General features: G+C 33.7%; 4 protein-coding genes across 12 annotated transcripts; 2 read left to right on the forward strand and 2 right to left on the reverse strand.

Moving 5' to 3' along the window:
* The first annotated feature begins 2,572 nt into the window (after nucleotides 1-2,572).
* On the forward strand, nucleotides 2,573-20,169 carry LOC124839880 (Pentatricopeptide repeat (PPR) superfamily protein). Of its 9 annotated transcripts, none has more exons than XM_088116106.1 (4): nucleotides 2,573-5,699; nucleotides 6,593-6,673; nucleotides 7,445-7,497; nucleotides 19,801-20,169. In XM_088116106.1, exon 1 carries the CDS (start codon nucleotides 2,803-2,805, stop codon nucleotides 5,482-5,484), a length of 2,682 nt encoding a protein of 893 aa, XP_087972232.1. In that variant the 5' UTR covers nucleotides 2,573-2,802; the 3' UTR covers nucleotides 5,485-5,699; nucleotides 6,593-6,673; nucleotides 7,445-7,497; nucleotides 19,801-20,169. The 9 variants fall into 9 exon arrangements, with proteins under 9 accessions (XP_087972232.1, XP_087972234.1, XP_087972231.1 ...); XM_088116108.1 differs by having other exon boundaries at nucleotides 7,462-7,497; XM_088116105.1 differs by having other exon boundaries at nucleotides 7,465-7,497.
* On the reverse strand, nucleotides 7,765-9,657 carry LOC148197631 (uncharacterized). Its single transcript, XM_088116109.1, has 3 exons — nucleotides 9,535-9,657; nucleotides 9,362-9,459; nucleotides 7,765-8,705 (listed from the first exon to the last, which is right to left on the reverse strand). Exons 1-2 carry the CDS (start codon nucleotides 9,652-9,654, stop codon nucleotides 9,364-9,366), a joined length of 216 nt encoding a protein of 71 aa, XP_087972235.1. The 5' UTR covers nucleotides 9,655-9,657; the 3' UTR covers nucleotides 7,765-8,705; nucleotides 9,362-9,363.
* A 23,614-nt stretch (nucleotides 20,170-43,783) lies between the features above and the next one.
* On the forward strand, nucleotides 43,784-45,076 carry LOC124839879 (metallothionein-like protein 2). Its single transcript, XM_047315814.2, has 2 exons — nucleotides 43,784-43,945; nucleotides 44,603-45,076. Exons 1-2 carry the CDS (start codon nucleotides 43,881-43,883, stop codon nucleotides 44,775-44,777), a joined length of 240 nt encoding a protein of 79 aa, XP_047171770.1. The 5' UTR covers nucleotides 43,784-43,880; the 3' UTR covers nucleotides 44,778-45,076.
* A 2,265-nt stretch (nucleotides 45,077-47,341) lies between these two features.
* On the reverse strand, nucleotides 47,342-51,792 carry LOC124839881 (ATP binding microtubule motor family protein). The gene is given in 13 exon segments (XM_047315816.2): nucleotides 47,342-47,603; nucleotides 47,686-47,724; nucleotides 47,814-47,876; nucleotides 47,970-47,991; nucleotides 48,098-48,144; nucleotides 48,224-48,453; nucleotides 48,576-48,666; nucleotides 48,916-48,979; nucleotides 49,072-49,388; nucleotides 49,588-49,793; nucleotides 49,871-50,264; nucleotides 51,139-51,307; nucleotides 51,406-51,792. Coding segments are annotated over 13 exon segments (1,938 nt in total). The 5' UTR covers nucleotides 51,630-51,792; the 3' UTR covers nucleotides 47,342-47,531.
* Nucleotides 51,793-65,099: the final 13,307 nt, after the last annotated feature.

The following is a 65,099-nucleotide window of genomic DNA, read 5'->3' on the forward strand; positions in this document are numbered from 1 at the left end:
AGGTATTGAAGTAGGTAGATCAAAACATGGTATTTTTCTATGCCAAAGAAAATATACTATTGATTTACTATCAGAAACTGGGCTGCTTGGGAGTAAACCAGCTGATACACCAATTGAACAAAATCATAAACTCTTTCAATGCTCAAATTCAACAAGCATAGACAGAGGAAGATACCAAAGGCTGATAGGAAAATTAATTTATTTATGCCATACACGTCCAGATATCACCTATGCAGTGAATGTTGTTAGTCAATTTATGCATGACCCACGGAAGCTTCATATGGATGCTGTTGAAAGGATTTTGAGATATTTGAAGTCCGCTCCTGGAAAAGGAATTTTGTTCTCAAATCATGAAAACTTAAAGGTAGAAGGGTACACTGATGCAGATTGGGCAGGTTCAAAAGATGATAGAAGATCTACCTCTGGATACTTTACTTTTGTAGGAGGGAATCTTGTAACTTGGAGGAGTAAAAAACAACCTGTAGTAGCAAGATCTAGTGCTGAAGCAGAATTCAGAGGCATGGCACTAGGTGTATGTGAACTTTTATGGATTAAAAATGTGCTATCAGATTTGGGCTTTACGCAAAATGAAGCTATGAGTTTGTACTGTGACAATACTTCGGCTATAGCAATTGCTCACAATCCTGTGCAACATGATAGAACAAAGCATGTGGAGATTGATAGACATTTCATCAAAGAGAAGCTTGAAGCTGAAATAATTTCATTTCTTTTTGTAAGATCAGAATTGCAGTTGGCTGATGTTCTCACCAAAGGAGTATCAAGAAGATTGTTTAATAAGTCTCTATTCAAGTTGGGAATGTGTGATATCATGCACCAACTTGACTGGGGGTGTTAAGATATGCCAAATATTCTATTAAAGGATATTAGACAATCAAATATTGTGTTAGTTATAATTTAGATATTATTATAATTTGTACAGATTTGTGCACCTGTCATTCCTTGAATAGATGAAGGATTATAGGATCCTTAAATGTATATATATGGTACTCTACTCTTTGAAATAATACATAAGAATTATTCTTTAAACCTTTTATTATATCTTACATTTAAAATTAATCTTTTCAAAATCATTTAATATCATACACAGTAAGATATAATGATAAAATAAAATTAAGATAAATATTAACATACGTGATAGAAGTGTTTGTATAATTATTATGACAAAAATGATAAATAAGAATTATGATAATAAAAATGAGATAATAACGAAAGTACTAGAAATAGATAATTGTTAAGTGGCGTGAGAATATGACAAATATCACATTTTACTTACTTTTTTTTTCTTAAGTCAACTTAATAAGAAAGTAAATACACTATATTAACATGATATGGTAGAAGAAATAGGATAAAAGATAATTTCCTCTTAGGACAAAAAATTTATTAGATGTTAAAAGGATATTTAAAATTCTTCTTCAATAATAAATAAACTATCACTCTTTTATTTTACATTTGTCTACGAGTTTGTTTTCTTTTTTAAATAGATAACTAACAATTTTTTTCTTCCACTTATGACAAAAACTGGGATCTTTCAAGAGTGGTAAAGATTGCGTTAAAAGTATTTATCATTAAAGAGTATATTAAAAACAATTAAAAAATTTAATTTCTTTTCTTTCATTTTTAAGTAAAAAAAATATTTAAGTTCAGATTAAAATTTGGAAAACCAATAAATATTTATGGTATTTGCGAGTTTGTTTTTCGATCTTTATTTTATAAAAGCAATGACTTTAAGTGAATTAAAACCAGAAAAGAAAAGTGAATTAAGAAGTCACTTTTGGATGAACCATACACATGAACGAATTATTTTTATATGGAATGAAGAAAAAAACAAATAAACAAGTTACTTAGAAAAAAATATATATATATGACATATGGTAATGTGGAACAGGACTAACATACCAATAAACTAAAATACTCATTCTACCAGTTATTCTTGTGACATCCATATATATATATATATATATATATATAACAAATTTTAAAATAAACCAAAAAATTGACGATTCAACTCGCTGGTGTACTAGCTTTTCCCTTGGGTTAAAATTTTCAACCCACTTTCCTACATCGAGATGTTGCACTCCATTTATAACAGAAGGGACAGGAATAAGCAGTACACATACACTACTTAATCAAATTAATAATTCCTATTTTTGAAATCACCAAATTCTAAATAGGTACAATAATATATTATTTGGATAAATGTTTAATGTTATTAAGAAAAGGAGAGAAATTATGCTATTTTGGAAAAATATTTCTTCCTAATAAATAAATTACAATTCTTTTATTTTACACTTCTTTTATAAGAATTCCTCCCCGATTTTTTTTTCAAATAGATCATAAAACTTTGTTTGTCAAATTATGATTTGTAATCAATTACAAAGAGTGTCATATAAAATATTGATCATTAAAACACGATAGCTTATTTTTTTTTTTAAGAATAAAGATGCTTTAAAATACATTTTCCAATTTGGAAATTTTTATTCTCGTTTTTATATGCTTTTGATAACCAAAAGAAAAAATATAACGAAAGAAACCTCTTAGATTTAGATTAAGTGAAAAAATGAGAAAAAACAGAAACCTATGATATGAAAACCTTGGCCGAAATCACAAACCACCTTTGTGCACAGCTCTGCCACCACTACCCCGCCTCCTCTTGTTTTTCTTCCTCCTTGCAACCCCTTTGAATGATTGATTCCTCACCACCATCTTCATTCATCTCCATCCATTGGAGCTCCTAACAGGTTCATTCATGGATCTCTCACCCCCACTTTTCCATGCCCCAAGATGAGATTTTTGGCCTTCCTCACCATCCCCAGAGAAACCCTTTTGCTCCTCAACCTCACCAGACCCTTCTCCACCCTGCACCCTCTCCCACCGGATCTCCCCTCCCACCTCTTCACCCTCCTCTCCCACCCCAACTGGCACCACCACCCTTCCCTCCCCCACTTGCTCCCTTTAATCACCCCTTTCCACGTCTCAAGCCTCCTCCACCTTAAACCCTCCCCTCAAACCGCATTGCAATTCTTCAATTGGGTCGCCACCAAACCCGGTTACAAGCACACCCCTTTTGCCTATGCTTCCCTGCTCAATCTCCTGGTGCCCCACGGGTTCCTCTGGCCCGCCGAGACCGCCCGGATTTCGATGGTCAAGGCGGCTGGATCGCCCGATGACGCTAGGTTTGTGCTGGGCTTCTTGAGGGGAATGAACTTGAATTGTGATGAGAAGTTTAGGTTTAAGCTCAGTGTCAAGTGTTATAATTTGATGCTGATGTTGTTGTCAAGGTTTGAATTGGTTGATGAGATGAAGGGGCTGTATGTTGAGATGTTGAGTGACACGGTTTTGCCAAATATGTATACTTTCAATACAATGGTTAATGGGTATTGTAAGTTGGGGAATTTGAGTGAGGTTAGTGTTTATGTGAGTGAGATTGTGCAGGCGGGTTTTGCGCTGGATACGTTTACTTATACTTCGTTGATTTTGGGGCATTGTAGGAGTAGGAATGTGGATGGTGCTTGCTGTGTCTTTGGGCTAATGTGGCGAAAGGGTTGTCCAAGGAATGAGGTTTCGTATACGAATCTTATTCATGGGCTTTGTGAAGCAGGAAGAATTGGAGAGGCACTGAAGTTGTTCTTGCACATGGAGGAGGACAATTGCTCTCCCACTGTGAGGACGTTTACGGTTCTGATTTGTGCATTGTGTGAGGCAGGCAGGAAATTGGAGGCCATGAATCTTTTTAGAGAGATGAGTGGGAGAGGTTGTGAGCCTAATGCTCATACTTATACGGTTTTAATTGATAGTTCTTCTAAGGAGAGGAACTTTGATGAAGCTAGGAAGCTGTTATATCAGATGCTGGAAAAAGGTTTGGTTCCTGGTGTGGTCACTTACAATGCGTTAATTGATGGGTACTGTAAAGCGGGAAAAAATTCAGAGGCATTGGAAATTTTGGGGTTGATGGAATCGAATAATTGCAGCCCAAATTCTCGAACGTACAATGAGTTGATTTGTGGGTTGTGTGAAGTGAAAGATATACATCGGGCAATGTCATTGCTTAATAAAATGTTTGAGCGCAACCTATCTCCTACCCTCGTTACATATAATTCGCTAATCCATGGGCAGTGTAGAGCAGGTAATTTGGATAGTGCTTTCAGATTGCTTAATTTGGTGAAGGAAAATGGTCTTGTTCCTGATCAGTGGACTTACAGTATACTTATAGACACACTATGCAAAAGAGGGAGAGTAGAAGAAGCTTGTGAACTCTTCAATTCCTCCCAGGAAAAAGATCTTAAAGCAAATGAAGTAATGTATACTGCTTTGATTGATGGATACTGCAAAGTTGGGAAGATTGATGAAGCACACTCTTTGTTCAAAAGAATGGTGGATGAGGAATGTTCTCCAAACTCAATCACTTTCAATGTCTTGGTAGACAACTTGTGTACTCAGAATAAAGTGCAGGAAGCTTTATCGCTTCTAGATGAAATGATTAAGATGAATTTGAAGCCCACAGTCGAAACATATACAAATCTTATCGTAGAAATGTTGAAAGAGGGTGACATCAATCATGCTAATAAGACTCTTAATCAAATGATATCCTCAGGTTGTCAGCCAGATGTATTTGCGTACACTACATTTGTGCATGCATACTGTAGTCAAGGAAGATTGGAAGAAGCTGAGAATGTAATGGCTAAGATGAAGGAAGAAGGAATTGTTCCTGATTCTTTGGCTTACACATTTTTAATTGATGGATATGGGTGCATGCAATTGCTAGAGTGCTCATTTGATGTTCTCAAGCGAATGTTTGATGCTGGTTGTGAGCCTTCTCATCATACATATGCATTTCTTTTAAAACATCTAGTGAAGGAAACGCTAACGATAAAAGATGGTTGCATTGTTGAAGGTTCATTTGCTCCAGGTTTTGTTTCAAATGATTTAATTAATGTCTGGAAGACGCTTGATTTTGATATAGTATCTCTGCTGTTTAAGAAGATGGTTGAACATGGTTGCAAACCTAATGTTAATACCTACAGCAAACTTATTACCGGACTTTGTAGGGTGGGGCGATTCAATGTTGCTCTAAAGTTGTTGAATGACTTACAAGAAGGTGGAATGTCTCCCAGTGAGCTTATTTATAACGAACTCCTTAGATGTTGCTGTGAGTTGAAATTATATGAGGAGGCATTGAGTTTGCTATATGACATGAATAAGAATGGCCATTTGGCACATTTGGAGTCCTACAAGCTGCTTATTTGTGGGCTTTGTGACGAAGGCAAAAAAGCAATGGCTGAATCAGTATTTCATACTTTGCTTTGTTGTCAGTATAACTATGATGAAGTAGCTTGGAAAGTTCTTATTGATGGCCTACTTAAGAATGGCTATAATGATGAATGTTCAATGTTTTTGAAAAGTATGGAGAAGAAGGGTTGTCAATTGCATCATCAGACGTATGCATTGTTGATTGAGGGGACTTGATGGAACATAAGATGATGACTATTGACCTTTTTTTCTTCTGCTGGTCTAAGTATATCAGGGATATCAAATTATTTGTGGGATGAGAATATATCATTTACACTGAAAATTCTAGTTTTCGTGAATGGAACAACAGCTTCCTGGAATGCACCGGCTTTAGTTGCTTTTACAGCTAGCTGTTTCTGTATCACTACAGAAAGAAATTTGAAGATCAGGATGTAAGTCAGGTTTCACTTTCTTTAATTGTTTATCATTTCCTTAATCTTTTAATGTTTATCCCATTTTAATTTTGTCTTCTTTTTTCTGCTTATTTGTTGTTTGGAGCCTTTAGTCCTTGAATCACTTTAGAGCACGTCTCTTTCAACCTTGAAAATTTTTAAAGTTAGAACATTGTCCTGAGTCTCTTACAGCTATTATGTTTGGTCCGGTGAAAAGGTAAAGAAACACTGAACTAAATTCGTATTATTCGAGAGCATAGTTTAGAAATTTTATCATCGTGATTAGGAAAATCAATTTGCCATAGTTGTTTTTATTGCATGGTATTTTTAGGTAACGCTTATATTTAACAAAATATCAGTAAAAGTGCGAATTTCCAAAAGCATGTTTGTATCCCAAATGAATTGCGAAAATTTTGCAGTCACGTTTCTGATCTGTTTCTAATTTTGATGTGACTAATCACAACTGGAAATCAAGTTAGATAAATAGAGTATCAGTTGTTAGAACTGCAAATCAAGAAGTTCAGAATGTGATGATTACTGTTTTATACTTGAAAGATTGATATTTAGTGCTGTGGCTTATAAAAGTTGAAAGAATTTTGGGACCATGTGCATTTTTTCTGTATATTTGCAAAGATCATGCAGTGTTGTGATGCGAGTTAAGCTGTAAACTCAAGTAGATATATAATATAGAAGGGAATGTTAATGGATAATGTGAACTTGGTCAAATACGAGTCTCAATGTATGCTTTTTCCTTCATTGTGTGCTGTGTATGATTTTCTCTCATAAGAATACGTTACAATTGTGATTTATTTAATTTAAGCTCTTCTTATTGCATTTTAATGATCATAGTTTACCTCAGTGCCCATTAGTTGACTCTCACATCATAATTTCAGGAGCAACAAGATATATAAGAGGGACAATGTGCAGCCAGAGCATGTGGATTTGTCTCTGAAGTGCAAGCTGCTAGAGCAGATGTGAGTCTAGCTTTTCTTAACAGACCATTTTCCATATTGAATACCTGTATACAGTGAATGTTTTCATGGTTGTTTTATTCTTGAACTCAAAAATTGATTTACAAAAAATGCATTTAGCTGTTGGGAAGTAATTTATTACTGAATGTTATGCACTTAATTCCCTAAACTTTGAGGTATAATCTTAGTAAAATGAGACAAGGACTAAGTTAAGAAATCCATCTAGCAAGTTTATGTTGAAAAGGCAGCTAATAGTTGCTGCTCTAGTTTTGTTGCCTTGGGAAAATATTGGTTTTCAAAAAAGTGAAGTCTTGTGTTTTAAGAGTTTGAAAAAGGATGCATGGGCAGAGATGAGGGAAAATTGGAGCTGGTTTGTAGGACATTGCATCTTTGTTTGTTTTATAGTTTGGGCTGAACCAGGCTTGGATGTGTGGGATAATGATTTGATAGATAGGCTACAATTATTGGTAGTACACTAGTATGGCCACCCACACACAATTGGCACCTTTTCACTTTGTTCTGGTGATCTAGTGTAACCATGTTACAAATCCAGACATTTTCTGTGATGGTATAGTATGGATTATGGAATTTCATTGCTATTTGAGACAAATAACATTAAGAAGCTAATAATTCCACTTAGTAATAAAACAACTCAGTGTAGGTCCTTTCTGACTCAGGCACCTTGTCATGTAGATAGTGAACAATTTATATGTACTTTCCTTATTCATTTTTTTTATCAGCAGCTTTCCTTATTCTTCATAGTTAATAATGCAGTTCAATTTTGAGTGTAGCAGGAGTGCTGAGGCTGCGTGGCTCTGGCAAACAAGGTTAGGACTATGCCAATAAGATACACGTATTGATTTTGGTTATTTATGTGGACAATTCATCATGTTACATTTAGAGTTTAAATTTTATTTATACATTTACGCATAAATTATAATTTTTTTGCCCTTATTAAGACTGATTTCAATTTTACTATCTTTTAGAGTCACTTAGGGTTTCAAAGTTTTGAAACAAATTTGGCTTTCTGTCTATTTTTACCCGAAACTTTTAAATTCTCATTTTGTACAAAACTATTAAATTACATTTACTGACTAAAACATTAAGCTCCACATACAATATTTAACATTCTCTTTAAATTATACCAAGTTCCTAAAGGAAATTTTAAGTTTAGAAAATACGTCACCACCCTCAAAATATTAAGAATAAATATAATTGAGTTTTAAACAAAAAAGAAAATCCATAAAAATATCAACTTACTCAATTTTAAAAATAGAAAAAACGTAATTGGCTGGACAATTAACAGTTCTTTATTTAAATAACAAATAAAGACTCTTTACTTTATTACTAATCTTAATCCCTTTAAGGTTATATAACTAATGGCATTTTCTTCCTTTAGTTAAAGATTTCCTAATTTTATTGTAATTGAATCGGTTACAGCAGTTTGATGTAATTTTCCATGTTTAATTTGTTAATCAATGTTTACAATGTTTTCCATGTTTAATTTGTTAATCAATATTTACAAATAGAAATGGTATAATAATGATGAGTCTGTTGGCATGTTTGGTTGCACAGTGTAGACACAAAACCACCTTAAAAAGGTGGAAATCTGAAAGTAAAAAATTAGTTCTCTCTTTCAACAGTCCGCAAAACCAAGTACACAAATAAATTCAAATGCCAATGTAGTTCATTGTCTAACTTATTTAATCTACCTAAACTTTTCTTACATAAAAATTCATTTTACCTTTGTCATGTTCTGTATGATCATGGCAAATTTTCTTTCAAAACATGGGAAAAGTACAAACTCAATGGTCAAATGAATGGTAACAACAATAAATTTATTAATCTCCCTGGACACTACATGAATCAGATGGAGTTATTATGAATTCTAAAGTAGAAGAAATTGAACTGTAAAAATTCATAGGATACCAAAGGTACTTCTTGAAACAAATACCAAACATTCTACTTAGAAACAACCATCCCACATTCATCACTCACAAAACTCCCAAAGATTCAGTACAATAGCATCTTCAAGCTGTAAAAGAAATTCAACTTCAAAAGATTATCATGTGAACTAGTATCGATTGCTGATAACAGAACAAGTAGCAGCAAATAAACCAAAATCATTGTGCATTCTAAATTCCCAATCTGACAGACATAAACAGAAAAGCACCAGAAGGGCCAAAATTCTTAACCTATTATTCTTGCATCACTAGTATCTGGCAGTGAAACTACTCTTACTACTTTCAAGTCAGACAAATTTTCTGAGATGAAACTTTCCATGCGGAAAAGAATATACAAGAAAATTTAAAGGCTATAGAGCCTCAATAAAAGTTTGGTATATAATCTAATTTAAACATAGTTCACAAGTTCAATTCACTTTACTTTTATTTTTTTACCGCCATTTATGCAGAAATTGGTCCAAACAAGAACCAATGCAAAGAGATAAGATGGAAGGAAATGAACAAAAGTGGAATAAATTAGAACAAATCATAATAGAATAAATCATCCGGTCATAGTTGAACATATGCTAAAATAAAACAAGAAAATTCTCTGATAAATAACTACCACCGTAATTTTAAAAGTTCTAAAATATTACCACAAGTCACACCTGAAAACCCATTGTTGAAAACAGAAAGAGGAATCGACAATAGGTAAAGATTAAGCTAAAAAAAGAAGTAAAGTAAATACCTTTAGGCCTTTTCAGATGGAGAAGTTGAAGTGGGGACTGAGAATGGTGGCAATCGCAGCACTGCTTCTTCCGTCTCAATTGGGTCGGATCTGAGTATCTGAAACAGAATAAGAAAGGTTAAGAATGAAGAATTAATGAAAGTGTAGGCACAAATAAATCAAAGAGAGATTACAGGATCTTGAAGCACGGGCTTGGTGTCATCTTTTGCTGGCTTGAAAGGGGGTTTGGGTTTGGGTGAATTGTTGTTGTTACTGTTGTTTGGTTTGGTGGAAGATTCTGAACTCTTGTTCATGGTTTCTTGTTCTGTTAAGGTTAGGGCGTTTTGTTGAAGATGTACTCTTTTTCTCAAAACAAATTTTCCAGGCTTTCAAATTATTTGAGTTCATGCTTTTTTTTTCATTTTTAATATTTCTCCAAAATGAAACTTTTACTGCTTCTTTGTTTCAAGAAACCCAACAGCGCTGATATACAGTGCAAGAAATTGAAAGAGAAATGGCGGAAAAATAAGAAAAGAAACACAGACCGAAAAGAAAAAAGTTATAATTTTCCATTTATTGTCGCAAAGAAATGTTTGAAGGTGTAGATTGTAAGTAATAGTAATCGATTACCTTTATAAATTTAATGGATTATGTTTTTAATTATTATATTATATTTATATCTATAAACTCTTATAGGAAGGACATTCACTTTAATAAAATTGTTTTTTACTATAAATATTATTTATATTTAATTTTTACAACTATAATTTTATTAATTTTTGTTATTATAAAAAATGTGTAAATATTATATAGTTTTAATTAATGGATTATTTTTTAGTAAAGTTAATGTTATTAATAATTGTATTTTATAGATAAATAATTAAAACAAGGTTTAATTGTGACATCCCAATTATATAGAAAGCATATATAATAAAGACGTCATCATGCATAATATAAGAAAGCAGTTGAGAGTAAATAGGATTACAGTCATCACAATATAGCTTCAAAATTTAAACTTAAACTCTCAAGGGATCTAAATTGTAAGCTGAAAGGGAATTAGTATTTCATAATACAGAATCAACTAAATACATCCCAGGAGACTAGGCAACAACATTGTCCTCAACTTCCAAAGCTGTCTCCAAAGGAACCTCCTCGCCATCTGCTCCCATCCAAATGGATGATCATCGCAAGAAGAAACATACACAAGCAATGCAAACAAGCAAGGGTGAGCTAGATATAAAAATCATGTTATTCAATCACACACGACACGTAAAAGCCACTCAAACATGATACTTTGACATCACAAGACTCATTGTTTTATAGACCGACTCGTCCGGACCAAAATGATTGCCGAGCTATGGCGTGTTATGCACTCGTGGTGGCCTCTACTGCTTTGCAAAGCCGTTGCCAATGGGTTCCACCCTACCACACTCACGAGGTTAATTCGTTTCGCGCCCTAGAGCATACTGGAAGTCTCCAAGACTAGGACCTCCTGCTACTACACACCACATGATTCAATCCTCTCTACTTGAGAATGATTGATCATTGTAGTTTCAGGAAAACCCCCAAGACTGAGCTACCATGCAATCATTCTACACATACTTGAATCTCAACAAGAGAATTCACTGTGGATCACAACATGAGGCACCACCATGTAATCCCTCTATGAGGTCCATGAAATTACGTCCATCAAACTTACCTTGAAAATCACATACTTTCACTTTTACATTGCATACAAACAGATATAATACTAATTATACTTCAAAAGACCACAAACAACTTAATAAGTCATCAAAAATCACATGAAACCATTCCATGTACATTAACATACAACAACAGTCCAAGAAGACCCACTAAACAACACAAAACCCCTTAAACTCATACTTAGACCAGGAAAATAACTTTGAAACTATCACCAACAGTTCCGGAAAGGTCCAAAACCCCTAAAACGACCTAAAGAACGTCCAAAAATGATATCTGGAACCCCGAAAACCACCAAAAACTAACCTGGATGATTTTTCGACGATAATATTCGATTATCATATGTGATAATCGATTATTTGCGAGAGCTTTGAAGAGGATACAACTCTCTGACTAAAATAATCGATTATCAAGTGAGATAATCGATTATTCTTATCAGTTTTTGACAGGAACATGATTTTTCTGGTTTTGGTGCCTCTTAGACATATCCAAATGAACAAATTAAAATCTTTAACACTAATATTGATATGAAACATGTTTATAGATGAAAGTAAAGTATTGCATTGGTCATTTGGATAGGAATTAGATGTACTAAACCAACTCAATTTCTACTCCAAAACATCTAACTCAATAACTAGAGGACCCCAAATCCAATTCTAACACTTTGTACCTATTCTAACCAATTTGGTGACTCAAACAAGTCACAATCCACTTGCTAAGACTGCCTCAATAGCCCAATTATACCCAGAACCCCTAACTCTCAAATTCACTACCTCACCTCCTCCAAAAGGACCTTTATTTTCATCCTAGTAGAGATCTTTCTTTACCCCAATTGGTCACCGGAGAGGACGCAGATGTCTGAACGAATCAAACTCACCTTCGACGCCAGCACATATGACTAGTCACAACCGACTGGACCAGGCCAGGGCTGCTCTATGATCAGGGATGTGTCAACTCAGGTTTTTAAGGTTCCTCTATCCTACCAACAAAGAAAGGCTCTCAACAATTAACAATTAATTTATTTAAATTATCTACCATGTTCTCTTATGCTCTAAATCTGAAATGCCTAATTTTAATATTTTCACTTCCTCTCACAGCAACCTCAAACAGTACCTGTACATCTATTTAATACCTATATACATGCTATTACAGAACCCTTACTCCAGACCTTCCAACAAGATCAATTTCAGCCAACAAACTCATTCAAAACAGATTAAATTCATCACATCACAACATGCACAATTTTACAGTTTCAATTATAACACCTAATACAATAAAAGTCATAAAACAGTTTCACAAGAGCACACCAGTTCAACATTCATATGCATATATTTTTATAAAATAAATTCATACAAAAATAATTAGCTCCCATTACCTTGAAGTTGAGCAGTATAGCCAATTAGAATGCCCTAACAGTGCCTTCATAGCGAAAACCCAAACAGTGCCTTACGACCACCTAAATGGTGATGGAAACAACTCTTAGAGCTAGAATAGACAAAGAATCAAAAGGAGCACCATGCAACCAGTAAAGTTGCATGCCCTAAGTTCAAGAAAAAAGTGGAGAAACTGACTTACCCGTCCAAATGGAAATCTAATCGGATAGAAGGGAAGCTCTCAACTCCGTGAGCGAAAGAACACCACCTTTTTGAAATTTCCTCCTTAGGATGACTATGCTAATGGTGATGTAGTCAACACATACCCTTCCTCCAACCCTTTCGTGAACTTCTTGCTAGCTTAACCACTCTAGCACTGTTGGCCTCATCCCCTAGTTACCTGTTTAGTCTTTGATTGTTCACGAGTTTTCCTATAAAAGTTGTTGAACCATTCATCAATTGGCGCTTGTTGTCATTAATCAACTTGTTGCAGATAGCTGAAAGGGCCCTTTTCTTATGGAACAATGATCACATCTTTCTAGCTTTAGATAGGAATGTTCAAAGCCATTGGAACCCAGCAGTTGACAGTGAGTATTAGCCCAATGAAGATGGTAATGACACCGAATCTTGCTTCCTTTGATAGTTCACGAGTGTTGCAAATTTGTCTCCAAAATCAGTGCAAACACTTTTTTAAGTTGAAGTATAAAGTTGTAAATGATGCTATCCTAGAAGACTTTTGGAATTTCAGATACAAAGAAATGTGTATTAGCCTAAGTTGTAATTATTTATTTGACCATCTAATTTCCAATTACAATGTGATTAATAGATTTAACTTGTAGGAAGGTACCCAACTCAGATACTTGCACATTGTTATTGTACTGAGAAATTGTTACACCTAGATACAATTAAAGAAGAGAATTGTAGTTAGAGGCATCAATTTTAAACTTCATTTTCAGGCAACAAGCTTTGCAAGTGCTTGATGAGCAGTTTTGTGTCGTACCAACCATCCGCAGTAATAAAAATTGTTTGAAACCGGTATACTAGAGTGCTTGAGTCCTTGATTTGGGATGAAGAATTGTGCTTGGTGTCTATAAGAAGCATCATCGGGCTACCAGAAGCATCATAGGAACCCTAGAAATGAAAAACAAGAAGAGACAAACCCATTGTCACCGAGAATGATGACCTTCAGGAGAGTTCTTCTTTGGGAAGGCATGACAGTGATAAGTGATACATGTTAGTAAATATTTATTCTGTTTTAAATTGCAATTTCTAGGTTGTTAAATAAAAGGTCAACTATTAACCCAACATTTAGGGATAGAGCTATTTTTTAGCTTAGTAGTTATTTCAACCCACGTCTCTTGCATGAAATCACTGGGTTGGTTATTTTAGTTTCATTTTCATGCTATAAGTTTGCATTATTGTTCAATAATCAATGTAAATAGAGAATGTAGACTTACAAAATATTATTATTTATCGTTTGTTCACATTTGATATCAGAGCTCCTTCATAGGGGCCTGAACCAGAAACGTCTAATTGCATATTGAGTGTGAGTAAACCCTAAAGGAGTCTGAACCAGGATAAGAGTGAGTGTAAACACTAATAGAGTACAAACAATGAGTGTGAGTCATTAAAAAAGGTTGAAACATGGCTGATCTCAACAAGTATGTGCAGCCATCAATACCCAAATTTGATGGCCACTATGATCTTTGGGCAAAGTTGATGGAGAATATGTGAATTCATACTTTTCCCGAACATTGAAGATTACTAAAAGCATGCAAGAAAAATGTTATTACTACAAAAATTTTGCGGTTAATTACAATGAAATTCAATTATGTAGTATGTTCTATTGAAGAATCCAACATGGAAGCCATGACAATTGATGAACTTCAAAATAGCCTCCTAGTTCATGAACAACGAATGATGCTAGTGGTAGATTAAGAGCAGGTGATGCAGGCTATGACATATGAGAAAAGTGAGAGAGGTAGAGGAAGAGGAAGAGAGGTAAAGGTTCCTTCCAAGGAAGAGGTAGAGGAAGAAAATCATTCAACAAAGCAAAAGTTGAATGCTTCAAATGTCATAAACTATGACACTTTCAATATGAATGTCCTCAGTGGGAGAAGAAGGCAAATTATGCTGAAGTAGAAGATAATGTGGAACAAGAGGATGAGCTCTTGTTAATGGCATCCACAGAGTTTAAGGAGGGGAAGAATAATGAGTAGTTTTTAGACTTTGGATGCAATAACCACATGAGTGGTAACAAAAATTGGCTCACACAATTAGATGAAGACTTCCAACACAAAGTAAAGCTAGGCAATGATACACACATTGCTGTGATGTGGAAAGGCAGTGTACAGTTGGTGGTGAGTGATGTCCTATACATGATATCAAATGTTTATTATGTTTCTGAACTTAAAAATAATTTATTGAGTTTAGGACAACTTCAAGAGAAGAGATTGTCTATAAATATGCAATACAACAAGTGTACTATTGTACATCCTGAAATAAGGCAGATTATGGAGGTTAACATAAGCAGTAACAGAATGTTTGTGCTTACAGTTACCATGACTTCAACAAATACTACATGTTTTCAGGCCACTCTAGAAAAAATATTCTCAACTATGGCACAACAGTTTGGGACATTTAAGTTATGATGACTTAAAAATGTTTGTTTCAAAACAAATGGTGAACAGGCTGTCATCTATCACTACACCTTAAGATTTGTGCACACACTGCCTTGCTAGAAAACACCACCACAATGCTATGTCAAATAGGAGCTTATGGAGAGCATAAGAAAAATTACAATTGGTTCATGTAGACCTATGTGGTCCTATTCAACCTTCATCCAACAATAATAAGAAATATTTCCTAAGTTTTATTGATGATATGTCCCGTAAGACTTGGGTGTACTTTTTAAGTGAGAAGGAAGAAACTCTTTCTTTGTTTAAAAGTTTCAAATCAATGATGGAAAAGAAAGCTGGAGAAAACATTCTTTGCTTACGGACAGATAAAGGAGGTGAATTCAATTCTAAGAATTTTGATGTTTTTTTGCAAGAACCAAGGCATATAAAGACAGTTGACAACAACTTATAATCCTCATCAAAATGGAGTTGCTGAAAGGAAAAATAGAACCATCATGAATATGGTTCGGTCGATGCTTATAGGAAGACATGTTCCCAAAATATTTTGGTCAGAGGCAACAAGATGGTGTGTTCATATTCTTAATAGGAGCCCCACAGCAGTACAAGATAAAACCCCTAAGGAGGCTTGAAGTGGAATAAAGCCTTTTGTTGCTTATTTTTGAGTATTTGGGTGTATAGCTCATGTACATACACTAGGTCAGCAGCGAGTTAAGTTGGATGGAAAGAGTAAAAGATGTGTTCTTCTTGGAGTGAGTAATGAGTACAAGGCTTATAGATTGTTTGACCCCGTCAGTCAAAAAATCATTATTAGTAGAGATGTTATATTTGAAGAAGAAAAAGGTTGAGATTGGGAGCAACATGATAAAAACAGTCAACACACTGTTTTGGATTGGGGTGAAAATACAACACATGACAGTGAGACTGAAGAGCAAATTGAACAGAATGGAACAAAATCTTTAAGGCAACAGGTAGTAGAAAATTTGAATGAAGGTAATGTTGAAATTAACATTGATCAAAATGAGTCTCATCTTTCATAGATTGATACTTCAGTTGAAGTGAGTGTTAGAAGATGTAGAAGAGAACCAGTTTGGATGGTTGGTTATGAAAAGGGAGAAGGCCTTTCCGATGTAGATAATGAAGATGCAATGATGGTGATAGAAGATGATCTAGTGACATTTGAAGAAGTTGTCAAAAGCAAAACTTGGTGAGATGCAATGGAGAAAGATATGGAGGGCATAGAAAAGAACAAAACATGGGATTTAATAGATTTGCCAAACAAGAGTCAAGCCAATCGGAGTCAAATGGATATTCAAAATCAAACTCAAAGAAAATGGAGAAATTGACAAATTCAAAGCTAGGTTGATGGCTAATGGGTATGCACAACAATATGGAGTAGACTACACAAAAATATTTGCACCAGTGGCCACGATGGATACCAAACACATCATTCTTTCAATAACAGCTCAATATGGCTGGACTATTTTCTAGTTAGATGTGAATTGTGCATTTTTGCATGGGGATCTCAAGGAGGAAATATTTGTGCAGCAACCTGTTGGTTTTGTGAAGAAAGGTGAAGAAGGCAAGGTATATACAAGCTACAAAAGGCACTTTATGGACTCAAACAGGCACCAAGAGCCTGGTACAACAAGATAGAGACATACTTCATGCGTAATGGCTTTGAAAGGTGTTTTTGTGAACACACATTGTTTACAAAATCAAAGGGAGGTAACATTTTAATTGTGAGCTTATATGTAGATGATTTAATACACAATGAAAATTATGAGAGCATGTATGATGATTTTAGAAGTTCAATGATGTCAGAACTTGATGTCAAATTTAGGAAGATTGAGATATTTCCTTGGAATAGAAATTTTGCAGCATACACATGAAATTTTTGTGTGTCAAAGTAAATATGTTCAAGAGTGCTATCAAGGTTTGGTATGAAGGAGTGCAATACAATGAAGAATCTTATTGTACCAGGAATAAGACTATCAAGAAATCAAGTAGGAACCAAAGTGGATGCTACTCTATTCAAACAAGTGGTTGAAAGTCTCATGTACTGGACTGCTACAAGACTACATCTAATGTATGGAGTAACTCTAATTAGCAGATTTATGACTAGTCCTACAGAGAATCATTGGCTAGTTGCTAATAGAACACTAAGATATTTAAAAGGAACTATAGAATTTGGAATTTACTATAAGAAAGGGGAGAGTACTAGCATAATAGGTTATACAAACTGATGGAGGTCGCACCCTATACAAATTTTATGTGCAATAAGAATGCAGTATAGACTAGGAAGTGACTCCTAGGTCGTCGCTCAAGGACCAAACTGTGTGGTTCGAGACTTAGGTCAAATACGTAGTGGGGGGGTTGAAAGTGTTTTTGAATGCAATTGAACTTGAACTTAAAGCTTGAAATTAAATATAACTAAACAGAATTGAAAGCATTGAATTAAATGTGGAAAACATGAAGACCGAACAGTTCTTCACAAGGTCGAACAGTTCTATTAACAAGGCCGATCGGCTCTAACAACAAGTATGTTGGAGACCGATCGGTTCTGGTCACAGACCGAACGGTCTTGGAGAGGAGACTGATCGGTATTAAAACTGATGAAAATGAGCAAACTAAAGCCGAACGGTAAAAGTAAAATTGAACAGCACAAATAAAAGTCGAACGGTCCTAAAGATGGACCGAACGGTAAAAATAAGCAAAGAAGAACGGTTCGTTCGGTTCGTGAAAAATAATAAACGTGCAGAATTCAAAACACAGTGCAGTGGAAACGAAATTACAGAAACAAAACATTGGAACAATAAACGCGTAGAATGCAGAAACGAAATTGCAGCTGAATTGAAATGCACCAATTGAACTTAAGCATAAAACGCAAATCCAGAAACGCAAAACGTGAATAGGAACAATAATTGAAAATGAGCATGAACAAGAAATTTTGCGGAAACGCAGCACAACAATTGAAAACCAGATGAACAGTAAATGCGGAAAATGTAAACAAAGAAGAAACTTGAGTGCAACATCAAATTTGAACTATGAAATTGTAAAGAGAACGAGTTCAATACATGAAGAGTAAAAGAAAAACTTAAAACCTCCCCCAAGGGGAGGAAGAAGAAGAAGCTCCCAACCCTGAAAGAAGAAAACGTGCAAGTGGTGACTGGGATTGTTGTGAATTCTGCTTTTAGGGTTTTATACAAACCAAAATGCCCTCCTAATAGGTCTCCTACAAAATGACCTAAAATGGGGTCCAAAGTCCTAAGGTTTGACCCAATGACCTTCTAAAACGAAATTAAACTACACTACTGACATGGGAACCCTCTTAAAGTCCCAAAATGTGCTTCCAACATTGATATTGTTCACTGCATCTGACCGTTCGGTCATTCAGACCTTAGACCGCTCGATAGAGACGTTTGTCTATTCAGTTCATGGGCAGACCGTTCGGTCACGACTTCGTCAGATCGATCGGTCAAAACTTTTGTCAGACCGCGCGGTCAAACAGTCTCTAAGCATTCGGTTTTGGCAGTATCAAACCGAACGACTCTGTGCAGTACGTTCAAAAGGTTTCTCAAATTTTCAAACAATGATTGTCCTGCAATTTATAATTGAAATAATAAAGCCCAAATAATTCAAATTAATTAAAATAAGAATTAGTCATGAAATTAAGCCCAAATGGTGAAAATGAGACAATAATGGAGAATTAAGCACAATTCACTAATACAATTGGGTGCGAAAAACTAAGTGAATAGTAGAAAATAATGACTCATCACAAACAACGACTTTGTTGAAGATGTTGATGATAGGAACAGTACATCTGGATTTGCATTTTTCCTAGGGTCTGGAGCTGTTTCTTGGTCATCCAAAAAACAACCAGTGGTAACATTATCTACAATTGAAGCTGAGTACATAGTAGCTGCTGCATGTGCTTGTCAAAATATTTGGATTAAGAAAATTATGGAGATTCTCAACTTCAAAACCCACATATATCCCATATGTGTTTTTGATAATGACAACAACAAAAATGTTTTGATAGTTTATTGCTCACATTAAGCAAAGCTGCTATTTATATATTTGATTGTGCTTGAACTATATATTATGCATATTCATCATGTTTATATTTGTGATATGTGATTATATATGTGATATGCATATTCATTGGTTTAGAATGATAAAACTCTATGTGCATTGCATGTCTGTATGAATTAATCGATTATAATGTTTATGTAATTTGTTAGATTCATCAAATATCAATATTTGCTTAACAGTGGCAAAACTGTAAGTTTTCACCAATTACATTATGCAGATAATCGATTAAAACTCGTGTCTTTGCATATACTTGATTACTGAGTGCATTGATGAGTTTTTGGATGAAAAAGTTTTCAAATTTGTTTAAGTGTGATACTTAACCCATTACACTCTTTTCTTAATCGGTTAAAGCTCGTATGTTTTGAAAACTTGTTTTTTTTATAAGTCATAACTACATTAACGGTCATATTTTTAAATGTTATGACTTGCATTAATTTCTGAATCGGATTACATGCTATATTTAATCTGTTAAATGCGTTATATGTAATTTTGTTACAACAATGTTAATTGCTTAATCGATTACTTTAATAATGTAATCGATTAAATTGCATGAGTACTGTCATTTCTGTAAATTGATGCATAACTCTTTGCATTAAACAAATTTTTGAACAATAACTTTCATATATGATAAAGTTTGTCAAGTGCTTAATTGCAGGAACGTCTATTCTCCAAGAATCAAGAAGAAATTCATTTGGAAGAAATCAAATCTAGGATTCTTGAAGAAATTGTTGTACTTGCAGAAGTTTGATCAACTTTGCACTTTTAGGTGTTCTACTAAAAGATCATATCACTTTGCAATCTTGTGAGATTGTGGTTTCCCTGTTGCTGCTGGCCAAGAAGAGAACTTTGGAGTTCTGGTTACTTTGAGTGTGGTATCTCAAAGGGGTTGCAAAAAAAAAGGATTGTTCTTTTTGTGTTTTAGTATAATAGATTTGGAGTTAGAGAGGGGAATACATTGAGAAGGTGTTTCTGTATTACTTGTTGTAAAACTCAATCTATATAGTGGATTTACTTTCAATCTTAGTTTGATTGAAAGGAGACTGGATGTAGGCATTGAAGCCGAACCAGTATAAACCTTGGTGTTGTTCTTTCTATCCTTTATCTCTTTCATTTCTTTACATTTTTTATTTGCTTGCATTCCAAGAAAGGCTTAAAGATTTTGAAAAGATTTTTCAAAGAACAATTTTTATAAAGCAAAACCAAATCACCCCCCTCCCTCTTGGTTGAGAAACTAGGTAAATCTTTTTCTACATGTTATGTTATTTGTTTTTTTTAACGTCTTTTAGTTAATTTAACCACAAAAGTTATATTGTTTCAAATTTTCAAAATTAAGCATCCAATTGAGACAAAAAAAATTAAGGGACCAATTTGTGACTTTCAACCAAAAACCAGAATCTCTAGAATGATTAAACCTTAAAACAAATATCATTGAAGATGATCATTGCAAAAGAAAAAGGCAAACACACAATAGAACCAAAACAAAGGAGAGTAAGCTAATTTTTTTTTTAAAAAAAAAAGAACATGACAATCAAAATGTTGTATTAGCATACAAAGTAATCCAAACACTCATAAACTACACAATCAAAACTTTTCTAGACTTAATTATCTAGATACATGCATTGATATCAGACTCTTGAAAGTGTTGCACTTACGGTGACCTCTACTACTATGCAAAGTCAAAGTCATTGTCAATGGGTTTCACCCTACCACACACAAGGTTAGTCATTCCCTCGTCATAAGGACCGTAGAACTACTCTTTGACTATGACCTTTGTCTACTCTCACCACATAATCTATTTCCCTCTATATTAGTCTGAATGGTTATTAGAGTGTGTAAGAAAATTTATGTCTTGTTTCTCTTACCAAGAAAGGGGAAGGGTGAATTGGTTTTCAATAAAAAATGATTTCTTTTGCTATCTTAATTCATATCTTGATTCTTGGAGCAACTCAGCGCACCTGCAAATTCTTTATTAACTCTATAATATTAGATATGAAATTTCTAAAATGATTAAAGTCGTAAAAAAATTTAATACTTAGCGCAACGTGTCATTATATAGATTTTATCATGTTTGACACTTTTTAATCGGTTACAAAAATAATGTAATCGATTGCACTTTTGACAGTTATATCAGGATTACATTAAAACATATCTAATTGATTAAGCAAATAATGTAATTGATTGCATGTTAACTGTAAGTCAAAATATTTGAACATATGACCGTTATTACAGTTAGAACTTAGCTTGAAAACAATTTTCACAGTATACCAGACTTAATTGATTACATAAACCATGTAATCGGTTAAGTTTTACACTTAGTCAATTTTGAAAACTTTTTATTCTCAAAACTCATCATTGCATATTGCAAGTAGGTGTTAGCAAAGACACAAGTTTTAATCGAGTATACATATAATGTAATCGGTTAAAACTTGTTGTTTGCCACAGTTTAAGCATAAGCTATCTGATGAACTTAATTGATTACATACCCACTGTAATCGATTACTTCATATAGATTTGTTCAGTGCAAGTGGTTTTAACATATGAAAACATGAGTATGCATACAACAGATGTAAACACGTGTATGACCCTAATAAGTATGCAGACTAGTCATTTTATCTATATATGTATAAAACATAAAGACACATTATTGTTGTTGTCATGGTAACATATATGTGTTGTCATAATCAAAAACAAAAAACAAACATATGAGGCATTAGGTTTAGCATTCACAAAGTGTTAGGATAGCATGTACCTTACCTCAAGGCACACCCTAAAGAAATTCACAACAAATGGTATTTCCTCTCCTAAAAATTCCTACATCATTACCAAGTTAACTTTACTTCACCTTGTATAGTGATACATACAATTGATTATACACATCATACCTTATCATTCATGTATATGCATATCAAATAACAACTCATAAAATTCCAAAACAATTACTCAAAGTTGTTTGATTACCACCTCAAACCTTCACCTAGCAAAATTTTAAAAGAGCTGCCTCTAGAAGAGTCTCGCTCAACGTTAGTCAAACAATGTCAAATGCCAATGAAAGCACCATTGGAGCTCATAGGATTTAATTCAAATTTCTAGCACCCAACAACCTTAGATGGCACTTGGTGGCACCATATAATAAGGTCTCTGACTTTGGATTCATCTAGCAAGCACTGTTTTCACCCAACGACAACCAATTTAGTGTTCCACCATCTGAGTGGGATCCAACGATGTTAGTGATGCCTAACAGTATATCAATCGTTCAAAACTCCCATTTTTTAGCTTTGATTGAGTAATTTGACACTTCTTGAGTTAATCATCATTAAACAAACCTTCTAACACTTGAAAATTTCACATTTCTAGCTCAAGTAGTGTCAAATTAATGCAATTCAAAGATCTTAAAAAGGCATCCTAACAAAAATTCAAAAACCAAAGTTTTCATGGTTATCACAACTTAAAATTGAACCAAAACTTGATAAACCATTTACCTCGGCCCGTATGATCTAGTTCACCAAACTAAACTCTAATACCAATTCTAATATGGGTTTAAGTGCATCAAGACTGATTTACATTCAAATTTCAACTACTCATAACTAACAATCATGCCAATTGATTAAAAACCCTAGAATTCATAGTCGTAGACAATTTGATTAACCAATTTGATCATGCAATCACAGCTTTAACTATAAAAAATCAGCAATAAAAACATTAATTCAAGAATAACTATAATTTAACTTCCATCATATGATATAACATCTCTAGCTACTCTAAACACCAAAAACGCCTTCAACCTTACATGATACTCTCTATTTACACATAAAAACATCATAAACATAATCAGGTCATACTATTATTGATGGCAATGCTCTAGCTAGGACAAGCAAAATCTAGAAGCAACCAAGCCATATACTCAAGATGCTCATGGTTTTGATGATGATTTGCGGAATGGTGGTGGATGAAGATAGAAGGGTCACGATTTTGGTGTGTTAAAGGGTGAAGGATGAAGTGTTTAGGGTTCTCTAAGAGAGGTTGGGCCAACTCTTAGAGGAAGGTGGCTAGAGGATTTCACTTGGGTTGCTCTAGCCTAGGGTGACCTTAGAAGAGGTTGTGTGCACCAAATGACAACATAACTTTACTATAATTTCCAAGGTCATTACATGATGGAGAGCACCTCTATTTATGGGCTAAACATGGGCTGAAAATTTAACCTAAAAGAGCCACCTTGGTTGGCTTGGAGACCAAGGAGAAATCCTCTCCAATAAGAGAGAGACAAGTGGCAAAAATCCTCTCAAATGAGAGAGTAACATGTGGCTACTACCTATGGAAAAACTCTCCATTCCTAGAGTGATACATGGCCACTAACTAGGAGGAAAACTCTCCAATAGGAAGCCTCCACATCTCTAGGACGAAATCTTGTTCCCTTGTCCTCCAAGCTTAGCCAAAATGTTGACCCCTTGGTCAACACACCCATTTTGGACATCCAAGCATAGTCAACTTTGGGCCTTGGCCCTTTGTTGACTTGTTTGGTCAAAATCCTATTCTACTTGGCCTAAAATACAAGGCCCAATTGAAATCATACACTACTAGGCCCATAATACAAAGCTCAAATAAAATATAGACTACTTGGCCTAAAGTACAAAGCCCAAATAAAATCTAGACTACTTGGCCCAAAATACAAGGCCCAATATTATTCTTTAATAAATCTTCATGATGACTTAAGATGGCCGAAGAGAAAGAGTCTAGGCCCATCTTCCATAGATGCCTCCAACACTTCATGAATGTGCTAGGTCATGGCAAGGGGTATGTCATCATCCCCTCCCTCTTGAAAAGGATTTTCCCTCAAATCTTCTTGTTCTTTTATGAAAAAAACATTTTTCTTATTATTGGTTAATTTGTGTATCTTTCCACTAGGATCAAAGATCCATATGCAAGTTTCATCAAACTCAAAACCAATAATCTTATGAGCCACAAACAACATATATCTAGATGAAAGATTTAAATAAAACCTTATGCTAATTTTAAAAGAATTTACCTGAAAACTTGGAAGGTCTACTCCAAAAAGTTGTTTGTGTTTACTTTGAGTTAATTGTGTCCTAAAAGGTAACATCAACTCAAAGTTTGATTTGGAAAAATTTGAGGAGTTAAAAATAGTGGAAGGTGAAAAAGAAGTTGAATTTCAAAAGTAAAAAATGGAGTTATGAAAGATGGTTGGATGTATTGAGAAAATTTCAAGGATTGTAAAACTCCCTTCATCATCTTAGTCTTAACCTTAATTGTGGGAGTGGTAGGGGGCTTTAGTAACTCTTCCTCTTCTTCTTTTATCTTAATCTCTTGTTTTTTTCTCTTTTCTTTCTCATTCCTTTCTTTTATCTTTTTCTCTTCATACTCTCTTCTTCTTTCCTCCTCCTTTTTCTCTCTTCTTACTTGCTCCTCTTTCTCTCTTTGTTCTTTCTCTCTTTTCTCATGCTCTTCTTTTTCCCTTTGTTCTTCTTCCTTCTTTTGTCTTCATCTCTTCTTCTCTTTATCTTCCTTAAATCCTTTTGGACTTTTTCTTGTTTTTTATTAAGAATTCTAAGTTCTTCTTCCAACTTAGCAAGATACTCTTCTCTTTCAATTCTTTCTTTTTCTTTGAGAAGAGTTTCTGACCTTTGCCAAATTTTAAGTGACTTTAGCTCTTTTGCTAAATTTTTCAAAGTGGGTTTTACCTTGTCACTAGAGTCACTTCCAATTTCATAGGAATTAGTCTTAGACATCCTTAAAGGTTTTCAAAAAGATTCAATGCACCAAACAAATACTTAAATTTCAAATAAAGTTCCATAAGAGATTTAAGGAAGCAAAAGACACCCAAGTTCACTTCCAAGAAAGGGAGGTGAATCACAATGGATTTCTTAAATACCAAACATTTCCTAGCCAAAGATTACCTTAGGCACTCTTGAACCAAATTTCTCAAAGGGAACTAAAGTTGAAATTAAAGTTGACACACACTAAGCTATCACAATTAAAGAAAGCAAATAAACTAGTTGTGCGGCCTAATGATTAAGTTAGAAGAACTTTGGTTCCTCCAATCAACCAACTAAAAACGAAATTTACTAAGAAATAAAGGTTCTTGTTAGGAGATGGGATTGAACACCAAAGACTCCCACAAGACACCTAACAAGGTCGTGAGTTACAAGAGAGAAAAAAAAAAGAAATATTACAAAGCAAAAAATTACAACCAAATCAAAGCTACCTCCTAAGGTGTTTTTCTCCTTTCTTTTTGGCTATCACTCTAGACTTCAAGCTCCCTTTGGGTCTCCACCACCTAGAAGGCTACCTCTAAGATATTGGATTACCTCACAAAGAGAACCTACATCACCCAAAGTAACCAAAACCAAAATTGTGCAAGAAGAAACAAGGAATAAAAGCAATAAAAATGTCCAAAAACAAGAAAGGCTTTGCAAAAGGAATTTAATTATGACAAAACTAAGAAATCCTAGAAGACAAGCAAGAAATTAAAGGTTAATAAAGAAAGGTTAGCACTCAAAAGAAATCCTAATGAAAGGTGCTAGAATAGATTCACAAAACAAATTTACTAGAAAAAAAAGTGAGTGGTTCTTGTCTTTTGGCAACTTTGAGCAAATGGGGCACTGAGACTACTCTTTGAACATCATAGCCAAGAATTTTAGCCACTGTAGAGTGAAGATAAAAACCCAAAACAATGAGCAAAACACGTTCCAAAACAGATTTCATAAAAATAGTGGTAGTGGTCTAAGCACACAATATTTTTCAGCACTTTTCTAGGTTATCTTTAGTACTCTTTTGAGGCCTTTTGCTTAAAAGCTTTTAGCACTTCTTTTTCCACTCTTTTATGGTGCAAAATAAGACCACCACAAACTTGGAACAGAGGTGATATATGGGTTTCAAAAGCCACAAAGACAAGAAACACAAAATAGAAGAGAATCTTACTAGAATCAAAATGGAGTTGAAAACTAGAAACGTCAATAGAGAAATTTTTTTTAAGAGCTTGCCAATGATCTAATGGCAAGTATGAACCCAAAACATCAAAGATAAGACCCTCAAAGGGTTGTAAATGGTGCAATTTTTCAAACTAAGTTATATACGTTTTTTGATGATTTTTCAAAGTTACTAGAGAAAATTGACAAGAAAAGAACTACACATGACTCTAGACAAACATGGATGGATTAAAAACTTAAAATGACTCAATCAATGAAATACACCAAATATAAATCAATAAAAGACCCCATAAAATAGTAAGGAATGACTCAAAAAAGAAAAGACACAAAACAGTAGCCAAAACTAACAAAACATAACTTGAAAAACGCTAATGACAACATTCTGGCAGCTTTGACCTTTGCTGAGTGTTTTACTCATAAATTTCTCCCCAGAACTCCAAATGAAGTGATTCTTTTTTCATTTGAAACTAGATGCAGCTTAAGTTTGAAAATCGTCAAACTTTACTACCATAAAAAAAATGATAGATGAAAAAAAAACACAAGACAAGTAAGGAAAGCATTAAACAACAAGGAAATAACAAATGATCAAAACTAAGAAACTTAGCTCTTTGAAGAACCAAGGCTCTGATACCAAATGATGGCAATGCTCTTGCTAGGACAAGCCAAATCTAGAAGCAATCAAGCCATGTACTCAAGATGCTCACGGTTTTGATGATGATTTGCGGAATAGTGGTGGATGAAGATAGAAGGGTCACGGTTTTAGTGTGTTGAATGGTGAAAAATGAAGTGTTTAGGGTTCTCTAAGAGAGGTTGGGCCAACTCTTGGAAGGTGGCTAGAGGAAGCCAATTGGGCTGCTCTAGCCTAGGGTGACCTTAGAAGAGGTTGTGTGCACAAAATGGCAGCATAACTTTATTACAATTTCCAAGGTGATTACATGATGGAGAGCACCGCGATTTATAGGCTAAGGTGTCTCAAAAATGGGCTGAAACTTTAACCTAAGAGCCACCTTGGTTGGCTTGGAGAACAAGGAGAAATCCTCTCCAATAAAAGAGAGACAAGTGGCAAAAATCCTCTCAAATGAGAAAGTGACATGTGGCCACTACCTATGGAAAAACTCTTCATTCCTAGAGTGACACATGACCACTAACTAGGAGGAAAACTCTCTAATGGGAAGCCTCCACATCTCTAGGACGAAATCTTTCTCCCTTGTCCTCCAAGCTTAGCCAAAATGTTGACCCTTTGGTCAACACACCATTTTGGACATCCAAGCATAGTCAACTTTGGGCCTTGGCCCTTTGTTGACTTGTTTGGTAAAAACCCTATTCTACTTGGCCTAAAATACAAGGCCCAATTGAAATCCTACACTACTAGGCCTATAATACAAAGCCCAAATAAAATATAGACTACTTGGCCCAAAATACAAAGCCCAAATAAAATCTAGAGTACTTGGTCCAAAATACAAGGCCCAAAATTATTCTTAATCTAATAAATCTTCATGATGACTTAAGATGGCCCAAGAGAAAGAGTCTACACTCATCTTCCATAGATGCCTCCAACACTATGAATGTGCTAGGTCATGGCAAGAGGTATACCATCAATTATGATCATTGATCAACACAAACTCACATAGAAGACTCATGCAATCAAACAATATTGCATGCAAGGGAGAAAACAAATTGGTAAATATAAATAACAATAATCTTCCATTTTTATCAATTATCATATTTTTTTTAATCTATTAAATCTATCACATCACTCACTAAATTTAAAAAACTTTCATCTTAAATCTCTTCATTTCTCACCATCTTTCTCGTAATCCAAACAACTTCATTAACATTTCTCTTTTTCCTCAAATCCATTCATTTCCACTCATCCAAATCTACCCTTCAATCCAAACACAACCTAAATGTCAATGCACTTTTTTAGTATACATGAATTTTCTTAAAAAACAAACATAAATTATCATTTGAATTAAATTACTACTAAAAAGATAGGGATGTTGCACCATCGCTATTTTTTTATAGCATTCAACTACCATGAGATTTGTCACACCTTCAATATTACAAAGCAGTGAACACAAAGAAAACTTATAAGACGTTATTACATATATCTAGATTGATTTTAATAGCAAAAGATACCCAAGATCCTACATGACTATGAGATATTATACTGAATCAAGAGTGTAATAGGTCTTTACAAAAAGAAAAAAACTGAACCCAAACGTCCTACTATACGTTTATGCTCCATCGCTTCCTACCACCAGCTCATCGGCGACATTCCTCCTAAGCTCACACCATTAAGGTGATCATGAGAAAACAAGCACATACAAACAAACAAAGACAAAAAGGTAAGCTAAAGTACCAAAGGAGCATTCTACAATTTAAAACCATAATATCACAATTATCCTTCCAATCAAACAATACATAAATAAGCATATCAACTCTCACATCAAGCAAAATTTAAGTATATAAATAATCTTTAGACTTAACCATCCGGATACATGTATTGGTATCAAACTCTTGGGGACATGTGCATGTGTGGTGAAACACTATGGTCAAATTGACTCTAGGCTAAGGATCTCCTGCTTTTCCTCACCACATAATCATCCCTCTCTACTTGAGATTGGGTGGTTATTGGAGTGTTAGAAACATTCCCCCATTTCGGAACTTCTACAATAATACATTACGCTAAGCACAACATCAAGATTTCCCCCCATAAAATTCCTTTTACCACATACTTAAGCTGAATACACATTCACCATTACCATTCACAGGGCATTCATAATTATCAAAAACTATACATAACATTCATTATCATATGTCTTCATATTTATAAGCATAAACAAATATACATCATATCAGAATAACCAATCTACTCAAACAAGCAATTACACCATTACAATTCACAAGGCATTCATAATTTACTACAAATGGTACATATCATTACAAGAATCAAATTAAAACCAAACAAGAAATTAAAGCCAAGAAAACAACATAAAATGCTAGAAATAGGGTGCCCAACGAGCTACATTACTGGCCCAGCGAATTAAGGTAAATTTAGGGTCAGACCAGCATTGGAAAAGTTGTCCTCAACGCCAGAAACTAGAGAGATCTCTGGTTTCACAACGCAGCCCAAAAAGATGCTCAACGCTAGGATTCCAGTAAATCACTATTTTGGCAGCGCTTAGCGTCACACAAAACCGCTCAACGCTATACACAGATGACAACAATTTGTTTTCCTGATTTATATGCACCTAAGACCTATCTAAATGACCAAATTAGTATTCTTGACACTAGAATTGATGCAAAAACATGTTTATGACTAAAATTGAGTACCAATTTGCTTATTTTGTCAGAAACAAGGTACAACAGATCAAATCAACCACTCAAAATGTCACCACTTAAATTCTACATGTTATAAACCAGACTTTAGTGTTATAAGTGGCTAAAAAAGTCACAAATGACTCAAAAAGAGACCCTAAACACTCTGTTTCTTCCCAAACCAACTCTTTTAGATTCACTATCAAAACCTTAAAATAGACCAAAAACTAGCCCAAAACTATACCTATTGATTACATCAAAATGCAATAGCAGACTCCAACCAGTTATAACCTTAATACATCACCTCAAGCGATCAAAACAAGTAATATTTAACTAGCATTCACATCAATACTCTTCTAATTCAGATAAAACATATAATTCAATTTCAAGCAATTATACCACAACACAACAGAATCTCAAACAAACTCGATCTCTTAATCAAACTCAAGCATATCAACTCAGATAATCAAAGCACTAAAACAATAGAAAATAGGTATATAACTTCCCTTACCTGACAGATGACAAAATCGCTCTAGAGAGCCTAAAACAGTCTCAAACACATAGGAAGTCTTATCTACTCCTACGAACCACAGAATCAAGTTCATGATACACCGTTAGGACCATTGATCAATAGAGACTTCGATTGAAGACTTAAAAGACACATGCAAGCTGAACGGGACCCACATGCAATAAATATAAGAAAATGATCGATCTAGATTGAAGAACTCACCGCAAGGATCAATCCTATGCTCTCGATTCTTCAATCAAACGAGCAGGGAGGAAGAACCTTTAGAGAGAAGTTAGAGAGCTCTAAGAAAGTGGTTTCTAGAGAGATTATGTGTTTTAAAAGAAAGAAACTTGTTAGTAACAAAACTATTTCTATTAAAATCATGGTTTAAACCCTCGGATCGTCCTCATATTTGTTGGGGAATCTCAAGTGGGTCATCGTTTTTTTAACTGTCAAAATTGGGTCCATATACTTGTAAAATGTCTCAATTGTGTCAAAATATTTGAAAAATTAAGCCAATTAAGTCATGTCCGTTAAGTTTACACAAACGGCGTTAAAATGTGATGACGTGGTGCACGCTGATGTAAGAGTGTTTTATTATGTGGAAATTTTGTAAAATTAAGAATTTTTGACGTGGCTTGAGAATGGAGGTGCTGATGTAAATGAAACGACAACGAATCAAGGCGAATGAAGTTCGGAGAAGAGGAGTTTAAGAACGGAGGTTGATACTTCAGCACCCTTTGAATCGGTGAAAGATGCAGTCATAATGTTTGGGGGTATTGGTTACTGGAAACCCCTTAACAGTAAGATCAGTACGTGTGTGCCTTCTCAGTCAGAGGTGCTCCCTCTCTCTCTCTCTAATTGAGTTATGGCATTGCTACGTATAGCACCGCACAAGCTGAAATGCTACCATTTCTTTGTTTTGGTATGCCCCTCTCCCTTTTCAGTGGAAAAGGTAGTACCTTTTTTGGTGGAATTTTGATGAGTGTCTCTATTGTTTTACTTGTGTGGAGTGGGAGAAACTGGGGCTCTTTTCTTTTACTTGCATCTTCACTTTCAATATGCAGTATGAAAATGGGTGGAAGAAAACTGATTGAGACTCCTCTCTTGATCACTGTTTTGTTCAGCACTGTAAAAAACCCCAAAGTGGGTTTAGGGTTTTGGTGTATGAAAGAAATTGAGGATGAATTTGATGGGTGGAAGAAACGCCACACAATGCAGAAACTTTGCATCTTCACTTTCAATATGCAGGGCGATGTGCTCACAATTGTTCGTCAATGGAGGATGCGAGACATGAAGAGAGATGATGTTTGCGATGGAGGGCTTGAATCGCAACGGCGTTGTGATGACGGCTTCCTGGGGTTCTTGCACTTGGATTCTGTTTTGAATGCAGATTGCGTTTGCTTTTTCTATCTTTCCTTTTGCAGGTTGAAGGTGCGACGAAGGCGGTCGCGACAGTGTCGTGCTCGTGGTGGATGGCGGTCTTACGACGGTGGCAGTTCGACAATGGTGACTAGGGTTTCTATCTAAAGGGAAATTAGGGGGTTTTGGAGGTAGGAGATGATGATGACATGTCAAGAGTTGATTGGTTGGAGGAAAAACTTTTGCCATGTCAAAAACTCTTAATTTTAAAAAAATTTCCACATAATAAAACACTTTTACATCAGCGTTGACCACGTGATCATATTTTAACGTCGTCTGTGAAAACTTAACGGACAGGGCTTAATTGGTTTAATTTTTCAAATATTTGGACCCAATTGAGAAATTTTACAAGTATATGGACCCAATTTTGACAGTTAAAAAAATGAGGATCCACTTGAGATTCCCCAACAAATATGAGGACAATTCAAGGGTTTAAACCTAAAATTATTTACTATTAAAATAATTCAGTCTCACTATTTTTAAATCGTTACCACCTCTAAAATGTCATTTTTCTAAAGTGTTACAAATGTCAAAAGAGATTCTAACTCGTGAGTCAACCTAGCTCACCATGGGTTTGAGGTTGAAAAATTTTAGTTTTTTTAAATGTTGGTTGAACTGAACCTAACTCGCTTAATCCATGCGTTAACCAGGGTTGAGCTCAGTAGAAAGTGGGTTGACCCATAACTCACTAACAACAACACTTTATTAAAAAAAATTTATTGGTTTTTATAAGTTTTTTATTATAATTATTTATCACTTCTAATTATATAAATTCATAATTTGATCTTTTTAAATATTACAATGTTGTTTAATAATGTTTTGATAGTTTGAATGTTTAATTTATTTGTTTGTAAAATATATACATTGATATTTCAATTTCTTTACAATAATATTTGGAAAATTAGATAAACATTTTGATTTCACTATTATAAAAAATAAATCGAGTCACTTATCTTTATTATACTACAATAAATATATAAAATAAATTTTAAAATAAAAACATTTATCGGTCAACCCACTAATCCATGAAATCTAATACATCAAGTCAGATTATAAAATTTTGACTAAAAAAAAAAAGTACGCCAGGTTAAACTAACCATATACGAATTAGTTGGATCAGTTTGACACTCACATAAAAAAAATTAAATAAAACGAGATAAATAATTGAATATACATACTTTTATAACTATTTTCAACAACTAATATCATTTTTAGCTTTTGGTAATTAACCAGGCTTTACTAAAACAACATTGTTAACCGTATTCTATCAAGTTATTATGGATTTTCTTTCAAGAGAGTTGATCCCTCCACCACTCCAACTGCCCCCTACACTTTCACACTATTTTTTTTATTCCAAAAATATCCTACATTAATTTAACTTTATTTATCTTTTTTAAAATCTTAAATCTCCCTACACCCCCTCATCACGTCACCTTTACCTTCTACACAAAAACCCTAATTTCATCACCATCAACCTTGTCGTCGTTGCCACCAACCTTGCTGGAGAAAGAGGTGAGAGGTACTCCCTCCACCAGCGTCAGAGAAAACTTCAGTGGTCACTCCTCTTTCTCCGGCGACCCTCTTAATTTCGGCGACTTTTCGGCACCGGGGACACTCCTCAACGGCGAAAACGACGTCCCGACCCCGACCTTCCTCTCGTCAATCTTGAATGTCATGGGAGCGATTGGGTTTTGGGTTTGCTCTGGTTTCTTCTTGAAGGTCTCGCGAGTCGCAACGGCGACATTGGGTTTTTAGGGTTATGTTCTGGGTTTGATTTGGGGTTCTTGGGCTGGTTTTTCTGAGTGCAGGGTTGAAGATGAAGACGCGAGGGAGGAGATGATGGAGAAGAAGACACTCGCGCAGCAGAGCGATTTAGGTTGGTGAAGGTTTCGCAATGGAGGTTTCTAGTGAAGAAGATGAACTTGTCATTATAGATGGTGCGACGGCGACGCAAAGTGCTTCTCATGGTACGACCTGGTGCAAGTAGCTCATGGAGAGGCACTGGTGCGTTAATGGCGGAGGCAACTCACAAAGGACTAGTGATGAGGATGGTGGCAATGCTAGGGTTTGGCGGCATCAATGGAGGATTCGCGGTGATGGTTGGAGATGACGACGATTTGCGGTTCTGATGGTGGTGACCATGCAGGCTTGTGGCTGACGGCGAGGTTGATGATGATGGAGATAGGGTTTGGTGGTGGCAAGGTTGGTTGGTGGTAGTTGTGGCAAGGTTGGTGGTGATGGAATTAGGGTTTCTGTATAGAAAGAAAAACTGACGTGACAGGTGAAGAGGTGTAGAGAGATTTAAGATTTAGAAAATAAATAAATAAATAAAGTTAAATTAATATAGGATATTTTTGGAATAAAAAAATAGTTTGGAGGTGTAAGGATCATTTGGGGTGGTGGAAGGAGTAACTCTCTTCTTTCAAATATTCTATCAATTATTTCTCTAAATAACAATTCAAATATGCTTTTGAGTCGAGTTTCTACAAACTCGGTCCACTCACTTAAAAAGACCAAGATTTAAAGTTCAATTGGGTTAAATAGGTCCATTCTGTGAAAGATCACTAAGCTTTTACTCTGAAAAGAGGACCATTTCTATGTTTTGAGATATCGTTGCAATGAGTTTGTTGATATCAGAGACTTTATTTTTATTTGTTTGATTGATAGAGAAGAGAAAAGATAGTTTGATTGATGCAAGAGAAGATGAAAAAGAAAAGAAAGATGGTGTAAATCAAATGGATTCGGTGCCCACATACAACGGACACCCTAAACTAAGGGCCCACCTCCACACCAATTCAAAATGGTTCTTTCTTTTTCTTTTTCTTTTTCCAACCCTATCACACTTTTTTCTTCTTCTATTTATTATTTCAAATAACCATTTTCGAATAAGATCACTATCATATTATTTATTTTGTAATTTTTATTTCAGAACTATTTTAAATTTTCCCAAATTTTATTTTCGAATGTGATATATAAAGTCCCTTTTAGAAAAGTTGTAGCACAAGGTTTACAGTTACTTTGGAATTAACAATTTGGAAAAATTAAATAAACTCTAAGATTAAATTTTAAAAAATATTTTGTATAATTCTAAAGATGTTTAATTGAAGAAAGGAAGTTCTAGAATAAGTTAATAAATGTTTAATTGCATTTTATTAATTCCTAACTAAAGTTTATGGGCAACTTCTTTTTGGTTCTCTAAATTAAAAAAATATATATGAAAAAAATTAGGTTCTTAAATTCTTTAAAAAAATACATTTTTTATTATCCCAAATTTAAAAATTCAAACATTTTTGTGTATATGCGCTTATTTTTGTTAGTAATAATGTTTTTTTCAAATTTGGGAAACTAAATTCCTTTTAAAAAATTTGAAGGGCTAGAATTGAATTCATCTTAACAATTCTATACTTAATTTGGAGTCGTTATAACAGGTTTTAACCTTGATGTCCTTTAAACAGACTCAATATATTTAATTAAAATGCTTTTCTTAAAATTGATTTTTTTAATCTATTCCTTCTCTTAATTATGCTTGATAATTTTAATATAAATCATTTTCCAATCTAGTTTTACATAAAAAAAAATCCATTTTGTTTCAAATACTACATATGATATAAGGATATAGAAAATAATTTAAAAGTAACATTCACTTAAAAAATAACACTCAATTATTTTATAAATAGACGGTTATATTAATTGAATTTCATTTTATAAAAATCATTTTTTTAAAATTATTTTTCTAAAATTTCTTTTGTCCTTAATTTTTATAGTTTGTCTTTTACCATATGACTAATAAATTCACAGTAAAAAGATTTACACTTATGACTGATTAGAATATAAAACTACGTTCACTTTTTTTTTATTTTTTAGTTAGTGTATTGTTTAGAGTTCTACGTAGTTCTCTGGTTCATGCATCTGACTAAAACAATTCAAGAAAAATCTATGTTGTTTATGATCATGAGGATATGTTTTGATCTTTCATCGAGTTTTTTTTATATAGTTAGAGTATTTGTGAGCAACCTTTGAGTAAGGAATTTTTATTCTAGGAAAAGTAGTTTAATTATATATATATATATATATATATATATATATATATATATATATATATTTTGATTTATGTTTGATGAATTGATTATGATGATTAATTGAAATATTTAGTGTATTGAATTTAATTATTGTCTCACTAAATGAAAATTGAGTTTGTGGAACTAATTAGTTATGACATGATTGTCCAATTTTTTTTATCACAGGTTTCTTTTGAACTAAACTATGATATTTTGAACTAAAGAAAAGATAAAATTTTCTATATAAGCAAATTAAGTAACCTGATATAGTAGTCAAGGTCTGAGTACTCATATATCATTAGAGACTATCATCACCAAGCACGTTACATAAAAATCTAAAGTTAATGAGATCCATTGGTCAATAGTGATGGGCACTATCAAGGGACCGCTAGGCATTCACTTGACAGTGAACTCTAGTGGTCTAGGACATCAGGCGCTACCAAAGGACCATTGGACACTCAGTTGATAGCTAGTGAGCTTTAAAGGATGGGCACTGAGCGCCCAATGGACGTCGTTAGGTGCTTTATTATAGTTCTAGGTGATATGAACTTTTACGCTTGGCGTCATGAGCTTTACGTTGAGTAAATTGTATGCTTTAGATTGTTTTAATTATGCATGTGTTAACTTCTTGATAATAATGAACGACTTAATTGTTGGAAGTCCCACATCGACTTCACCCATTAATTCTACTCTCACGCTCGAGATGTCTATACCTCGGCGTAAAGGGGGTGTGTTAGAAGTCTCACATCGGCTAGGGATAAGGCCAAATTATAATATATATATATATATATATATATATATATATATATATATATATATATATATATATATATATATATATATATATATATATATATATATATAAGTGGGGTGCAAATCTCACCATACAAGTCGGTTTTGTGGGGTTGAGTTAGACTTAAATGCACTTCTTAATATGGTATCAGAGTCATGGTTGAAGTCTTTCCTAGCGAGATCTATATGGGTATTCTATTCCACCCATTGTCGGGTCACATCGAACCACCCATTAAATTTACTCTCACGCTCGAGATGTTTATATCTCGACGTGAAATGAGTGTGTTGGAAGTCCCACATTGACTAGAGATAAGGCCAAATTATAATATATAAGTGGGGTGTAAACCTCACCATACAAACCGGTTTTGTAGGGTTGAGTTAGACTTAAAGCACACTTCTTAATATTAATGAAATGTATAATGCTTGGTTATATAGATGACGAAGGTGTATAAAGACTTGCAAGAAAGAATACATTAATTTTGATTTTAGGATGTATTGAATAATGATTCTATATTATCTTAAATCAACTAGTATAATATCCATATAAAAAATATATATTTAATTGTAAAAGTCGATGAAAATTCAGAATTTAGTCTATAGTGAGTTAAAATAAATATACTATTATATTATTAAAATGATTGTAAACATGAGTGTAATTTTCTTTCAATTTTCCTTAATTATGATGGGTTTCTTTAATTCATTTGCATAAATCACTGCAAACGTCAAAATAAAATTATGTTAAATGAAGGTGAAATAGTTAGAAAAAAAAGAAAAGAAAAAACTTAGACATTCTCTAATTTAATAACCACATAATTGCAACAGCTTCACCTTTCATAAACTTTATCAAGTCATCTCAATATAACATCTAAAAAATAAATATTTAGAAAATATCCACTAATTAAAGAAGAAATAGAAGTGGGTTATGTTAATTCAAGTATTTGTTTTGTAGTGCCACAATGTTGAATGGTTACGAGTGGATTAGATGGAAAGAAATTTTGTTTTTTAAAATGTGTCAAATTGTATTCAGTTTATTTAACCTGTCACTTAAATAAGTTTGATCATAATTGAAGGTGAAATGACATGTAATTTATTATCAAAAAGCTTTTCTTTTTCGAAGCTTTTGTCATTTTTTATCACCATTTATTATAATTGTTTATCATAACCAATTTAATTTTTTAAATACTTGAATGTTGTTTATACTGTATTTGAATACTTCATTTATTTGTTTTATCAATCATATATGTTGTCACTTTGATTTTCATTCACTATCTTCATCATGATATAATTTTTTAATTCTGGTCAATATTTGACAAAATAAATAAACTTATGCAATTATTAATAGATAGAGTGAATCAATTTGCTTTTATTATACTATAATAAATATGTAAAATAAGTTGAAATATCAAAATATGATTAAATAAATCAATTCACTTGATTTTTAATTCTTTAAAAAGTAAATCGTTTTAGTTAACTCTTTTTTGTCTTAATTACCTTTACTTATCAAATTAATTTGCTTCTTTCATATTGTTCAACAACAATTAAAAATTTGAAGTTGGAATAACTTAATTATTTATCACATCTACCTTATGTAATTAAAATCAAGATTTAACTCATCAAATTGTAAGATCGTACGATTTTATATAGTATTACCAATTTAGATCTCATTCATGATCGTTACATAGTAAGATTATTAAGATCGTCGAACAAAATCATAAAATTGTTAAGATTGTCAAACAAAATTGTAAAAGTGTGCCATTTTTTTTCTAAATTGTCTGTTGTACCACGAAATCACCTTTTGGTTAAATTAAAATAAAATGTAATCCTAACTAAAATTTAGTGCAATTAAAAATTCCGCTCTCAATACTACCCAATTAAAAGTTAAAGTTCACATTTTTTTCTTTATGACTAAGGTTAGTTAAAATAAAATAAAAACTTAATTAACCATTAAAAGGGTATTTTGTTGCACCCTTTGTTGTCCTGAAAGGGTTTTAATTAAAATAAAACTCAATTAAGGTATATATTATTACTATCGTTGCACATCGAAATAATTTGGATAAAATCATGAGAAGGTGATTTGGTTTCTTAATAAAAATTATGTTTTAAAAAAAATTTTCTTTTAAAAAGATCATAGTTACAATGAAATATTTTCCTTCGTAATAATAACAGTTATTTCTTTTAAAAAAATAGGTTGAACAACTACAAGAAATATGAAGAAACACTTTTTTTGAAGTCACAAGAAAAGAATACTTTCTGAGAATCATACAAAAGATAAACATATTTCTTGATGTCACAAGAGATGAAAAAATACTTTTCTTGAATTCACAAGGAATGAGCATATTCTCTGAATCACACAAAGGATGAAAAATCACCTTCTTTAAATTCACAAGGAATAACACCTCTCTTGAATCACACAAAAGATGAACAAACTTACAAACCTTAACTGATAACATCACTTAAGAGTCACACTTGATGAAATTTAAGTCACTCACAAGAACTGGATTTTTTCAAAGCTTATAACAAATATAATTTTCCCAATCTACCTTCTGTGATTGAAAACATAAAGCTCTCTTCATTTTATAAAAGAAAATTTGCTGTAATAGATTATTGTAAGTAACAATTAATTATTTTTGTCGTCTTTCTCGAATATAAATTTTTATCTCTAGTAATCAATTATCATTAAAAATAATCGATTATTTCCGTGTTAATTGTAAAAGTAAAACTTTCTTAACTCTCTAAGTGCACTGCTTCTTGTGTTTTATCTTATGCCTTCTGACCTTCTATTTTGTTTCTATCTTAATTAATATACAGAGTTTTATAGAAACTTAAAGCCATATACTTCGTGTCTTAATTTCACATTTTACGATTTTGTGGGTCTTTCACAGTACTAATATTGGTTTTAACTACTGGTTTCTACCTTAATTTGAGTGTTTTTTTTTTCTTTTGATAGGTTTATAATTTTGATCATTCTTTAATGTTATTGAACGAAAAAGAAACTATATCTTAATACAAGTTTTAATATTTATAGAAATAAAAAATATATTTTAATAAAAGAATTAAACAATTGCTATTACTCGGAAGAAAACATAAAACTTGGAGACAAAAGCACTTTTATCTTTGTAGAGTAACTGAATTAGAGCCTAAATGTCTTAATCAAAACAATAAAAGTTAGAATGAAGAATAATCCTTTAGCTTAAGTACCTTTAATATGGCTGGACAACAAAAAGACAAAGCTAAGAATAAGATTTTGCACAACATAATAAAGAGCTTTCAGACCTAATAATTGTTATACATAAAACGATAACAAGCCTCTCACAAAGAAAAATATCAGAAAAAAGGTCCACCATTTATACGTACGTTGTTTTGATTTTTACCCAGACTTAGCTTTCAAGCTTATATATTACATACAAATGCATGTTTTTGAATTTTAAATAATGTTATTCTTCAAATATAGTAACATGATATCAATTAATTGTTCTTTACACAAAATGTTAATAAAAGCTTATTTGCAATTCAACTATGGAATTAGTAAATTTGACATGATGCATAAATTAACATTTTAAAATTAATTTTAGATTTAAAAGATTTTTTTCATTATCTTGTTAATTTTTTTAAGTCAACATTTTTAATTTGGTATAACTTTGTTTACAAACAAATTAATATATTTTTGCATGATAATAATATTATTACAATAATTAATTATACACTATGATAATAATAAATAAATGATATTTTATTACTTAATGTAGACTTTTGAGAAAAATAATATTGACGAGATCATCATAAACACATTTATTATGATAATAGTGTAATCATAGATCTAATTAAACTAAGTATGTTTTTTTTTTCAAAAATAATAAAATTAAATTGAAAATATTTAAATTAGTAAGATAAAACTTTAAAATTGTCGTAATAAAAAGAAAAAAAAGTTATAAACTTAATTTGGTATAAATATTGGCATATTTAATTTTTTAGTATATAGAAAATGAAACATTATAATAAAATTTTTAATTCTATTATTTTTGTTGGAATTTGTTAACAAAACCGTATTTGAAGACATGGTTTATATTTGATAATTATTAGATATATTGAAAATTAGAATTAGTGTATAATTAAATTTGGAAAAATCACTAATAACTTTAATTTAATAAAGAAACAAGCAAAATTAATAAACATATCAACAATAATTACTACAAATTACTAAATTCGTGCACACCATCTCAACCAATAATGAGATATAAATAAAATTTATAAAATTAAATTTTTTTGCTAAAATTATAAGATAGTTTTATTACCCTAAAACTAAAATATACTAATATTCTTTTACTGAAATGAGTATTTTTTAAAATTATTATATTTTTTTAATCATAAAATTTACGCCTATATATTTATTTGACCTTGAATTAATTAGGTCACAGGAGGTCATTATTCCGTTTGGATTTGCACAATAGCTTTTCATAGAATCCTAAGTAATCATTACTGCAATAACTATTACTAACTTTTCTCATTTTTTTATTTTTATAGCCATACATGTCTCTGTCACACAACAAAAGAAGAGGAGAGAAAAAAAAAGATAGGAATTTGTTGTGTTTTCTTTATCACTTTTTATCTTTTCAAGAAATGAGAAAAATCCAATGCAGACGTGGGAATATCAAATCTTGAATTGAAACAGAGATTTTGAATGAGTGTAAGTAAAATTATCTATTAATTTAATTTTTTAAGTTTAATTATATTTTAATTTTTATTAACATTGAAACAGAGACAAACGGTTTAAAAGAAAGAAAAATCATATTACAACGTTAAATTTTTTTTTATTTAATTACTTTTTAAATTTTTTTATAAAATAATTATAATTGTATAATATTTATGACATTTTTGTTCTTTAAATAAATTAAAATTATATTAATAACTATTGAAGTAGAATTCATTTAACATCATATTCAACTGAACTTTTGAAGTTTAATGTTTATTAATTATTGTTAAGGGACATCGGTTAACATGCATGATTCATAAAAGACATCGATTAAGCATAATTAATAAACATTAAACTTTACGAAACTTAATAATTAACTATGACATTAAATAAATTTTGACCTCAATAATTATTAATATTATTTTATTTTATTTGGATGAAAAAAATATTTATAAATATTATATAAAATAATTATTTGATACATTAAAAAAGTTAAAAAATAATAAAATAATTTTAACACAGTTTCTCATTCTTTTTAACTTTTGTTTTTCATTTACTTGTTTTTTTAATGTTTAACATTTTATTATTTGATAGTTGGTATATTGGATTGTTTTTTTTGTTGTTTTTGTTTTCTATCATAATTTAAGTTTTCTTTTTTACATTTAATTATATTTTAATTTTTAACACCATTAAAATGAAAAAGACAATATGATCAAAAGAAAGAGAAATAGTAAGATTGTAACACTCCTATAGATGTCACAAGTTATTAAAAACTGATAAAATTCAAAATTTATTATGGAAAAATACTTAAAGAAAACTCTATCTAATTACATTATTTCGAATAATAAAATTACAAAGGAAATATTCTAATTATATTGTAACATTATATGCTCATGTATAACACATTATACTATCATCGCCGATAAAACACATAAACACAAACATGTATGGGATAAGTTACCGATAAAGCAATCATAACAATTAGATACATACATAGTAATTATATAAACCATAATAAACACACAACAAGATACATACTTTCTCATTATATCAACCATAATCAAACACCCCATACATAGTAGTAATAACAATAAGATTTCTAATCCTCTAAAATAAACAATTCAATCGTATTGAATTACTCAATCCTCAATCCTCAATCCTTAAACTTCGATCATCTATCCTTGATCTCTAACCCTTGATGTCATCACTAACATCTCACACATAGACCCTTAGGCTATCTACTCATTAGCACTCATGCTAATGACTTACTATAACTATTATAGTAATTGCACTGGTTTAGCTAAACCTACAATCTCAAAGCTTTTGGTTTTTGATGATGACAACATAATTAATAACACATGTATTGTTATGTGTGTTACATGTTCTATTGCTTACATATTATATGTTTTAATCATTGTATAAATCTGTTTAAAGCATTAAGAACATGATTGTGTTGATACATTGCATTTCATTGTGCTATATAATTGATTTTATTTGTGAATGCATGTCTGATGTTTTATAAAAGGAAAACCACAAGCATTTATGTTGAACTTTTAATTGAGTGACAAAACAACAGTTTTAAGTCGACTTCATTATGAAGTACGTCCATTAAAACTTGAGGCTTTGCACAAACCATTTTCAAAGTGGGCTGTGAGATTTTCAAAATGAAAGTTTTTCAAAACTCGGTTTAACTGTGTTACATAGTTGATTACATGCAACGTGCATTCGACTAAGTTTGTTACAGTTTTGAAATTCCGTTAATGTTTGTATTAAATTGTACAACGACTATATTTTTAAATATGTTGACCAAACATTAAATGAGATTCGATTGCATTAATTGTACATTCAATTAACTGCATTGATTGCTGCTAATTGCAATAACAAAATTGTTGTATTCATTAGTAGCTTAGTATTAGAATGCGTTAGAGTTGTATTTATCTATAAATTGACGCGAATTTGATTTCTGTAAGAACTTTTGTGAATCTAACAGTTTGTGATATCTTTTGCAAAAAGTGCATTCTTACAAAAAGAGTGAAAGAGCTCCAAAAAAACAAGAAGTGACCATGGTGATCATCTACTTGTAGATTCTTGAAGAGCAAGTTAACTGCACTTACAAAGACTGATCATATCTACGCATTGAGTGTAACTGAGAGATTACAATCTTATGAAGATTGGATTGAGATTCCTGTTATGATTACAAGAAAAGAAATGTGCTACGTTTTTTACTTTGAGGGTGATCAAAAGAATTTAAAGGTGACCCATAATATTAATTAATAAATAAAAAAAATGTATATTGAAACATCTCATAAATGTTTTTCTCACGTTCTGAATGAAAAAAATAACAATATTTCAAAATCATAACATTAACATCACATTATCTAATATAAAAAAGTCAATAACGGTGATTTTATAAAACAATACAAAACATTTAAATTATGAATATATAAAGCCATAGAAATATTCGAGAAACTTCATTACAATACAAATATTAAAAGAATTAAAAATTTAATTAAGTTACAAATTAAAAACTAAAATTTAACTATGAATATGGCTAAGAAAAATTAATAAACATAGAATGATTGAACGAGTTCCACGTCGTCACAATTTCCATAGATATTTTCACGCCTTCATCCCATAAACTCTCACCGTTGATTCTCCCTTGTTGACCACTATCTAACATCTCATCTACTGGTTCACAGAGTCTCATGCCTACATTTTAGAACACACGAGAAAACCCCACAAAACTCCAACGCAAAGACTAGCGATGATGACATGTCGAAAACGACGTCGACGTGTGTGGAGATCCGAAGAGGATTAGAAATGTTGTGAGATTTCAACACGTGGACGGTGGAAATTCCACTCTCTCTCCACTCAATGTGTTATAAATTGGGATCATGGCTCCGCCTTGAAACTCGAACTTGTGTGTGATAATTGTTCTTGTGACTTGTTCTTCGTCGTTATCTTCTTTTCTCCTGTGTTTGTTTTTTGTTACCTGAGAAAATGTCTTGCTGCGGTGGTAACTGTGGATGCGGAAGCTCCTGCAAGTGCGGCAGTGGCTGCGGAGGGTGAGTGAGGTTTTCGTGTCTTTGTTGTGTCACCCTTTCAAATATCGGTTTATTTTTTCTTTGTTGAGAGTTTTCTTCCTGGATTTTAATTTGCTTTTCGAGGACCTCTTTTGGTTGAATTTCATGAAAGTTTACGCTTTTTTAATTTTCTTGCATGGGGATATTCTGATAATCTGAACATTTATTTTGCTTCTACAGAACATGTAGACTTGTATTTTCTTTACACGGCAAAGTTTTTGGGGTGTTTTGATTTGCTATCTGGGTAACCTTTTGTTGAATTTGTATAGAAGTTTGTTATTTTTTTTCTTACGTGGTTTTTGCATGTTAAATTCCGACCACTTTGATGGTCTAAAGATTGCGGTGCTTCTATTTTGTTTGGTTTTTGAATACCCTTTGAGTTGATCTGTTGTTAGAATCTCCAGGAGGTTTTTACATCTGGGGAAATGGTTTTGGATGTCCTCAAATATATTGAATATGAATTCACCTGATCATGATGGAAATGAACCATATTAATGTTTGTGCACTGCTAAGAAGAGAGAAACGCAGTGCTTTCAAGTAAAAAAAAAAATCAAGAGAGGAGTTTTTACCATTTGTGTTGTCTAAAATTCCCTTAAACTTTTTTGTTTTCTAATTTTCTGGTTTTTGATTGTTCTGCAGCTGCAAGATGTACCCAGACTTGAGCTACACGGAGCAAACAACCACTGAGACTTTGGTCATGGGAGTGGCACCCGTGAAGGTTCAATTCGAAGGTGCTGAAATGGGTGTTGCTGGTGAGAATGATGGCTGCAAGTGTGGATCAAACTGCACATGCAACCCCTGCACTTGCAAGTGAGCTTGAATAGCAAAAGCTTGAAGCAGAGATGGACCTTAATTACAATTAGCAGCAGGAATAATTACAATAATTAACTATTATCCGTAGTTAAAAACCTTAAAATTATGTAAGTCTGTGTGTCTGTTTTCGTTTTCTCTGGTGTTAGGTCTGAACACCCTTTAGAATAAAGTGGTCATGTCTTGCCCTTGAACAAGTTCAAGTGCTATGGACTTGTGATGGGATTATCTAGCCATGGTTACTTTGGTTTGTTCTGTGTAAAGTTGGCTAATCAGAATTATCAGTCTCTGCTTATAATATTATATTACTGGTGTGATTTTGTTAAGAATTTTATACAATAAAGGATAACAATCAGATAATTACAAAATCAATACGAATATCAGTTGGTTCAGTGATGAAAGTGTGTGAATTTGAAAACAAAAGGAAGTTGATGTTAAAAAAAGAGGATCATTTCTCTCCATCTGTTTGGAAGGTATCATATGATATTACGATGGCATTTTTCCAAACACATGGTGAGGTCGGTGCTGGTCCCCTTCTACTTGAAGTCTGAAGACTGAAAGTTTGAGTTCCATGTGCGTGTTTCTGAAACCAAGGCAGATTAATTACTATTGCGACAGTTACAGTTACTGTAGCTCTTTTCGAACAATCTTAATATTTTCAACTTTTTAATTAACTTGAAACTTAAAAAATGCATAAAATTGTAATTAGTAAAGGAAAGTTTGTGTCTTAATCTTTTTCAATCTTTTAATTAGAGTGCAACTTATAAAATGCATAAAGTTGTAGTTAAACTAATAAAGGAAAGTGTGTGTGTGTTATCTTCCAAGTTAAAACGTGTCATATCTTATAAGATATAAATTTACAGAATTAAATATTTTATAAGTTGAGGAACACAGTAAATTTAAAAATGTTTTATAGAGTAAAATATAAATAAATATTTTGTATGAACTTAAATCAAAGTTTTATAATAATAAATTTTTTAAATTTTAATAAAATAATGTATTAAACACTCAAAAGTAAGAATGAAAATATATTAGTAATTTAAAGTTTATTCAAGTCTAAATTATAAAATTTTATATTAATGTAAAATTAATTAATGTCAAAATTGGTTTTATAACGCATTAAAATTTAAATATTGTGAAAATAATATATGTAGTGGAATAAATATTTTTAATAACATTCTATTACACTTAGTCAACACAAGCGCAGTAACATACCATCCACTTAAAAAAGGAAGGGATGCCATTTAATAATCTTAAAGACTTGACAAGCATAATCTGTAGAGAATAATTTATCCTTTGTGTTTTGACTTTTTGACTTTTAAGAAGGATTAAGGATTTCAACAATTTCAAATAAATTGAAATAGAACTATTTATAGTTAAATTTTCTTTATTTTTTAAATAGTTTATTTGATGGAGTAATTAAAATAGGGTCCAAATGAGTAAAAAAAAACATATAAAATAAAAATAAAAAATAACCATAAACGTAAACAAATTATAATATATTTTATGGTTTAATTTTTGTATTTTTGTATATTTTTTTGTTTGTTTTCAATTCTGTCAAAATTTAAATAGCCCTAATGACATGATGGAACCTAACAATCATTCTCTATTCAACCAAATATATTTTAATTTTTTTTTATTCGATAGCCCATTTTGCAGTTCGAATTTCAGTTTTACAAATTAATCATTTATATTTGTCAAATTTTAAATAACAATGAGAGGATATTTTTAGATTAAGTTGTAATCTCTTAGATCCCACATATCAAATACCAAAATCTATCATTGGACTAAGATGCAAGATGAATCCAGAATAACATTCCACCCTCCTTTGCCATGTCGAATATGAAGCATATAATGCTTCTAACACAATGTTACAAAGAAATTTGAGTCTTGTTAGACCGAAGATGTCCTTAATTTTGACTATTACTAACAAAAGTATGATTTTAAACATTCATACAAATTAATGTTTAGCAGTATGATTAACTATCAATATACCTGGTGTTCTCTACAAAAATAATATTACTTAGATATAGTATTTAATAATGTACTTTATGTAAAAAGACAAGTTGAAGTCTTGGATCAACATCATCCATTATTGATTTTTTGTTCCTATCCATGACACTAGATAGCTGAGTTGTCTTGTTGACTACATACAAATTGATTTGAGTTCTAAATGAAGCTGTGATTAAGAAGCCATCTAGAATTAGTAACTTCGGATAACTCTAATTATACTAAAACTGAAAAAAGAAAAGAATAATAGGTACCTTTTAACTTTACATGGTATGAAACATGAAAAGACATAGAAAAGGAAAAGAGAGGTTGAATTATGATTAAAGAGAAAAAAAAACGATCAATATTGTAAACTCTGCATAACAAGATTAAAACCATAGCACTTTAGTTATTATCATTTTGTTTATCTTAAAATAAAAATGGTTGTTTTCAACTGAACCATGAGAATGATTTATTCGAGTGTGATCTACTTGTACCTGCTCATCAAAATGGCATTTTGTTTTCAATTTATATAACTTCAACTGAAAAAAGTAATAAACAGTGATGTGGGCAAGAGAATAGTAGAAATAACTGACACTATGTTACAAAGACCACAGTTTCTCAATGATGGGTAAAATATGTTTGATTAGGTTGTTACAACATACAGGAACACAAATCAAACTGAGAATAGGTTGCTAGTTGCGGCAATGAAAGGAATGCAAATTGCACTTGATGTTTGCCAATAAAATAAAAAGACTGATAGTGAACTTCAACTGAGTATTGAATCTTCAGATTATTCTTCAAATAATTTTTTTGCAGCTTTAGTGAATAGGTTATGGGCCTGTCAGAAATGGTAGAAATTAGAATTTTCGCTCACACTTCTTAGAATAAAAATTTCAGCTAAGGTGCATGTGTTAGCATACCTGCTTGGTAGAGAGGCCTATCTTCTCCAAATCATTTAACTACAAATTGCCAAAACCAAAGCATCACTAAAAGCATTATTATGCTTACTTAATTCAGTATCTGTATTATAAATATTTTCTATACTAACCGATTTAAGAAGAGTTTCTTCTCTGAGGTCTATAATGTATTCCGCCATTTTCTCTCCAATGCCCTGAAGGAATTGAATTCCGAAAATTACAAAATGAAAGAAAAATAGTTGATTAAAGAAGTAGCTATAGGGTATTTGTGAGCAGCAAGAATGTACCTTTAACTCAAGTAGTTCCTCTCTGCAATTCAGAATTGAACTCAATGTTAATATACCTTAATAGAAGGTTCACAGACTTGATATGCTTCAGATAGTAGGCAAGATACAAAGGAAAATGTTTGCTTTACCTGCTAGCATTATTCAAGAAATCGAGGTATTCTTGAACTAGACAGTTCTGCATAATGAAAAGAGATGTGAGAAATGTTGGTTCAAAAAGTTCATTTGTTAGTGGAGTCAGATAACCTTTGCTATACCTTAAGTGTAGAACTTCGTGTGCTGAATTTTCCAAGTGGAGTGTCATCCTTTTGTATCCCTTTATTAGTGGAGCAGGTTGCCAGAAAAGGTGTTTGTGTGAAAGACAATGCCTCAAGGGGTTTTTGAACAGCATTGATGTTGATGGGGGAAAGGGCTTTTCTTAAAGGACTCTGTGCTGCATCATCACTCTCATTAGTAGTTGAGTTCACTCCCTTTCTCAATGGCTCGGCTACATATAAAGCCATGTTGCATCAGAGCTTTAGAAAGCACACAGGACTATATCAAAGTACCAATTTAAATTTTCCACATTATATTGCCAAATATCATCAAGAATTTCACATAGTAGCATACCAGGTAGATTTTTGTATGATTCCCATGCAGCCTTATTAGCATCATGCTCAGTCTCTTTGTTATCATTGTCCTTGACAACTGATGGTGCATTCTGCAAAGCATTGAGTACTATCATATTTAAAGAAAGATGCAAAGGTTTCTTCACTGTGAATAAAAATTAAAAAGATTATGAAGACTATTATATATTCAAGAAAGAAAAATGCAGAGGTTTCTTCACTGTCAATGAAAATTTAAAAAATGTGGGAAGACAACAAATTCCTTGTTGGACTTTTTCTTGCTTCTTGTATTTTCAGTATGCATGACGTTGCATGGGTTATTGAACTTCCCTTTGGATACTCACCTCCATGCATGAACCAATTGAACCTTCAACATCTAGTAAATTTCCAAAAGCCACAGCAAAGGCGCTGCTAAGTAAAACATTTAGCAGTGAGTAACAAACTCAATTAGAGAATGGTTATTGTAATTATGTATACAAACAAAGGTACCCTAGAGTCACCTTTCATTAGTACGTTTAGTATCTAAGTTGATGGCACTTCTTCCCCCCTTCACTGAACTGTTAAAGGCAATGGATCTCTTGGCAGGTGTAATGATGGAAACGGGAGTTTTCTTCAGAAGAGGAGAATTAAATGGCCCAAGTCTTTGTGTACTCTTTGTTTTTCCTTTTGATTCTAACCAAGCTCTCAATTTTTTTTCCATGTCAACTTTAACTTTCGGGGTCTCTTGTTTGTGAGCTGAAGTTACAAAATTTGTGACATGCCTTGATCGAGCAGCTAAACTTACAGTATAAACAGATTCCTGGTATTCTCTTGGATTCTGAAATCAAAGTTGTCTACAGTAAAATTTTCAACCTAACCATAGTTCACAGTGAAGCAAACTAATAATGTTTTCTTTTCGGTTGCACAAACAAACTTACATAAAACTCTTAATCAAGCTCTATGTTGTTTATGCATCAGAAAATTTAGTGGACGAACAGAAAATGAGAAGAAAAGAACTATAAACTCTATAGCTTTACCAGGCAAGCAACCATCAGTGCACGACTTGTTCCCCCTAGAGAGTCCTGCAATATACGGGTCAATTTGCTTTCTCGGTAGGGTACTCTAGGTTTATTGTTGTTCAATGCATATACCACATTTGACAGTGCAAACAAGGACTGGTTTATCTTTGCACTCTCTTGGAGACGAATCCCTTCATTGCAGGTCCTTCGGTTGTCTTCATTACCTGCTTCAACATTAAACACATAAGATTATAACAATAAGTGCTTCTAATCCCTTACACCGATTGAGCATGGAAGTAACCTGCCAAGTCTATGAGATTCAACTTCCCACATACAACAGTTCCGGTTCCATCAGCCGAAGGAGTGGACACAGATATCACAAGCACTCCATGACTCCTACTAGAGACATCATTAAGACCTGTGTGGGCAACTTTGCGTCTCTGAACTCCACATAAGAAAACATCTTGAAATTCAGACATTGTGTTTATAGGAACCTGAGACAGTCCCCGGAGGTGAATCTGCCCATCTTTGCCATCCCAAACTGAAATCTCGTTTGCTTTGAGCTCCAAAAGGTCGTAGCATCGGTCCATGTAGACCTCATAATATGAGATATGTGCTGTGCTGCGAGTGCTCTGGCAAATAGACAGGATCATAGACATTGCCAGTGGCATCAAGCCAGGTTGTTCCTTGGTTCCCTGCAACACCAAGCATCGGTTCATCGCATGTATACAATACAACATGAAGATGTAAGAAACTTCTGGAAAGTATAAAATGAAAAATCACATACAATACAGTACTAATATTTAAAAGCACGCAAAATTTTACATCTAGGTAATTTAAGGACTCCAACAGTGGATAAATTTTTCCAAATCCTCCTCCTTTTCCCCGTAACCGGGACCTATGCTATTGTTAACCATAAACAATTGTCCTAATTCTCACCCTCTTAACCCTAAAGGTGTGTTTGATTCTGCATCAGAAAGCCCAAATGGGGATCAAAACAAGAAAATCATAAGCTATATGAAGTAGCTTCTATCTTGGATACGGGAACGAGGCATGCGTGTTGGCTTCTCTGATGCAAAACTAAACTGGCAAGAATCTTAGACTGGATACACTATTTTGAATCCTCACATACATCAGTTTGAATACTCACATGCATAAAACCTACAACTTTTAAATTGCAGTTTTCAATCCCCCACTGCAGCTGCAAAATTGTAGACGTTTGAGATCTCTGTAACTGCATGTCATCCACAATTTGAAACCATGCCCATAATCCTTACTTGCAAGACTAGTGTGCGGAAAAATATATCTGGGATCCATGCCATTGCTGAACCTCGTAATACAAAACCTAAATACTTCTCATCCTCGTAGCTCAAAATTCAGAAATTGCTCAAAGATAAACTAAGTCATACATCTAGATAAAAAAAAATGTATAAAAAAGAACATATGCTACGGGCAAAGTGTGACATATTGACATTGCTAATCATGAGACGTTAGCTTGAAATATCCCATGAATTAAAATCCATATTGCAACAAAGTGAAAACAAGTTTCCTGAAATATCACACCCACACCTGCATGGTGTATGTCTTCCCACTGCCAGTAGCTCCATAAGCAAACACCGTGGCGTTGGATCCACTGAACATTCCCGGAATCAAGGGGCTAACTTCTCTGCCGAATATCTGTCCCACATTGTCATCTTCTTGCCCAAAGAAAGAGTCCAACCGGTAGCACTCATTCCGGCTAAGGTAAAAGATAAAAAACTGAAACAGTTAGAGCCCCTCATCATCAAAACCAAATTTCACCTACAGAAAAACCCAAAGGTGCAAACTTTAGGAAACCTGGTTTCTGGGTCTTTGAGATAAACAGCAACCTCTTCCTGGGGAAACTCGGAATCTCTGTCCAAGACGGAGATGCCCGAAACGGGGTCGCCGTTTTCTGTTGAGGTTTCGTGTGCGAGGAAGGGTCTGACCCTGACGATAACCCTCACTTTGGAAACTGAAATTGAGGTGTCGGAGGATTTCTTGGGAGTGAAAGATTTGACGGGTTTTGGAGTAGCAGCCATAATTAGAGGCAGAAAAAGCTCAGAATTTGATGGAGAATTGTTGAAATCTTCGGTGAAGTTGAAGTTCGAGATGTGATGATTAGACAGAGATGAAGAGTGGGAGAGGTTTTTGAAAACATATAACCGTTGGGTTTGCTCAGTGAATTTGGGAGGCACTTTTCATTTGAATTGACCATGATAGGAAAGAATACATGGTCCCCTTTGTTCGTGGGACCCATATACTATGAATTTAAGCTTAAAACTCAGTTTTATGTAGGAAGATATTCATATTATAATATTAAGATTAATAGGCAAATATATAATTGATTCATAAATAAGCTGGTTGAAAATTTAATAAGAAGGTGCTGATATTGTTAAATAATACATTTCTAATATATTTTTTATTCGTTAACCATTGTCAGTGTTAATTCACATAATTTTCACTAAATATAGTTTATTCTAAACACAACATATTGTTCGTTAGGTAAAATTTACTGCAATCCTTTTTTGGTAAATTAATGTTGGTATATTGATCAATGTTTTATAAATATGTAGATTTCTTTTTTCTGAAAAATATGTTTTATGTAATAAATATTTATTAAGTATTCTGTACGGTTATTTTTAATAAGAGTTAGGTAGTTTCTATTTGGAAACAAATTGAGTTCAAATTATACATATTTTCTTGGATAGTTTTACCGTTTCTTTGGCACTGCTGTATAATTTTTCATATAAACTTAGATATTATTATGAATTTTAACATTTAGTTGTACTGACATTTTATTAATAATTTTCTATTACGTGTAATTTTATTCAAATACAATTAAAAAATAAAAGAATTTATAAATGATTTATGATAAAAATTATAAAATATAGCAAATTATATTTATTTGAAAAAACTCTAAATAAATATGTCAAGATAAAACATTAAATTATTTATACAATTTTCTATAAATAAAAATCATATAATTTATTATCACAATAATTTTTCTCATGAAAAACATAAGAAACTTTAAATTTCATTTGTTTAAAAAATACAAATACCTTTGCCTTTTAAGAGTCCAAAAAATTATTTGTTAATTCAAAACATGGCAAAATAAAGTAGAATCACTCTTGAATCAAAATTTGAAAGTCTTTCCTTTAAGTATGTTTCAAAGCATAAATGATCCAATGAATTAAACATAAATAAAAGTCTACACTCCTAACACTCACATATTCACTAACTTTCTCTAAAAATATTAGCACATGTAGTTAAACGAGAACAATCCCCAGTTACATCATCAATATTAACCTTAAGCTAATTAATATATATAACTTGTTTGTAAATGAAATCACCCTAACCTTTCTAATTTGAATATTGAAAATTTTCAGCACCAAAAAAATCAGAGACAATATTACTCATGATTCTTAAACTTATTTCTCGTCATACGCACAAATTTCTTATCTTGAAAAATAAGGGTACTCTTCTTGCACCCTTAAATGAGTTTATCATTTATAACCTTCAATAGGATCAGAGAATGATAGATAGCATAATGAGGAGATTAGTAAACATAATTTTAGAATCAATATATGGATACTTTATAGGTGGTTTATTTGTTATTATGTTATGTAGTGCCTTTTCTGAATTTTGTGTTAGAATCCCTGTTATGATTGTGGCTAGCTCTTTGTTTCTGTTAAGATTTTTTGAATGTTAAATTCAAAATTTTCTTGATCAAGATGAACATGATAAAAGGTCGACTATTGTGGATTTTTTCGAATAATGTCAGTAATTTCTCCTGGATATTGGTGGTCTGCTTGTAACATGTACTGCTCTTTTAAACCTCATTCCATATGCTATGATTGTGTCCTCTCAAATGTGGTTTTGATTAGAGCACAAATTGGTAATGAACGTGTTCCCTTTAGCACGAAGTTCACACACTCAGCAAAATTGGTAGTCACATGTCCATATCTTCTGCCTCCATCAAAAGCTTGAGACAACTTCTTTTTGTGGGGTTTCACCTCAGTTCATCACACAAGAGAGAGAGAGAGAGAGAAATTTTTATTGGTGAATCCTTTTTTACCCGTATCTTCCACATTGCTGATTTCTTTTCATCCATAGCAATGAATATCACAAAGAAAAGGACAAACACAGGTTTTCAAATTTTGCCTTGGAAATTATTAGGGTTAACTCTTTCATTTATATTTCGTCTGTCTTTGTTTTTAACTATGAGTTCATATCCAATCTTACGTGATCTTGAAGTAATTGAAAATGCAAAAGAAGTTGAAGAAACTGAATATCCAGATTATCTTATGTAATCCTACCTATTCTATATCAGCCCGGGAGGCATGTACTACAACCAACCCAGTGTGCAGAGGTTTGTGAGGGTCAGATCGCGAAAACGTTACAAGAACAAGGCGCTTAGAACCCCATACACAGGAAACATAGCGAAACACGAGTGATTTTTGTATTGAATTGTTATAGAAAGGAATACAAAATTGTACATAGATAAACAAATAAGTTTATTGTACCCAATTTTTTTTAATGAAATAAAAGATGATACTTTCTTCAGTTGGTTATTGTTAATGTTAATTGAAGTTTTAATGTCTTTGTTATTGTCATTGCCAGATGTGTTGTTGTTTAGAATGTGAATAAACAAAGTGGCCAATGCAATTGACGACCATCCATGAATAATGATATCACCAATTTTCATTGCATCTATGACATGCATTGCCTATTTTGCCTCTTGTAATCGATTACAATGAGTCTGTAAACAATTACACGAAAAAAATTGTGGTTTTGTACAAAAACTTGTGCTGCAGGAGCCAATTGTGGCCACACAGGTAGCCAAAGACATTTTACGTTATTTTTTCATAATTCTTCCGTGGATGAGAGTTGTTTTATTGTTTAAGTGTGACTAAAGGGAGAAAATTGAGGTTTGGGCCGTCCATGGTGAAGGAAAGACCCAATGTTGGTCTCAAGACCAAGTTAGTTCAAGTCCTGAAACAAGTGTAGGCCCTTTTGTGCCTTGTAATCGATTACAAGGGCCTTGTAAACGATTACACGAACAAAAATCCGGTTTTGTACAAAAACTTGTGCTGCAGGAGCCAGCTGTGGGCACATAAGTAACCAAAGGCAATTTGAGTGAGATAACATGCTGTCAACTTTGACCTTTGGTCACTATTTTAATCATAACTTTTCCCACAGACCTCCAAATGATGTGATTCTTTTTTTATTAGAAACTAGACTCAAAACGCTTTCTAATGACTACTAATTTTTTATTTTTAGACATCTGAGTAGCTACAGTTAATTCCTTAAAGTTAACATTTTACACATTCCTGCCAACTCTGACCTTTGCTGATTATTTTGCTCATAACTTTCTCCATAAAACTTCAAATGCATTGATTCTTATTTTGTTAGATTATAGACTCAAATAGCTTTAAAATGACTTTAACCCATAATTTTTAGACCACTGTACCAGATGCAGTTAAATTCCCAAAAACAACGTTTTTCTGAGCTTCTTAAATGAGTTTACTTTCAAGTTATTGTTTCATGTTTCTTAGTTTAGATGGTAAAATTACAAATTAATAGTCATTGGAAATATTTTTGAGTCCATTTTGTAATTAAAAAAGAATCAACTCATTTGGAGTTCGGAGGAGAAAGTTAAAAGCAAAACAACCAGCAAAGGTTAGAGGTGGTAAGAATATATAAAACTTTAACTTTAGGGAATTAACTGTACCTACTCAGTCCAAAAATTACATATTTGAAGTCATTGGAAAGAATTTTGAGTCTATTTTCTAATAAAAAAGAATCACATCATTTGGAGGTCTGTGAGAAACGTTATGATTAAAATAGTCAGCAAATGTCAAAGCTCATATATGTTTTTGAACCAAGGTAGGTGAACTGCAGGAGTCAGTTGTGGGCACATAAGTAGCCAAACACATTTTACGTAATTTTTTCATATTTCTTGAATGTATGAGAGTTCTTTTTAATGTTTAAGTGTGAGAAGAGCATAAAAACTGGGTTTTGGGCAGTCCTTGGTGGAGGACAGACCCAATGTTGGTGTCATGACCAAGTTAACATGTTGTCAACTTTGACCTTTGCTAGCTATTTTAATGATAACTTTTCCCATTGACCTCCAAATGATGTGATTCTTTTTTTATTAGAAACTAGACTCAAAAACCTTTAAAATGACTACTAATTTGTAATTTTTGGACATCTTAGTAGGTACAGTTTATTCCTTAAAGTTAACATTTTATATATTTCTGTCAACTCTGACCTTTGCTGGTTATTTTGCTCATAACTTTCTCCACCGAACTCCAAATGAGTTGATTCTTGTTTTGTTGGAATCTAGACTCAAAGACCTTTCAAATTATGCCTTGGTAATCAAGTGTAGGCCTTTTTGGCCATTGTAATCGATTACAAGGACCCTGTAAATGATTACACGAACAAAAATATCGTTTTGTACAAAAACTTGTACTACAGGAGCCATCTGTGAGCACATAAGTAGCCAAAAATATTTTACGTTATTTTTTCATATTTATTGAAAACTGAGTTTTGGGCAGTCTTTGGTGGAGGAAAGACCCAATGTTGGTGTCATGACCAAGTTAACATGCTGTCAACTTTGACCTTTGCTGGCTATTTTATTGATAACTTTTCGCACTGACTTTCCAATGATGTGATTAGTTTTTTTATTAGAAACTAGACTCAAAAAGCTTTCCAATGACTACTAATTTGTAATTTTTGGACATCTGAGTAGGTACATTTTATTCCTTAAAGTTAACGCTTTATATATTCCTGCCAACTCTGACCTTTGCTGGTTGTGTTGCTCATAACTTTCTCCACCAAACTCCAAATGAGTTTATTCTTGTTTTGTTGGAATCTAGACTCAAAGACCTTTCAAATTATGTCTTGGAAATCAAGTGTAGGCCTTTTTGGCCATTGTAATCGATTACAAGGACCCTGTAAATGATTAGACGAACCTTGTAAATGATTATACGAACAAAAATCTGGTTTTGTACAAAAACTTGTGCTGCAGGAGCCAACTGTGAGCACATAACTTGCGAAAAAATTTTACGTTATTTTTTCATATTTCTTGAATGAATGAGAGTTCTTTTTAATGTTTAAGTGTTAGTAGAGCTTGAAAACTGGGTTTTGGGCAGTCTTTGGTGGAGGAAAGACCCAATGTTGGTGTCATGACCAAGTTAACATGTTGTCAACTTTGACCTTTGCTGGCCATTTTCATGATAACTTTTCCCACCGACCTCCAAATGATGTGATTCTTTTTTTATTAGAAGCTAGAATCAAAACTCTTTCCAATGACTACTAATTTGTAACTTTTGGACATCTGAGTAGGTACAGTTTATTCCTTAAAGTTAACACTTTATATATTCTTGCCAACTCTGAAATTTGTTGGTTGTTTTTCTCATAACTTTCTCCACCGAACTCCAAATGAGTTGATTCTTGTTTTGTTGGAATCTAGACTTAAAGACCTTTCAAATTTTGCCTTGGTAATCAAGTGTAGGTTTTTTTGGCCATTGTAATCGATTATAAGGACCCTGTAAACGATTACACGAACAAAAATATGGTTTTGTACCAAAACTTGTGCTGTAGGAGCCAGCTGTGAGCACATAAGTAGCCAAAAAAAATTTATGTAATTGAATTTGATCTGTTTTAGGCACCTGTGTGATGTGATACTTTTTTTAGGCACCAACACTCAATTGAATTGGATCTTTTTTTTAGGCACCAACACTAAGGCCTATCAAGGTCGCTTACAGAATCGATTTTTGTACCAAACACTCATAACGAAATAAAAGTTTCAATATATATGGTCGAACAACACTAGTAGAGAATGTATGGTACCAGATCAAAATTGAAATTTTATTCATATAATATATTATTAGTACATATAATACCCAACATTTATAATCATGATCTTTTGTATATAAAAAACATGTACAAGTTCCAACCCGAGTGAAAAATTTCTTTCGATCGAGAGGAAGACCCGTAAGAGTGAAAGCAATGCTCTAGACAAAGTGAAAATGGTGGAGAGAGACGAAGATGAGGGTTGCCATTGGACCTGTAGTTATAACATCAACAAAACAACAAGGGTCGAGAAGATGGTTAGGGTTCGCGAAAGAAGAAAACGTCAATGCTGGAGAAGATGGTTACGCTTCGCGCGAAAGAAGAAAACGTCAATGCTGGAGAAGATGGTTAGGGTTCGCGCAGTTCTACTTACCAAAAAAACACCGCGTGAAGGGCTTCAATGCTACAGAAGACGGACGTCCAAGACAACGAGAAGGTGAGTCTTTAGGGTTTAGCAAGAAGGTTAGTGTTTGAACACCAGAAAGATAAGAGAACTGAGAGAGATGAGGGAACGCGAGAGGTCAGGCAAAAGCGAAACTGCGAAATGCAAATGAAAGAAGAAGCGAAAGCGCGAAATGAAATTTTGTATTTTTTTCTTCCCATAATACCCTTGCGTAATCAATTGCATATTAATTTATTTTTTTAAATATCAGCCAATGGACAACCACCACATGGCGTTGTCAAAACTGTGTAAAAAAGAACGTTGTTAAAGAAGCGTTTTCCATAGTTTAAAGTGTGAAAAATGCATGAAATAACATGGGAATAAACAAAAAAATTTAAAACTTTTTTTTAGAAAAATATAACTAAATAAAACTTAGCTTACTTAACTTAAGCTTTTCATTGTCATTCATACAACACCACATGATTTCCAAGTGTTCCAATTGTGCAATCCATAGTTTCAATACCTACTGCAATGAGGTAATTCAAACAAATAGGGTTGTGAGCCAAAGTTATCGTCTTTCTCTATTAAACGATATCTTTGTTCTTGGAGTTATGTTTTAAGTGTTGCAATATCTGATGGAATCCAATTCCCAGCTGGAAACGTGTAGGAAGAGGTTCCAGACCAGAGGAAACCAATAATGAATAATGGTGCAGCGGATGGATGAATTGATGCAGTGTTTGAGGTGTTTTAATGGAGGAAAGGTGTATGGGTGAAGCCTCACAGCTCAGAGGGCCTTCCTACAGAGGAAGGAAGCTTGAGGAAAGGAGAAGAAGTAGCAATTCAAAGGTGACTTAAGAGCACAAAAGCTGGAAACCAATTTCTGCAGCATATCATTAAGCTCAAAAGTGCCTCAATACAAGGAAAAGGCCCTCTTATTTATAGGTGAAGAGGAGCCTAATTTCTAATTCTAATTCCCTCCTAAATTCAAATTATTCAGATTTATTTTGATCAAGCAAAGTCCATGCCTCTGTCCAGCTCATCCAGCAAGGTGTGTGCTTCCTTCCACATCAGCTACTTCACGTGGAAAATGTTGGTGCATACCGTAAGCACCTCCTTTTTGGCTCCTTGCTTGATTCTATTGATTAATCTTCTTGGATGGCTCAATCATAGTGTCAACACCCAATTTTGTCCGGGTTGAAACAATGTGTTTTTATTGGCTTTTATTTTATTGGTTTAATTGCTTCCTTTGTCCCCAGTTTGGTTGAATTGTGTCAAATTCATCCTCATTTTTAAAAAAGTTTCATTGTCATCCTCACGTGGTGTAAAAGTTTCATTGTCGTCCTCACGTGGTGTAAAAGTGTCAATTGAATCCAAACATAGAAAAAATTTGTGTCAAAGTAGTCATTTTTCCTATATATCTGTGTCTTCTTTTCATACAATCAAGTACAGATATTCATTTTACCTTATCCAATTTAAGGCTTTTCATAGCTCCAGAGAAGTGACATATGAAAGGAAGACACAGAGATATAGGAAAAATGATTACTTTGACACAAATTTTTTCTATGTTTGGATTCAATTGACACTTTTATACCACGTGAGGACGACAATGAAACTTTTTTAAAAATGAGGATGAATTTGACACAATTCAACCAAACTGGGGACAAAGGAAGCAATTAAACCTATTTTATTTTATTTTTATTTTTATTTTTTTATGTATTTAGATTTTTTTTGCTTTTAATTTTTTCTATTTTATTTCTTATTTTCAATTTGTTTTAATAGTGTTAATTAATCAAAATAATTAAAAAATTGAAAAATAAAATTAAAATTAAAAATAAAGTAAAAAAAAAAATAAAATAAAATTGGAAAAAGTAAAAAAATAGAAAAAGGGGAGAAAACGTGGGAAATGGGGGAAGAGACGTGTCTCAGCAGGGGAGACCAGGTTGTTACAAGAGAATAATTCCAAGATTTTGGGGAGCAGAATTGGATTTTGAGGGGATCAGAGAGAGAGAATAGAAGGGAGGAAGGGCACGCAGGGAAGGATCATTTTTTTCTGGAATCATCATCCAGAGCTATCATTGGCACCAGCACCGGCAGAGAAGGAGAAGAGCGAGAAGAGGTCACCGGCTACGCAGTGGACGACAGCAGCAAACGTAGTAGCAGGTAAGTCTCTGTGCATCCAGACTCATCGTGTGCTTACTGCATAACTGCTTCTGCTACTTCTTCCATCATGAACGTTTTCCCTCTGAATATCCTGGGTTCCCTCTTCACCAACCTCCCTTTCCATTCATTCTCTGTTTCACCCCGTTCCTTCTCTCCTTCCTAACTCTCGCGCTCACGGCTAATATCAACAAAACAAATCCAAAACCCATTGCACAATCGAAGAAGGAGGGGATGAGCTGGAGCGACAGCCGACGATGGTCTCGGCGGTGAAAGACGGAGAGCTCGACGAAGAAGTGGCAGACCGTGTGTTTGAACTGGCGGAGACGAACTCCTCCCTGGGTTGCCGGTGTCGGAGAGAGTAGATAAGAACAAGGAAGCAGCAGCGCGGTGTGGCGTGGCGTGGTGCAGTGGCTAGATCGAGAGAGATGATGGTATGGTAGTTGGTCCATAAAGGCAGTGATACGGTGGCCATTTTCGTTGCATGGCTAGTCTGGTTCGTGGTGGTCAATCGGAAGAAGACGTGGCCGTTGAGTGACAAAGTGAATCCTTTTGATCAGAGAGAAGGAGGCATTGGTCTCATCTGGGAAGAACAGCGTGAAGGAGTGAGAATGAGGATGAATCTCTGAACCCCTAGGAAATTCTAGGTTAGAAGCATTGGACTGGGCCAGGCCCAGAAATGAACGTACGTCCGGGAACATTCAGCCTTTTTTTGACCGTTCGTTCAACATTCCAAATGAACGAGCGCTCGTTATCTAAACGAGCGAACGCTCGTTATCCTTAAGCCTTTTTGAGCGTTCGTTTCTCACCAATGAGCGATCGTTATCTAAACGAGCGAACGCTCGTTAACCTTAAGCTTTTTTTGAGCGTTCGTTTCTCACAAACGAGCGCTCGTTATCTAAACGAGCGAGCGCTCGTTATCTAAACGAGCGAGCGCTCGTTAACTTTCAGCCTTTTTGACCGTTCGTTAACCATTCCAAACGAACGAGCGCTCGTTATCCAAACGAGCGAACGCTCGCCTTTTTGACAGTTCGTTCAACATTCCAAATGAACGAGCGCTCGTTATCTAAACGAGCGAGCGCTCGTTATCTAAACGAGCGAGCGCTCGTTATCTAAACGAGCGAGCGCTCGTTAACCTTAAGTCTTTTTGACCGTTCGTTAACCATTCCAAACGAACGAGCGCTCGTTATCCAAACGAGCGAACGCTCGCCTTTTTGACCGTTCGTTCAACATTCCAAATGAACGAGCGCCCGTTATCTAAATGAGCGAACGCTCGTTAACCTTAAGCCTTTTTGACCGTTCGTTCAACATTCTCGCCAAGCGAGCGAACGCTCGTTCTCTTTAAGCTTTTTGACCGTTCGTTCAAATCTTCTCCCTGAAGAGCGCTCGTTATCCAAACGAACGAGCGTTCGTTTCCGAACCAATGAACGCTCGTTACTCAGCCTCAATTTCTCAACGTCCGTTCGCCATGCCTTCAACGAGCGTTTGTTATTGAGCCTTCGTTCTCAACGTCCGTTCATCATATTTCTCGACGAACGCTCATCATTCAGCTCACATTTCTAAACGTCCGTCCGTTATGTTCCCCAATGGACGTTCGTCCTCTCCCCCAACGAACGTTCGTTCTTTACCTAACGAACGCTCGTTATTCTGAATCTCTTCCCAGCGTCCGTTCAGCCTCTCAATTTTCTTTTGTTTATTTATTTTTTCTTTATTGTCTTATTTTATTTCGTTCTATTTATTTATTTTAGACATTTACTTATCCTAAAATATATATTTAATAATACAATATTGATAGTTTAAATAAAAAGAAATTTCAAAAATATGTTTTAAAGGTTTAAGCACACGTGTGACCGCTCGCGTCGTCCTTGTGCTAAAAACCTTCTCTTCTCCTTAAAAAGAAATTTCAAAAATATGTTTTAAAGGTTTAAGCACACGTGTGACCGCTCGCGTCGTCCTTGTGCTAAAAACCTCTTCTTCTTCCTTAAATAAATATACAAAAAGTATACGTTTTAAAGGTTTAAGCACACGTGTGACCGCTCGCGTCGTCCTTGTGCTAAAAACCTTTTCTTCTTCTTAAATAAAATTTACAAAAATATGTTTTAAAGGTTGAACACTCGTGTGATCGCTCGCATCGTCCTAGTGTTCGATACCTTTCTCTCTTATTTATGTAATATTAAACGAGGGTATGAGTGCTCGTGCGATCGTCCGCATCAGCCTAGCACTCAATACTCTCAAGTTTTCCTAAATAAGTAAATAATGGTATGAGTGCTCGTGCGATCGTCCGCATCAGCCTAGCACTCAATACTCTCAAGTTTTCCTAAATAAGTAAATAATGGTATGTGTGCTCGTGCGATCGTCCGCATCAGCCTAGCACTCAATACCCTTAAGTTTTCCTAAATAAGTAGATAAAGGTATGAGTGCTCGTGTGATCGTTCGCATCGGCCTAGTGCTTAATATCGTTATCTCTCTTTTCAAAAATAATTAAAAGTATTTAAATATCATTTTAAAGGAATGAGTACTCGTGCGACCGTTCGCGTCGGCCTAGTACTCGTTACCTTCTTTTTCTCGAAAATATTAAAAATATAAAATCTCCAAAAATTAAAAACATCTGCTTTTCCAAACAACAAACAATCTTTTAGCTAGAACTACGTAACCCTGATTTCTCATTTTGAATGAGAATACGTAGGAGCAAGGTCAATCCTTGTCGGGCCCAAAAAACTAAAAAAATATATTTTGTTTATTTATAATTTTATTTTAGGGGATAGTTAAACATTTTGAAAACCACATTCGCGCATTTAGTTAAAGGTACTGCCTTAGGGCAGGCGTTGTAGGGTGCTAACACCTTCCCTACACGTAACCGACTCCCGAACCCAGAATATGGTTTTCGTGGACCGTGCTTTATCATTTTGAGGTTTTTCCATAGTTTTCCATAATAAACTATGGTGGCGACTCCAAATCTCTTTTTAAAACCCGTTTCTTTTTTTGGATCGTCGTCCCGTCGTGATTCCGGTTGCGACAGATGGCGACTCCACTGGGGAAGTCTAGAGAGTCGAGCCATTTAATTAGATGCGCGAATTTGGTGTGGTTTTGCTTTGTGTTTTTCTTTCCCTTTTTTCTATATATGTTTGATATTTAGAATAACTGAAATAACTGTGGAATATTGAACCCTAGGGTAGACAATATGTTTATATCTGCCTGGGAATTTTTCTGGTTGTTTTGCAGGTGAGGGTTTGGGTGTGCATAATTTCCTCCCTTCACACACACACTTTTAGCATATCATGAGTGGGGCCCTATACCCGGGTCTGAGCGTAGCTTAGAATTAGAGGAGTTGTGTAGCGGTGTCACTCTGGGATGTACTTCCTGTTTGGCTATCGTGAGAACTCCAGCTAGAGTCTGTTCTCTTCATATGTGTTTTCACACCTAGTTGATTACTCGACTGTTGTGGAAATGCTATGAAGGGGGCCATAGCTCTAGTGACCTTTGACCTTTAGGTTCAGGAAACTACCTTTGTGAGATTGCATATACTTGACCTTGAACTCAAAGCAGTGAACCTTTGTTAGGGCACGATGGGAGGAATATATGCTTCTGTAACCCTCACACTGTTCATGTTTTTTTATGATATTACATTTCATACCATGCATGTGTTTTGTTTTGTCATGTTATTTTATTATCATGCATCATATTCATACATCATTTAGTAACATGTTAATTTTAAGGGAAATCACAGGTACCTACTTGACTTCATACGAGATGGATGTTAACACAAGATCCGATGCTACACGGCACACCGACTCTTCCGATTTAAGAAAGAAGTATAGTCTAAGGACTCATGTTGGAAATTTGACCGGGCTGATAAACTTGGGCAAAAGGCTTAAGACTATAAAGAGAGAAACCTTTCAGAGAAGATATGGAAATTTGTTGAATTTAATGGAGGTTGAAGTACAAATACCCGCTATCACAGCCTTGGCACAATATTATGATTCTCCGCTTCGATGTTTCACATTTCAAGACTTTCAGTTGGCGCCAACCATAGAGGAGTTCGAGCATATCTTGGGTTTACCATTGGAGGGCACCACTCCCTACCAACATTTAGAGCATCATGCCTCTATACCTACCATTGCTGCCATCATGAAATTACATCCCAAGGAGCTTGAAGACAGGATGATGATGAGGAATCAAGTGCATGGGTTATCACAGGGATATCTAGAGCAGTATTTACAGCACTTGGCTGATAAAGAGGATTGGGAAACTTTCATGGATGTATTAGCCCTCACCATATATGGCATTGTCTTGTTTCCCAAAATAGAAGAATTTGTGGATTACACCGCGATAGACGTTTTCGTGGCAAGTAAAACCAGGTCAGAGAATCCTGTAACAGCAGTTCTTGCGGATGTTTATGGGACTTTGAGTTTTTGCCATGAGAGAAAGGGAAAGAAGATTCTTTGTTGCTTACCGGCGTTGTATACATGGATGACAACGCGCGTGTTTAAAGAGATGGTCGACGTTAAGAGTCTATCGGAGAATTTGTCACACCAAGGGCTTAAAGGTAAAGGAGGAAACGATTGGGCCCGATTCCTTGCCGGCTTGAGCGAAAGAAGTATAAAATGGCGCCTTCCTTGGCTCGGAAATAAACTGGCTATACAACATTGTGGTAGTTTTCCTAATGTACCTCTCATAGGTGCTCGGTACTGTATCAATTACAACCCTCTTTTGGTGCAAAGACAATTTGGGCATCCTATAAAAGGGGCACCTTCATCAGATTACCTTGCTACCCTATTCATTTATTACGAAGACGGGCATTTCATCGAACTGTTAAGAAAGGTTAAAAGCGCCTGGGAAAATGTTGTTCGAGCAGAGAAGGACTTGAGGGATGGAGTAGTGGATAGCAGTGTTAGTTATCACACCTGGATTCTGGAGAGAGTGAAAGTAGTCAAGTTGCCTTTCAAGCCAATCAAGGATCAATCAGCTAGTGAAGGACCATCTCAAGGCCCAGAAAGTGAAGAGGTGCAACAATTGAAGGCTGAGATGGAGAAATTGAAGGTGAGAAATGCTAGGTTGGAGAATGAATTACAAAGGGCGCGTAATGATCTTGTGGATATGAAAAATGATAATG

This window comes from Vigna umbellata, chromosome 5, assembly GCF_029865625.1.
Source record: "Vigna umbellata cultivar VRB3 chromosome 5, Vumbellata_1.0, whole genome shotgun sequence".
Lineage (NCBI taxonomy): Eukaryota > Viridiplantae > Streptophyta > Magnoliopsida > Fabales > Fabaceae > Vigna > Vigna umbellata.

Excerpts from the sequence above, each read along its gene's own strand:
- LOC124839880 (XM_088116106.1), top strand. The coding sequence starts at position 2,803 with ATGAGATTTTTGGCCTTCCTCACCATCCCCAGAGAAACCCTTTTGCTC.
- LOC148197631 (XM_088116109.1), bottom strand. The coding sequence starts at position 9,654 with ATGAACAAGAGTTCAGAATCTTCCACCAAACCAAACAACAGTAACAAC. Across the intron at positions 9,460-9,534 it reads AGCCCGTGCTTCAAGATCCT|ATACTCAGATCCGACCCAAT; the intron begins GTAATCTCTCTT and ends ATTCTGTTTCAG.
- LOC124839879 (XM_047315814.2), top strand. The coding sequence starts at position 43,881 with ATGTCTTGCTGCGGTGGTAACTGTGGATGCGGAAGCTCCTGCAAGTGC. Across the intron at positions 43,946-44,602 it reads TGCGGCAGTGGCTGCGGAGG|CTGCAAGATGTACCCAGACT; the intron begins GTGAGTGAGGTT and ends ATTGTTCTGCAG.